The 71593-nt window shown below is 46.5% G+C and overlaps 2 long non-coding RNA genes across 4 annotated transcripts; one reads left to right on the forward strand and one right to left on the reverse strand.

The window, feature by feature from the left end:
- The first annotated feature begins 24383 nt into the window (after window positions 1-24383).
- LOC111095431 lies at window positions 24384-52977 on the forward strand. Of its 3 annotated transcripts, XR_005357750.1 has the most exons (4): window positions 24384-29051; window positions 29281-29762; window positions 30289-30459; window positions 31244-31569. It is a non-coding gene; the product is annotated as an uncharacterized LOC111095431 (long non-coding RNA). The 3 variants fall into 3 exon arrangements; XR_005357751.1 differs by lacking the exon at window positions 31244-31569 and adding an exon at window positions 51565-52977 and having other exon boundaries at window positions 24384-29762; XR_005357749.1 differs by having other exon boundaries at window positions 24384-29762.
- On the reverse strand, window positions 24948-36923 carry LOC111095430. Its single transcript, XR_005357753.1, has 3 exons — window positions 36571-36923; window positions 32685-32779; window positions 24948-25509 (listed from the first exon to the last, which is right to left on the reverse strand). It is a non-coding gene; the product is annotated as an uncharacterized LOC111095430 (long non-coding RNA).
- Window positions 52978-71593: the final 18616 nt, after the last annotated feature.

Raw genomic sequence — 71593 nt, forward strand, 5'->3', positions numbered from 1 at the left:
GACAGCTGTGTCTTGCTATCTCTGGAATGTTGGCAACACCAGCCTCCAGAGGCAAGATAAGCTCCCACTCTTTCACTCTCTGCCCGCCCCCTCTGCCCTGTGAACCCACCAGGTCTGTGATCCTCTCTAGCAAGATACGTCCATGTGTGGCACCGCTCTCCTTGACGTTAATGGCGCTTCTTCTGGTCAGACCTACACAGTGAGTTACAGTGAAAGATGGGTTCTGGTGTCTTTCGTGGAAGAAAGCTAGTTTTCCCTTCATTTATCTCATTGACTGGACATAGCGTGGAGCCTGACTGAAGAGACAGAGAAATACCTGAGAAATGGACCCCAGTTGAGGACCAGGGCTGCAGGAGGACCTTGACCTGTGTGGGAGGAAGAGGGAGAAGGTGGCCCTCCATTTTCCTTGGACTTGCAATCTGATAGATTTAAGGAATCTCACTGGGCTGAGAAATCATAGGGGGAGGTCCACTGTCACTTATGTACTTGCTGGGAAAATGGGGACCTGGGAGATTTAGTGCAGAAGGCTCTGCATTTTGTTCCAAAGCATAAACGTAAAGGGAATGGCCATGCTTTCTCCAGAAGCAGCCCTCACACAGGCCGAGAAGGATCTGGAACTGCTGTAGAGTTGCTTTTTTTGAAGGACTAGGCTGTATTTGGCTCATGTCAGCCAGGGCAGTCTACTTAGACCCCTCTGGAATGGGGTCTCTTTGAGGAGTTGAGTCAGAGGGAATGCCATCTTTCACCTGGAGTGGGGCCAGGATACAAGAGTGGACTTTTCTAAAAATAAGCCATTCATGTTTGGGCACGAGGCTTCTGTCTCCTCAGAGGCCTGGCACTCAGTGCCAAGCCAACTCCTGTGGCATCCTGCTGCAGGCATCGAGGCCAGGGACTGGCTGAGGAGAGAGAAGGCTTCCTGAACTCTCTGTCTGCCCGGTTGGGTGCAATGGAGGTGATACTTGGTGATAAGTTTCATCATCAGAGCCTGGACCTCAGCCAAGTGCTGAGATTATAGTGGGAGGAGGACCCCCAAAGCAGAAGCTGCTTCAGTGAGGTCTTCTCCCCTGGAGCTGTCTCTCCAGGCCTTTTGCTGCCACCCTCTCATAGAAGCCAAGCTGTCCGTCCTCACCCTGACCTGGGCCCTTCAAACCCTGACACTCCTCATTGCCTTTGGGGATAGGAGAATGAGGGATGTGAGCAGCTTAATCCACATGAAAGGAACATATTACTAATTTTTAAACAAAGAGGTGAAGTGTACTCATTATTTTAAAAAAATCAGACATAAAAAGAAAAGTATAAGGAAGAAATTAAGAAATTACCTATTACCTCTCTCCTTCCACAACTTTCTAGAGAAAATAGATGTACTTTTCTACACAAATATGCACACTTAGTTGAATATATTTTCCTGGGGTGCCTGGGTGGCTCAGTCTGTTAAGAATCTGCCTTTGGCTCAGGTCACGATCCCAGGGTCCTGCTCTCTGCTCAGCGGGGAGTTGTTCTCCCTCTCCCTCTGCCTGTGGCTCTGCCTGCTTGTGCTCTCTCTCTGTCAAATAAACAAATAAAACCTTTTTTAAAAAGTGAGTATATTTTCCTTTTATATGAATGGGATTAAGTCAACATTTTCTAACCAAATTTCTTACTTAGTAATATATCATAACAACTTTCTACAGCCAAAATTATAAATTTGCATAATAATTTTAACAGATGCATATAGAGGATTCATAATTTAACCTAGGGGTCGGCAGGCTTTCTGCCAGGACTAGATGATAAATATTTTCAGTTCTGTAGGCCAGATGTCTCTATCGCAACTACTCAATTCTGCAGGTTATAGTTCTAAATGGTCAAAAATAATATGTAAAATATGTAAATGAACAGGTGTGGTTATATTCCAATAAAACTTTATTTACAAAGATAAGTCCTGGACTGGTTTTGACATATGTGTGTGTGAAAATCTTGCCTGTATATGTATATGACTGTGTATGTATATTCACACACATATATAGTCACATAAATACATGCACACAGGATTCTCAACACACACACACAGGATCCAGACACACACATACACGTCCTTGTCTGATGGCACCCGTAGGATGAGTTATAGAATATGTTTTTCTGTAATTTCAGAGGGAGGCTTGCAAACCAACTGTGGATCCTCTTAGCTCTCATGAGCCTCCATCTCTTACTTTTGTATAAATGCATTTTGACCAGGCTTTGACTGAAAAAGTGTGCATTGAAAAAGAGTCTGTTTCAGGTCCCCTGGGCAGGTATTACACTACCATTACAGGACTTCCCTCCAAGAAGGGCTGCCACAGGGAGCTCTGTTTCTGATGGCTGTCAGCGTCTGGGTAACTTCCTAAGAAGAGAAGGAAATGGGGAGAGTTGACTCCCTCCAGGACAGTGCTGTCATGGGGATTTGGGCATGTGCTGGAGCTTGTCCAGGTGTGCACCTGTGTACATGTGCATGCTTATGTGCATGCACGTATGCCTGTGTGCATGTGTATAGCAAAAATGCAGTCCTTTAAATTTATGACCTACTAGCATGGGGCATACATGCCAGTCCTCGGGCATCTTTTGTGCCTGACCCACCTGTGATGACTTGTTACATGGGGACAGGTGCTTGGCAGCCTGGAGCTGAGGCCCAAGAAGTGGGGCGTGGGGCTAATGGGGTCTTTGCACACAGTTCAGTTCTCCCTGGGAGCCACAGGGCCCAGCTTTGAAGGCCTCTGGGGACCATTCCAAATAGAACTCACCGGTTGTTTGCTTTGAAAGTCTGAGAAGCTGCCCTTGAAGGCTTAGATCAGCTTGTGTGATATTTGCCCTTGAGAAGTGGGAAAACAGTGTACTGAGGATCTGGTGATTTACAGTAAATCCTTCACGGAATGAAGGGGGTGGCCAGACCCCAGTGGGACGTGGGGTTCTGCACTCCTGACAATCTCTGCAGGCTTCCTCCTGCACTTGTGTGCTCCTTGTCTCGGAGTTTTGCTGGAAGTGAATGAATTATGTTCCCCCTTGCCAGGCCTTGTCAATTGTTTTGGCTTTCAGCTCTGAAGAGAAAAAATGCCTCCCGAGGCAGTGCATGTTGTCCCTGTTGTGTGGGGACCACCATCTGCATTGCTGCTTGACTAGGTAGTGGGATGCTCTTTGGCAAAGGATACTAGTTTTTAAATGTCACCGAGGACAATTTATTAATGTCCATGTTGTGCCATATTGTAGGACTTCCATCTTTTTAAAGGCTGAATAGCATTGCACTGTATTGTATATGCCATACTTTATCCATTCACCTGTTGGAGAACATTTTGGTTGTTTGCACATCTTGGCAATTGTGAATAATGCTGTAGTGGACATAGGAGTGTGGATGTCTGTTCAGGACCTTAACTTTAGGGCTCCTGGGTGGCTCAGTCAGTTGAGCATCAGGCTCTTGGTTTCAGCTCAGGTCGTAATCTCAGGGTCGTGGAATCAAGCCCTGCATTGGGCTCCACACTCTGCAAGGAGTCTGCTTGAGTTTCTTTCTCTCCCTCTGCCCCTCTACCTACCCCCTCTCTCAAATAAATAAATAAACATTTAAAAAAATATATCTTGATTTCAATTCTTGTATGAATACCCAGAAGTAGAATTGCTGGATTGTATAGTAGTTGTATTTTTTTTAATTTTCTGAGGCAAAGGTGTCCAGGTGTGCACATGTCCATACTGTTTTTCATAATGGCTGCACCAACTTTCCTACCAACAGTGTGGAAGGGTTCCCTTTTCTCTACATCCTGGTTAAATCTTGTCTTTTTAAAATTTTACTTTTTTTATATAATAGTCATCTTGACATATGAAGAAATATCTCATTGTGGTTTTGATTTGCATTTCCCTCATGATGAGTGATGCTGAGCATTTTTTTATGTACCGATGATTAGGTCCATTTTAGATAGAGGGAAACTGAAGTCCACATTAGTTAAGAGGGACCCTTCCCCGGTCTCACTGTCAGTAAGTGATAGATCTGAAATTTGAATGTGACTGGAGAGCCTGGCGACATCACCATCACTCTATACTGTGTGCCCCATCCCAACGCCCCCTGCTGTAGGCTGACGGTTTGTGTCCCCCTCAAATTTGTACATTGAAATCCTAATGCCCTATGTGATGTCATTGGGAGGTGGGGCCTTTGGGAGATGCTTAGGGTGGAGCCCTCGCAAGTGGGGTTAGTGTTCTTGTAAAAGAGATCCCACAGAGCTCCTGAGCCCTTCCATCATGTGAGGATATAGCAAACAGTTGGCAGTCTGCAACCTGGAAGAAGGTTCTCACCAGAACTTGAGCACATTGGCACCCTGGTCTTGGATTTGTAGCCTTCAGAACTGTGAGAAATAAATGTCTGTTGTTTGTAAGCCACCCAGCCTGTATTATTTTTTAATAGCAGCTGGGATGGATTAAAACACCCCTCTGAGTAATTAGGCCAGTCAATTAGCTGGCCCAAGTGGTGGGAGGTGGGAGCCAACACTTAAATTTGGGCTGAGTCTTGAAGAGGGGGTGGGAGTGAGTGGGTGGGAGTGACAAGAGGGGAAGGTGGAGGGAGAGAGGCCGACTGGGATGGCAAGTGGAGTGGGAGATGCTGGTGAGGGTGGTGGGGGATGAGGCTGGAGAGAAGCAGGGCCAATGTTTGGGGGAAGGACACAGTGGGCTTGCGTCCTGGAAAGGCATTAAGTTTGATTGAAGGCACACCTGAGTCCTGGGCTTATGGAGGGGCCATGATGTTGCAGAGACAGGCTGGTGGCACAACACTAAAGGAGCCCTCAGAGTAAGGCAGAAAGACCCAGAGACAGTGGCTCAATCTAGAACCAATCTGAGTCTCCACCAGGCTGCTTGGAGGATCCAGAGGAAGCTGACACAGGGCCAGCTATGTTCTGAAGGGAGGCGGCCCATTGGAGAGCTGGATGCTATGGATACCCTCTTGCTCAGGTCACGGTAGCCATTCACATGATCGGAGGCTGCCGTGTGGGGAGTGAGTACACTGATGTAGTAGAGCTGTTAGGAGGTTCCTTCACTGTTCCAGGGGAGAGATGATGCTGAGGAGGTGGCTGCAATGGTTGCAACAGATGCTGATGATAAAGCCATCCTTGCTGATGTCAGGTGTGAGGAGGCAAGAGGATAGCCAAGAATGACTGGGGTGCTTTGCTCTGAATAAGAGTGTTGTTCACTGAAGTAAGGAATGGGGGCGTATGAGTCTGAAGCTATGGCTGATGTTGAGGCTAGAGACACAAATCTGAGGGTCATCAGGAATAAATGATATTTTAGAGACAGAATGAGAGCACTTGGCCCCAGGGTTTGTCCCCTGGCTCTAGATGACTCTTCTGAGGACTTTTTGCTACAAAGAAAAGCTGAGAAATGAGGAGTGTGCTGGGTTGGATTGTGTCCCCTCAAGGATGTTGAAGTCTTAAACTGCAGAACTCATGGATATAAACTTATTTGGAAATAAAGTCTTTGGAGATGAGATAATTAGGATGGGCCCTAATGCAGTATGACTGGTCTTCTAAAAAGAGGGTTTGGATGTAGAGAGATACCTATGGAGAGAAGATGATGTGAAGAGACACAGGGAGGTGACAGCCATTGACAAACCAAGGAGAGAGTTCTGGAGCAGCTTCTCTCTCCCAATCCTCAGAAGGAACCCACCCTGCTGACACCTTGATCTTGGACTTCTGGCCTCCGGAACTGTGAGACAATAAATTTCTGTGATTCAAGTGGTCCAGTCTGTGGTACTTTGTTACAGCACCCCTAGCAACTACCATGGGAGGTAGCTGAGGCACACATGGAGTTTACTGCAGGCCTTTTAAGAGGGGTGATGGAACAATATGCTTACAGGACAATGGGAGTGATCTGGGGTTGAGGGAAGATGGGGAAGAAGAGGGAAGATGTGGGTGAGCAAAGGGATGGGTCTCTGAAAAGACCAGGTCCTCTGAATCTTGGGCTTTTGCACACATGGCCCCCAGACTGTCCACCTGCCCAGTCCTCACTAGATGGGGCCTGGAACAATCTTTAGGGGGCCTGGAACAATCCCCTCTGCTCCAGACACACGACTTCCCCATCCGTGCACTTGCCACCCACTTCCCAGTACTCTGGGAGGGACCAGGACTCATGATGCTGAGCCTAACAGAGACTCCAGCCATGGGAGGGGCCCTGTGAACACTCTTTCAACGAATGAATGTGTAGTCCTTCTGGAACATTTCAGAACTCATTTTGGAAATTGGTCCTGGTATACTCCTGTCTCTCCAGACCAATGTTGGTTTTGTCCTGTGTTTATTCAATACTTTGGGGGGTTATAAATCTGGAGACAGCTCCACCAGGAACTTTTAACTGGGGCTGACCCTGTGAACTGTGTAACCCAGAGCAAGCTGCTTAACCTCCATGACCCTAGGTTTTTCCATTAGTCAAATGGGGCAAAGAACTACCCTTTCTCTGCCTCACGGATGTGGATGTGGTAGCTCCAGCTAAGTTCTGAAGCAGAAACTTGGTTGTGTGGATTCCTGAGTCTGTATGGGCTCTAAATTAAAGGCACAATCAGTGGGTTTCTCAGAGAAGAGCTGGTATGTATACGTGTAAAGAGGGGGCAGAGTTAGTCACTCAATACTTTTATTTAGAACTCTGAATTCTAAAAGTTTTTAATTAAATAAAATTGAATTGTGGCACAATACACATGACATTGGCCATCCTAACCATTTCTAAGCATACAGTTCAGCGGCTTTAAGTACCTCATATTGTGGTGCCACCATCACCCCCATCCAGAACTTTTTCATCATCCCCAACTGAAACTCTGCCCCCATCAAATAGTAAATCCTCGTTCTTCTACTTCCCCCTCAGCCCCTGGCAACCACCATCCTACTTTCTTTTTTTTTGTTAATATTTTATTTATTTGTTTTAGAGAAAGAGAGAGAGAGAGAGAGAGCAAGCACACAAGCAGGAAGGGAAGAAGGGTGCAGGGAGAGAGAGGGAGAGAGAGGAAGAGGGAAAAAATATCAAGTACATTCCTCGCTGAGTGCAGAGCCCGAAGCCAGGCTCAATCCCAGGACCCCAAGATCATAACCTGAGCCGAAACCAAGAGTCGGATGCTTAACTGACTGAGCCACCCCGGTGCCCCCACCATCCTACTTTCTATCTTTATGAATTTGATTACTCTAGGGATCTTATATGAGTGGACTCATACAGCACTTGTGCTTCTGAGATTGGCTTATTTCACTTAGCATAATGTCTTCAAGGTTCATCTACATTGTAGGCTGGGTCAGAATTTTCCTCCTTTTTAAGGCTGGATAATATTCTATTGTCCATAGCTGGTTTATCCATTCATCCACTGATGGACATTTGGGTGCTTTGATCCCATGGCTAATATGAATAGTGCTGCTTGAATATGAATTAGCCATCAGAAATCTGAATTTTATGTTACAGTTTGACTTACAGGCATCCCTCAAGGATTCTATAATCTAGTAATTTGATTCATCTCAGGGTATGGTAAACCTGCACTCATCTGGGCTGTTACTTCTGCACAGTCTATGCTTTTAACTTTCTTTTTTTTTTGTTTTTTGTTTTTTTTTACATTTCTACGAGGACTTTGAGAGAGTTAAACATTAGATAATTTGAAGTATTATGGTTTTGGAGTTAAGGCCATTTTTGTGTTTGTTTTGTTTTGTTTTGTTTTTGTTTTTGTTTTGGAAGATCATCTGCTTTATCTCGACTTTTTTGAAAAGCTGGAACTGTTCTTTGATTGAACTTGAAGCTTTTTTCTTTGACAGTTATAAAACCAAAGGTGGAAAAGTAAGACCTTTGCTTATTAACAAAATGAATCAATCTCTTTCCCCTATGGGAAATTGAAAACAATGTAGAGAATAGAGTAAACTTCAGATATGAATTTGGTTGACCTTTCCTTGAGGTAAGATTTAAGGGAGACCCAGCTGGGCTTGACAGACAGTGAGGGAGCCAGGTGCCACCAGATTTCTCCCTTGGTTGCCATGCTCTTTCCAACTGAAGGTGCCTAGCTCCCCTCCTTGTCTGCAGAGAGAGCAAAACTGACGCCCAGAGAGGTTCAGTGTATTAGCAAGGGTCACCCAGGGAGCTAGTGACTGAGGGAAAGTCAAGTTCAACCCAGAAGCCCTCGTTAAGTGGCAGTGGACACCTGTTCCCAGTAGTAAATTCTCAGAGGCAGTGGCGGTTTATTGTTTGGTATCTTTCTTCCTTTTTACTTGTATGTGCCAGATGTGTTTGGGGAAATTCCCCATTAGACCAGTGCATAGTTAACACCTCCTTTGTCTGACCGTGTCACATGTTCCCCCTCTGGAGATGGGGGGCCCCGGAGTTTCCAGCCAGCTTGATCTAGAGCCACTGCCTGTGGCTCAGTGTTGGTGGCCAGTGTTGGGGAGCCTGCCGGCCATGCGCCTGTCCGGCATCTGGTACTTGCCTGGGAGTGAGAAGAGAATAAACAAAGCAAAGACACTGTGTTGGAAACAGGACTGCAGAGCTGAGAAGATACTTAGAAGAGTAGCCTTGGGCCAGCTCCTACTCTCTCCAAATATGTCAGGAATTCTGGGCCCAGAGGAAGGGGACAAAGCACTGGAAAGAAGGAAAAAGAACAGTCCATGACTCAGGGCACACTCCTAGCTAGTCTAGTTAACGAAGCAAAAAGACATGCGTTAGCCCAGAATAAAAGTGGATCAGAACTCAAAGGTGATTGTTACTAACATTTGTGTTCCTATTGGACAAACATCTTTAAAAACAAATCTGTTAGTCTTCTCATGGTCTCTGTTTTGGGTGAGGGAGCAACTCAGAGGACCCTTAAGAGAATGAGCTTAAGCTCAAACAGGGAGTGAGCAGGGCTGAGGTGGAAATCTCACTTGTCCCAATTGGGTGCTGAGTGAAACCGTTTGGTGCCAGGAATTAGTTTTCCAGTTTGAGCCCAAGATCAGATTCCAATGGAGGACAGAAGTCAAAGGGTACACCAGAGAGGGAGGAAAACAAAACAAAAACAGGAAGTGGCTGGCTCAGGGGTTTTCCATGAGAAGACTCGGAAACATGTCCGGCTATAAAGAGAAAAAGGAATCGGAATCTTCTGGAATCTCTGGATTCTTCTGAATCTTCTGAAACCTGCTTGAGATGTGGAACCGGGTTCTTAGGAGGAGTCAGCCTCATGGAAGCATTGCTTCTGCTCTCCTTTTAGAAGAAGAGTTTGTCATGTCTTGGGGACCTGGGGGAGGTGTGTTCACCTAATGCTGATGCGTGAAAAGGGGTCTATAACCCAGAAAACCCACTTCTGCGTCAGAGTCCATAAAGGGTATTTCTGATGTATATGGGCATATAGTATTTCCAACTAATGTCACGCAAATGGAAAAACACCTGCCTCTCACTTTTAGGACTCACTGACTCAGTCCTTTTGCTATCAGAATTTGGAAGGGCCAAGGCCAGAGAGGGGGCTGGGCAAAGCCTTGGGAGGCTGTTCTGCTATCTTTCTTCAGCTTCAGTTCTGTCCCTCCCTCCCTGTCCCAATCAAGACAGAGGCAGACTCCCCTAGAGCCCGGCTTTGTCATCTCTTTCCTCCTCTCTACCTTCTCAGGGTGGGTGAGGGTCTGTTGGGCAGGGAGTGATGGTCCCATGTGGAGGTCCAACGGAGGAAAGATTCCTTGTTGTTGTTTGTAAATCTCATCTTTTGTACAAGAGCAGAGGACAAATGCTCCGGATCCTGCGCTCTGCACAGTGGCCACCCCTTGCCTCAGAGGGCCGGACTCGGTGTCTCACTCAACTGTGCTTCTTGATTTGCACTGAGACCTTCTTTGCCAACAGAAGAAGGGGGGAAAAAAATCTCCAGTCCTTTCTGGCCGTGTTCTGTCTTGAGCTCTTGTTTTAGTCCCTAGTGAATCCAGGAATCAGCATTTTATGTAAAAAGAGAAGAATGTGCCAGCACATTTTTCCAACACCCATATATGCAAATGAGCCAGTTAAGTATATCGTAGGCAGCCATCAGAGGTCCAAGGTCACCCTCCCCATTTGACAATTATTTTGCTCAAAATAAACGGTAAGCAGGACTGCAGGAAATGAGTTGCAGCAACCTCAATTCATGTGTGAAAGTTTCCAATTAAGAATTCAAAGAACTTGTTGTTTAATGAAAAAGTGAAACAAATTCCCTTTATGTGTTTCCCCACTTCCTTGGTGGTCCCTGGTTAAGAGCACAGGTCCCTCTTTCAGTTCACCTGACAAAAGGAAGAGCGTGGCAAGTGATTATATGACCCGAAGCCAAACCCGAAGTAAGGGGAAGGTAGTTGATCAGAAGATAGTTTTTGGGTTGGCAAACTACTGCCTGGGCTAAATATGGCCCACAGCCTATTTTTGTCAATAAAGTTTTGTTGGAACACAGCCATGCCCATTTACTCCTGTACAATCTGACTGCTTTCACAGTATAGAGGAGAAGGGAGTTGTATGAGGGAGTCGGAAAAATTGGGACAGAGACTGCATAGCCTGCAAAGTCAAAATATTTGCTTTCTGTACAATTTTCTTACAGGAAGCTTGCCAGCCTGTACTCTATCTAGTTCATTGCTTCTTATTTTTGTTACACAAGGGGATTGTCTGAAAATGTGATGAAAGCTTTATATACGCCTCCACCCCCTTATAGAAAAATATATGATCTCTGGTTAAGAATGCCTACATATAACTCTAACTAGAGCCTTCTACAGAGCCTGGGATCATGGTGGTACATTCTGGACCCCTCAACAGGAGAAGTTTCTGATCTTCTACCCACTGTGCTGGTCCCAGTTGTGATAAAGCAAAAAGAACCCCAGATTGCAGGTCAGCAGACCACAAGTCCTCTTCTGGGCTCTGTTGCCCTTAAGTATGGGACCTTGGGCAAGTCACTTCATATTCTCTGTTCCTTGGTTTCATCATGTGTCACATGAGAGGTCAGAATAGATACTAAAAAAACAAATTTTAAAAAAATTGAGATATAATTGACATACAGCATTGGTTGATATTGGTTGACAACATAATGATTTGATATTTGTATATATTATAAAATCATTACCTCAATAAGTCTAGTTAACAACAGTCACCACCCAAAGCTAATTTTTAGGATTTACTCTCTTGGCAACTTGCAGATGTGCTCTACAACATTATTGACTAGTGTCACCTTGCTGTACATTGGACCCCATGACTCACACCTTTTTTATAACTAGAAGTTTGTACCTCTTGACCCTCTTCATCAATTCCACCCATGCCTCTGGCAATCACAGTTCCATTCTCTACATTTATGATTTTCATTTTGTGTTGTTTGTTGCCTTGCTTTGTTTGTTTGTTTGTTTTTTGGATTTTACATCCAAGTGGTACCTTACAGTGTGTGTCTTTCTCTGACTTATTTCACTGAATGTAATGCCCTCAAGGTCCATCCATGTTATCACAAATGCTGAAATTTCATTTTTTATGGCTGAGTAATATTCCAGTGTGTATCTATCTATCTATCTATCTATCTATCTATCTATCTATCTATCTATCTATCATCTATCTATCTACCTTATCTATCTTCTTTATCCATCAATGGACACTTAGGTTGTTTCTTTATTTTTTTTTAAATTATTTATTTATTCATGAGAGACACAGAGAGACAGAGACATAGGCAAAGGGAGAAGTAGGCTCCCTGCAGGGATCCTGATACTGGACTCCATCCCAGAACACTGAGATCACAACCTGAGGCAAAGGTAGATGCTTAACCCCTGAGCCACCCAGGTGCCCCCATTTGTACTGTTTCTAGAAGAGATGATCTGCTTAAAAATCCTTCAGCTTTAGATTTCTGCTCTTTAAGGGTCTGGATTTTATTTCAGGAGCTGAGTAGATAGGGCGTTGTGATTCATGTATTTTCAAACCATCTGAAATCTGCTTGGCCACCCAGACAGGTCTGTTAAGTTAGTTAATTTAGTTAATTCTGTGCACTGAAATCTAGGATTTGAATTTGATGACCACACATAACCCTTCATGTGTCCAAGCTTCCACCCAACCCTGGTCAGCCATCCCGATAAATTGAATTGCCACACAGGGGCTGCTTAAAAGAGCACAGATGGGTCCAGTTCAACCCATCAAAACTTAGGAGAAACAATGTAGAACCCAAGGCCTCCTGGTAGAATGGCCTATAATAACACCTTCTAAAGGCATTTGTTTGTTTATTTATGAGAGAGAGAGAGAGCATGCACAAGTGGGGGGAAGGGCAGAGGGAGAGGGAGAGGAAGAGAATCTCAAGCAGACCCCATGCTCAGTGTAAAGTCTGACTCAGGGCTCAATCTCATGACCCTGAGATCATGACCTGAGTGGCTCAAGAGATGAGTGCTCAACTGACTGAGCCACCCAGGCACCCGTCACAATAATACCTTCTACCAGAATGAATACCTGCGACTAATCTTGGACAGATATGGCCTGCCAGGAAAATAGGCTTTGCATTTGTGTTGCTTTTGGTTTTCAAATGAAAATAAATGTATATTTTCATTGATCATAAAAGTACTTCACATTTCTTATAGATACTTTGAAGAAATACAGAAAATATGAGGAAGAAGTTACAAATTACCCTGAAATCTAACTCTACAGAGATGAGTGCTGTTAATAATTAGATAGATAAACCGTCCACGTATCTCTTTTATACACACACACCATCAACACACAGTTATCTAACAGGCATATGCAAGTTTTGTCTCCTACATTTCATTTGTCAAAGTGACCCACACTACTACTATTCTATGGCTTTGGCTGTAGATTTCCAACACTTTTTAATGGTTGCACAGCATTTTACCAAATGTATTTAATTCACTGGCTCAATCATGTCTAGATTGGTTCACTTTTGGTGTGTGTGTATCTATTTACCACACTGTGGTGACTACCTTGTACTTACATTTTGTGCATTTTGTGGCTCATTCGGCTGAGGAGAAATTTTTAGTCTTAAAATTAAGGAGTCAAAGGTTACTTGTTAATAATTGTAATGCACAAGGTCAAACTGCCCCCAGAGAACCTGTAACACTTTACGTCCACCAACGGTATAGGAGAGCGCCCATTCCCACTCTCTGGTCAACCCTGGCTGTTGTCATTGTCCATATTTAGAGTTTTGGTCCATCTGATAGGTTAGAAGTGACGTAATATTGTGGTGTTGATTTGCATTTCCTACATTGTTCTGCTTCTGAATCAATCACTGTCTGTGATTGAGCTGGGGAAAAAAATGACTTCATATCAGGTTCTCAGTACTACGAGAGAACCTAAGCCTGGCATGGAGCTTAGACGATTATCATTCAGAGGAGCCAGAAGCCCAGCATGGAAGAGTTGGACCATCCTTGAGGACCATCATCTTTCACTGATTTATTTACTCAGAGGCTCACTTGCAGCTACTTTTGGGCACTTGTTGAATGGCGTCTAGAAGGCCACATGGTTCCAGTTATACAGGGCTTGAATGACAGAGAGGACATGTGGGCCATTATCTTGAGGCTACGTGCAGGCAGAGATCTGCCTCCCCGTGTTCCTAATGGTGGCTTTGCTCCATGCCACGTCCCCTGATCACATCTCCCTTGGCTTGAACGGTTCTTCCTGTTTCTCTTCTCCTAGGCTTTGAAGCCATCAGCTTCACTTTAGCTAATGCATCCAAGAAATCTGCTGGAAAGCTCCAAAATGCCCAAATGACCCAGTGGATCAGAGAGTGGGGAGCGCAGCCAGCGGGGACGACTGTGGAGAGAAGTTGAGTGCCTGGAGTGGCCACTCTGTCCGGCCGCCTTCCGCTGTGGCCTCAGGCCAGATGACCGGCTGGAGCAGGAGAGGGCTGTGGCAGAGAGTCATTCCTTCTAGGTCTGGCGCTCAGTGGTTTCCTGCCTTGCTGAGGGGCCGTTGCTGGGCGGTGATGATTCATGGCATTTGGACAGTGTGGCTGTGTTCTGAACAGGGAAGTGAAAAATAGCACAGCCAGGGGCAGTGCAGGACAGGACAGGGGCTGTCACAAGATGTGAAGCTTTACTTTGGAAAATGCAGGGGGCGGGGGAGTCACGATGAAGTTGGTCGTGGTTCGGGCCACGTGAGTGTTGGCCCCGCTCACTCTTCTTCGGGGCATCAACTTTTCCAAGTGCTGGTCACTAGGCTGCCCCTTGGAAGTGGCTGCTGGTTTTGGCCCAGCTGCTGGGGGTAGGAGGAAGTGGACAGGTGATTCAGTGAGTGTCAGCTTCCTCTCTGACTCAGGATTGGATCCGTTTCTTAGGGTGGTGCCACCGGGCCCATGTGGCTTTAGCTGGATTCTTTGAAACTGAAGTAAAAATGAAGGCTCTGCCTCTGGTGGTTGCTGGCCCTCCTCTGACCTTTGCAGATGAGTAAGGGGATTAAGCTGGATTCTGTGGCCTCCCCCGAAATTGGGTGAGCTCCTGTGACCCGAGGCCTTCCTGTGGTTCCAGCCCATGAAGACCAGTGAGGTGCAGAGCTGAGGCATCTCCTGGGTCTCTACCCACTTCGGGGGCTGCCTCATATTTGAGGGAGTGGTAGGGTTCTATGGGCCCAGCTCTGGCAGGTATTAGACTGATGGAGGAGGCAGTTGAGTGCCTGGGGATGCCAGCTCTCCCGGGGTCCATTTGTCCGCTTAGCCAGTGGTAGATGGAGAGGGCCAGATGTGCAGCTGCTACCTCCCCCTGAGAATAGTCATGACTGGCCTTTTATTCCGGAGTGCTGAGCTTTCCAAGGATCTGTCATTAGTGTGCTGCCTAAGCGGTCATCCCTGCTCTCACCTGAAACCTGTTCTAAGAAGCACTTCAATTATCCAGATAATTGCCTCTGCCTAAGAGTTCATAATGATAAAAGCACTGACTCGGTAAAGACTTAAAAATTCTCTCAGAGTCGCCACAGGGGTTCTGTATTCCAATGCCCTAAATCACCCTGGGTAATAATCTCTCCTTCCAGTCAGTTCTATCCACTTCTTTCCCCTCCATCCCCTCGTTTCCGTGGTGGGAGCAGAGGTCAGCTGGTCTCACTCAGGCACGATGGCCAGCATCCAATCACAGTGGATCTAATGAGGACTCTATTATTAGTCACACGCAAGAGAAGTGCAACTAAACCCTGTTGGGGCTTCTAAAAAGGAGCTCTGTGTGACAACTGTAGAAGCGGAGGGCGGGGGGGGGGGGGGGGCTCTGAGGACACCTGCAGCTGCGACCTGACCCTGCCAGGCGCTCTCTCTTTTCTCTCACATCATCTTCCAGCAAATATTGATTCTCATCTCTTTGATAAGCTTTCTCCTCGTGGTAGGGAATGTACACGATGGCAGGTTTGCTTATCACACCTCACAGCATCACTGCCGCAGAGGGGCTGAGAATTCCAAAGTCCCAGAGAGAGGCCTCGATGGCCTTCACTGGAGTCAGGTGACCGTCACCCGCTCAATCTCCATAGCCAGGGAAAGATCTCTGAGCAGAATGCTGTTCACATTTGGACCCCATGATGAGTGCAGGGGAAGGAGTATTTTCCAGAGGGGGCTCCTGCCCTAGGCAGACGAACAGTGGGCCGGCTACTTCTGGTTGCTGAAGGCTCTTTCTGATGACCGGGCTGAGCACTAGGCCCTCTCTGCCTCCCCTCTGCCTCTTCTGGGCCAGGGAGTGAGGGACACAGCCCAGGGGAGGTGCCTTCTCTGTTCTCAGAGCTCACTGTTTTATTGTTTGAAAGTCTGCAATAGCTGGGTTTTTTTTCAGCTATGTTTCTGGGGGGGATACATGTCTAGGGCAGCAGCTGTATGACTTTCTGAGGAGATTGCCTTGAAGGATCTAAGCAATGAGTGAAGGCAGAACAAAGGAACCATTCTCAGAAGCCTGGCAAAAATGAAACCAAATAAAAACCCCATAAAAATCCCTACTGGGGCAGAGGAAATACCAACTTGATGCTTTTGAGCTGCATAGTCAGTAATAAAGGAAAGATTCAAGGATAGACCATTCTGACGTGATTCTGTTTAGGCTTGAGGGAGAATGTGCTGGAAGACAATGAAAGGGAGTCATCCAAGCAAGGGAGGTCTGTTGGTGGTGTGTTGTTGCAAAGCAGGAACTGACCGATGACCAGGGTCATGGGGAGTCTGAAAGAGACACCCGTCAGACACAGGTTCAAAGTTTGTACCCAGCCCAGGAGATCAGATGACAGGCAGCTGGCCTGCCCCCTGCTGGCTCCCATTGATGTGAGAGGGGCTCTGACCCCTATCTGGTCACTGAAATACCCGTTTGGAAATCTCTTTGAAGATTGATTAAGTAAATGCTCACAGCACAGGCCATAATAATTGAGTGACGTAGTCGAAGTATTTGTAGTAAGTGGAAGAATGGCTGATTCTAGAGCTGACAGGCATCTTGCCTTTCTGTTCCTCTAATTTGGCTTCCTTGCTTCTGGTCGCAGTTTCGGGCAGAGAGTGTCTGAAGAGGATAGAGTTGAGGATGTGGGGACTCTCACTCTCGTTTCATGGGTGTGACAGTATCCTAGGGACAGAGCATCATCCTGTCACCACACTGCAGCTGGCTGCGGCCAGGGGCGGGCAGTCCTCCTGGCACAGCTAACCTTTGATGTTGCCCATGGGGTCTTTCCATCTGGTTTGTGGCCTCGGCCTGCTGTGACCCCCAGCAGGGGTGTCTCTCCAGGTCTCCAGGGCGCGGCAGGGTGAGCGTGAAGGAAAAGTCTGGTTTTCATCTGGGAGCGCTGAGCCTCTCTGCATGATGGCTCTGCTCTCCGTTCTGCCAACTGGACAAGAGCTGCTGGCTCCTCTGGGCAGGGAGCAGGGTGGATTGGGGGGCTGTGGCCACTTTACTTCACTCATTATTTCTGGGACCCCACTGTCGATGGAGGTGGGGGTAGGCTCAGCTCTGGACTCTGGCTCTGTCCACTTCTGTCCTCAGCAGCTTGACGTTTGCTCGCTGCATTCATTCCTCATTGATCCATCCACTTACCCATTCCCTGGGGCCATCATCCAGTCCCTCAGCCACTATGAGACCAGGTCTTCTTATCATTCATCTTTACTGCCTGGCACAGTGCCAAGCTCGTAGGGATTCTGCACATGCCTGCTGACTTCTCTTCCTGCTTCACTTTTGTTATGGTTGAAGTTCTGTGTCAAAGTCCGTATTGTTGAAGCCCGAAACTGCCAGGACCTCAGAAAGGGACTGGGTTTGGGGATAGGGTCTTTAAAGGGGTAATTAAGTCAACATGAGGTCATTTTAGGTTGAAATGAGGCTCTACACCAATCCTTATAAGAAGAGGAGTTTAAGACACAGGCACACACAAGGGGCAGATGATGTGAAGGCACAGGGAGAAGACTGCCATCCACAAGCTGAGGAGAGAGGCCTGGGACAGATCCTTCACTCAAAAAGGAGCCAACCCTGCCGACACCTTGATCTTGGACTTCTGGCCTCCAGGGCCAGGAGGAACTGCATTTCTGGTGTTGAAGCCGTCCAGCCTGTGGTGCTCTTTGCTGTGGCTGCCCTGACAGACCAATAGGGCCTTTCAACGGTTTTGCTGAGCACGTAGCCAAGGGCAAGATGCTGTAGGAGGTCCAGAGACAAAGTTGAGAAGTATGGGAAAGAGGCACAGTGAGTGGCCCATCTCTATTCACCTTTTCTCCCCACAAACCCCTCTCTCCTCAGCCTCTCCTTACCTCTGCCCCACTAGAAGGGGAAATAGGATGAAATGAAACAGAGGGCTCCCCATCAGAGGCCACCCTATAGAAGGTCTGGAATAGAATGAAAACTCTTTCATATAGAGTCAGAAACACCGTTTTTTTTAACTTGCCCCCCTCCCCCCCGGCTGCCTCTCTTCTTCCCACAAGTTCTTATTAAGCACATGTGTGTGTGTGCACATGGCCAGAATCCACACATGGTCCAACAGATCAGCTGTGTGTGCACTGAGGAAGACTGGAAAGATTATCCACAGCTTTTGGGGACACGTGTGATTGTAGGGCTGGCAGCACATTCACCCGGGTTTCCTAGTGCTGGCTTTATGGTACATGGTAGCTGGGAAGGGCCACGATTAACTCTCTCTCTGGACCATGACCTATATCCTTTGCTATCCTTTGGGACTAAAGATGATGCCAATGTTGTGTTTCCATACAACTGTTACTGGGAGATTGTCCTATGAATGATGTCCTTTGAATTATGGCCCCTGGACAGTGGCCATGGGCTGTGATCTCTGCAGGAATTACGAGGTCATTTCCTCTTGGAGGAATCTTGGGATCTCTGGGAACACCTCTGAGCCTTCCAATCTGTGGGGTTTTAGGTCTTCTTAATAAAGAAGCCAGGTCCCTTTGAAAATTTGCCCAGTGTGCAAGCCTCGATATTTTTTGTGTTTCTATGGAGTCCACCAATTTTACGTCAAAGATACTTTCCACCACACAGTTCAGGAGTAATCCTGTCCCCTTTTGGGGTCCTTGTGCAATCCTCACTTAGCTCACTGATTTTAAGGAGAACTTGGATTCCAGGAGCTTACATTGGCCAACTGGTCCCAGTTTGCACAGTACTGGGTCCCTGAAGGACTCTGGTAAAGCTATCACTGCCAGCGTGGTTGCAATCAGCTTCTGTGTACATACTGGGGAATGAAGTTTGCACATCCACATGGCATATTTTCATTGAATGTTGGCATTAAAACAAGTTTCCAACTTTGCTACATACAGACAAGTGAACGTGTTCTGGGGATGGTCTGAGGTCTGGCCCAGCAAGAAAGTTACAAAGCCACCGTGTGCTGGGCCACTCCCTGCCCCATTTCCTCCTGCAACACCTTCCTTGGGTGGCCCTTTATTCCTTTCCTCATCCCTACTAGATAAGACTGGAGGTGTGCCCATCGCTGGAGGTTATCTGCATTTTAAATGAATGACTCCTGAACAAAGAAGCTTTCCAAAATCAAGGAAATTGCCTTCCAATGCTTGAATGAAACCGAGAGTTTCTACCTGGACTGGGTCTACTTTGCTTACTCACATGACCGAGACAGCTCTAAGTCCGGCAAGTATTCCCCCTCCCTTGATGCATTTGGCTTATCCATGTGGCGTCAAGGTCACAGTGTGACTCAAGGGGGGTTACTATGTGCCTGCAAGTGGAGACTGAGTTGGGCTCTTGGTACTATCTCTTGGCCACTTCCCCCTAGTCCTAGAGCTATATTTACTATCTGGCAGATAAAAATAAAAGACAGCTCTATATGCTTTCAAACCCATGCCCTCTCCTCCGAGGCTTCAATTTCATAAATGTTGGTTCCTCCAGAGAACTGACTAGAGCCTGCAATCCTGCATGGGCTTTTCAATAACCTGATGACTTCCAGAGTGCTCCAGCCAATGAGGATGGAGCAGTGACCTTAGATAAAAGGCTTCATTTGGCATGACTCATCATTGGAGACATCCAGCCTGCTTGGCCTGTGTTGTTAAGGGCCTGGTTCTGTAAATATTGACAGTTAGAAACCATCCCAGCCAGGAACTACCAAGCAGTGATCTGGAAGGTGATGTATATGAGTATGACCAGTGATTAGGCAATGCTTGTCATTTGCTAAGCTTCAGCCCACTGATAAATATCACCCCATTACCTCTCTTCCTAATAGTGGCTCATTTGCTGTGGGTGACTCATAGGTGATAAGACTTATAGGGTTTGATTCAGCAAGGAAAGTCTGGTCTGCCACAACAGAGAATGACATCCAAGGCCACCTCAGTTTTTAGGATACTGGCTTCTTAACAAGCGTTGACTTTGCCAAGAAGGAAAGGTTCCAAAGGAGTCCCCATCACTAAAAAACTGAAGGGAGTAAGGAGAAACAAGGAGTAAAGCACCGCTTTTCACTGTTCAGAGCTGATGTGATTCAAACCTACTTACCCATGTAGGCACACTTCCACATTCACCCGTGGATGCCCATGGCTCTGTGAGAAGCAGTCTCTCTCTATTCAACACTTTCAGGCTTGTTGGGACTGCTCTCAGAGGAGGGACAGGGCTAAGGCTTTGCTCACGCAAAAACTGGTTTTATCTCATGCCCTCCCTTTCTCACTCCTTGAGATATATTTAACATCCCCTGAATGTCTATCAATGGTTTCTGATGGGCTTGGCCGTTTGGTGTATTGAACTTTGTCACCTTGCAGGAGCTCCCAATTTGAAGCACAGTCCTCTTGAATGTCCCTTGTTTATTTTCTGTGTTTGCTCCAGGATGAGGGCCCATCCTGCCAAATCAGGGATGAACTTTTCTATAGGTGGGCTTTGAACATGGGCCTTTGGCAGACTGGTATGCCAGCTAAACGTGTGCCTCTTGGCCAAAGGCAGGCATGTGTGCACACAAGTACATGCACACATGGAGCTGTGGCCCTCTGCACAATTGTGTAGTATTTACTGTGCTCTCCTGCAATGAGACCTGAGCTCCACTTGCACTGACTGCATCAAGAGACAGCACAAGGAAGCATGCATCAGGCCAGCAGCCATTGAAGGATGCATTATGTTGCTGTAGGCCATCTCTTGGCCACTATCTGGCTGTATGACTTTGAGCAAGTTACTTAACTGCTCTGAGCCTCAGATCTTGGAAAAATGAGAGTAATAATGCCCACCTTTCAGGGCTAATGGTGGGGGTCAAGATAATGTATTTAGCATCTATGGATGATAAAAATAGTAGCTGTTATGGTCTTTAGTCCCAAGCCACTGTGAAAATTGTTGCTACCAACAATTTTGGGGTGTTAGAGATTCAACTGTTAAAGATCCACTATAGGTCTGATATTTTATATGCATTGTATCAGCCCCTCCAGGAGGGATTGTTGTCATCATTTTACAGAGGAGGAGCCCAAGGCTCAGGAGTCCAGCTGGCCTGGTTCAGAACTGGGCATCTCTCGCTATGGAGAGCATGCACTGGCCATCACGTGTGCTGCCTCTCAGGGACATTAGAGGTCATGATTGGGTGTCTGTTTAGCAGAGGTTGGCAACTTGCTTTGTCAGGAGGACACTAGGGCATCTGTTTCATCTTTGCCCCCATCACACGAGCACACGGTTGTGTGCCGTTGGCCAAACAGCTTCACAAAGCCCTTGCTTAACCACCTGGCAGTGGCTGAGTGTTCTGTCCCTTTGTTCAGGTAGATTACACACCTGCCGAGCTGCAGAGCAGTGTTCCGGAACCTGCTGATAGTCCATACTTTTAATGGAATGTTGATTGGGGGGGGGGGGCGGTGATAGCGTTGGTGACAGAGTCCAATCTGCTGGCATGAGGGCGGGGTGCGGGCAGGGGCGGGAGGTCTGGGATGCCGGAATAGCGGGAAGGAAGTTCAGGTTGACAACCAGAGTTCCACTCTGTCCTGGTGATCAGCAGGAAACAAACTGTTCAAGCAGGAGCTACTCCTCCAGCCGCCCCAACCTACTGCTCCCAGGGAAATGTTTTACATGAGGCATGAAGATTTAAAATTATGCCCTTGCAGGACTGCATTATTAAATGCGTATCTGTGGCATCAGGGCGATCTGCTAGAAAGAAACGGAGAGGATCCTTGCCACGACTTTGGAAGGAGAGCATGTTTACATTTAGCAAATGAGAGGGTCCAGGCACAGACACTTCAACTAGGTGAAGACCACGCTCCCTGTTTCTCCCTCAAGGGTGAGAGAGGCCCCTGGAGACCCACTGAGGAAAGGCCCCTTGGCATCACTTTCACTAACTTGAGTTCCTGAATGTCCCAGGAGGTTGGATTGGGCTTCCCTGAGGGCCCAGAGATTACCCGGCAAGGCTGGGACCAGGGGTGTTTCCAGAGGGAGCACAGGCAAGGCCCACCAGGGCTTCCCTGAAGCATCTGGTGTTTCTGAGGCAGAGCAGAGGCAGGTAGATCAGCTTTTGCTCCCTGGAGATGGGACTTTGTTATTCCCTTAGGGGTCTTTGCCCCATAAGTCAGAAGGAGTCCAAGTGTCCCCTCTCCTCTGTGATCAATGGAGGCAGAAGCTACAGTGGAGGCAGGATAGCAAAAGGACCCACTTTGACCAACTTTGAGGAAATGTGTGGGTTGCTCTCAATTGGATACGTCTGCTTTAAGGTGTCCTAAATCCTTCAGATCCAGAATTCTCTTCCCTGGTGCCCCAAAGAATCCATGTACTCTCAAGCTCCTTCCTACCTCCCCAGAGTGGCCATGGACAACGAAATAAGATGGTTTTGTGCAAGACACGTGAGGCATCCAGCACATGGAGTGTGTTTAATACATGTCCCCTAACGTCGTTATTGTCACTTATCATTACGTCAGACTCCTGGTTTGTGTTTGCACTTCGGAGGTCTGTTCTCCTTCAAACCAAATGTTTTTTTCCAGCAGCCAGGCCCCCACCTCATCCTTCCCCTCCCAGAAAGTTTGGTCTCCTTTTCATTTTGTGTTCTGAACAGATTAATTCCTCTTACTCGTTCAGTGGCATATTCGTCCATCCTTCTAACACTTATGCTAAAGATTTAGCTTGAGCTCTTGCCCAAGTGCTGTTATCTGCCTATGGCACTCCCATACACCACACCCCTCGTCGCCGCCCCCCCCCCCCCCCCCCCCCCGCCCCCCATACTAATGCAATGCTCTTTTTCAGGTTCCAGGTCGAATTACGGAATAGATTTGTGTGATCTCACTTGCTTTTCTTATATGTGCATTTTTTCATTACCAGTGTGTTGTGTTTTTCAAGGGACCTTCATGCCTGCACAGAGCATTTGGAGGCTCTGGTTTAGAAAATGTGAACTGTTCTAAGGTCCTTTTTCATTACCAGTGTGTTGTGTTTTTCAAGGGACCTTCATGCCTGCACAGAGCATTTGGAGGCTCTGGTTTAGAAAATGTGAACTGTTCTAAGGTCCTCCGAGGCCCTTGCTGTCCAGATCAGAGCAGAGAGGAAGGAGGGAGGAGCCACCACGTGCCCAAGGGAGAAAATCAGGCCCATATGTACCCCGGGGCCTGCTCCCTACCCTACACTACTTGGAACCACTTTCCATCATGCAAGGTCTGGGACAGATTTCTCTTTTCAAAGGGATGCCTGTGTAAAATGACAGAGTCGGGTCATTTGGGAAACCAAGTTGTCTTGCTGAAGCTATATGGTAATGAGGAGCCACACAGAGATCTGCCCACTCCACCCAGCACTCCCTACGTGGCCACCCACAGGATTCCTGCCACGGTGCGGCCAGGCTGCCTTTGTGCAAACAATGAGGTGGAGAAAATTTATTTATTTATTTACTTATGACACAGGGAGAGAGGCAGAGACATAGGTAGAGGGAGAAGCAGTCTTCCTGCGGGGAGCCAATGCAGGACTTGATTCCAGGATCCCGGGATCATGACTTGATCCAAAGGCAGACGCTCAACCACTGAGCCATCCAGGTGCCCCCCAAAATTTTTAAAAGGGGAAACAAAGATATTGCAGGGTCAGGCTACAGATGTTAGCCCTGGAACCCTTGTTCTAGATAGTTCTGTGTTGACATGAGGGCAGCTGTTGCTGTCTTTAATGAGTAGAGAAAGAGGTCTAGGGGAGCGAGGAGAAAGCGCACAGCGGCCCAGGCTGAGGCCCCTGGATCTACAGCACATGCTCTCCGGGATTCTATTTCAGGCTGCCTGGAGACAAAATTGTGTTCTTCGCCACAGGAAGAATGCTCCCTGGGACACAATTGCTAATAGGGCAAGATGAGGGCTGTGGAATGCAGAGCCAGTGGTGGTTACTGTTAGCTTTCCAGCAGGCTTTTTCTCTTTTCTTTCACTGAGTCACATGTATTTTGGTCGATAATTTAGAAGGTGGTTGAACGGCCCCCTCCCCCATAGCCTTCATTTTTGAAAATGTGGGAATTACTGGAGCCTGGGAGCTATCTCGCACATCCACTAGTAATTTTCCAGAGCTCCCCTATGTCATCTGTCTCCCTGACATAGAGAGGGAAGGCGGGAGGAAGAAGAGGAGGGTGTGGACAAGGAAAGGAGAGAGGAGGCAAAGAGGAGGGAAGGGGGAGAGAAACATCTTGCTGACGTCAAAGACCACACTGTACAGGATAACATTACTCGGTACCTCAACCACCCACTCCCTCTAATTTACTAGAAACCAAACGGATTGTTTTGAAACCTGTAGCCTGCAGTCTGTTATTTTGTTTTGTTTAGTTTCTTTTTTTCCTTTTTTTTTTTTTTTTTGGTATTCTCTCTGGACCAAAAGGACCATTAATTGTTGGGAGTTGGAAAGCTACCTGATTCCCTGAAACAGAGGGGATTTCCATGAGCAATAATTCAGCCCGCGCTTGTGTTGGGCGCTGCAGCTAGCGTAAATTGATCCAGCTGCTTGCAAGCTGATGGAAAAGGGCCCGGGGGAGAGCGCGGCATCTGCAGCTGGGGCGGCCGCGGGCTCCGTGCCGTCGCCCCGCCCCAGGCCCCGCCCCGCCCCGCCCCAGGCCCCGCTCCCAGCCCCGCCCCGTGCGCGCCCCCGGGTCCCCGCGCCCCCGCGCCCCGCAGCCCCTCCGGCCGCGCTGGCCGCCCTCCCTTCCATCGCAGGCGCCGCGACGTGGTTCTTGGGAACTGCGGGACCCGGAGGGCGGTGGGGGGCGGTGGGGGGCGGCCCTACTGCCTAAGCGCCCTTTCGAGAGTCGCGCATTTGGTGCGTTGGCCGGTTTGCTTGTGCTTCCCAGAAGCCTCCCCTGGTTCTGTTGTCCGGACACCCAGGGCCTATTTACAAATAAAATCGGAGCTGGCAGCGGTGACCTGTACGTAACCGGACGCTAAAGAGATACTGATTCCACTACCCAGATGGTAGAGTTCAATCTGTTTTCTGGCCAAGGCCGCGCAGTTAATTTTTATCCTAGTAAAAAATAATAAACACGGCATTAGCAACTAAATGTTTATCAATTTGCAGTTCATTTCCAGCCAGATCATTTCACTCCTGCCTGTTTTTACTGCTAGCTGATGCACTGGAGTGCTTTTCCTGAAACCATATGTGACTATTTAAGTCTCAGCCTCCGTAGCATTTATATGGTGCTTTTCACCTTAATTGGATAATATTATTTGGCTATTTCAGGCATGGTCCTCAAATATTGCATTTTAATGATGAAGAAACTGCAGTGAAGGTTGAATGAGTGGCTGGAGATCGCCCCACAGTTCTTGTTTTGCTTTTACATCCAGCACAAACCTGCGTGTGCTGGACTGTGTGCCCGAGCAGGGCTGCCTTGGTGGCGTTTCTTTTCCTCGTCTTACAGGGGAGTGAATACCAGAAGAGGTGGCAGAGAAGAATTAACACAGGGGGTTAGGAACTCCGAATAGGATGATGTCCTGTCATGAGAGATGAACAACAATAAGAGTGCACTGAAGCTCGAGTGCACCCAGCTGCCCAGGCAGCCAACCCGGTCTGCAAACGCTTTGGCTCATTTTGTCATCCTAGTGGACTTACACCATTTGGTTGTGTCATCTACTGTTCATCACCAGACTGTTAGAGCCAGAAACGATTCAGTGATCACAAAATGAAGGCATGGCTATACTGTGAATCATGCAGGCGCTCAACCCTCTTCTCGGCTTCCTGGTTCTCCTTCGTTTGAGGGTGTCATAGAAATCTTGACGTCGCTACATGCTTCAGGGTGGATCCGCGGTGACTGCTTGGGCAAAGGGAGAGAGAAAAGAACTTGCAGACTCAGCAGTGTCAATCAGAATAAGTGCCATATCCGTTCTGTCTCTATCTCCCCAGGGAAATAACTCATTTTTCTCGAAGCCTCAGATTTTCCCCCTGTAAAACGGAGAGGACAGTAGGTCTTCTCTCTGCGGGCCGGCATACAAATAAGGGGCATATGTACTCAAGGCTTGGCATAGTGCTTGGGATGGAGGAGACACTCAAGAAATGCTGCTGATAAGAAGGGGTAGGCTTGACAGGGGCTGGTGGCAAGGGGTTGAAGTTCCTTTATTTGGAACTCCAAATATGAGGCTGTGTCCCATTTCCCAATGAGCAGGTTACAAGTCTTGTGCGTGTCTGTGTGTTTTCTTGCTTAGATTGAATATATATTCTTTTAATGATGCGAGTGAAATAGTCAAATTTCTAGTTATAAAATTTATTGAATTAATTATGTGCAGATATAAAATGATACTCATAAATATACTTATTTAAAAATGTTGCCTTTAAAAAAAAACTTATTATTCAGACCCTTTGTCATCATCTGTCTTTATCATAGCTGGAGCCCCTTTTAAAGTGATCTCTCTCAGTCTTCCAGAATACACCATCCCGCTGCCACCCATATATCTTTGGGATTTAGTACTATTGAGTGTATGTATTGTGGTCACTGGAAATGTTATCTCAAGTGATCTCCATAAAGGTAACTTCTTGTACTGCTTTTATATTTATTTATTTATTTATTTATTTATTTATTTATTTATTTATTTATTTATTTATTTATTTTTACTGCTTTTAAATGTGATTTTAATGAGGTTGGGGCTACATAAGGAAATGTGCACACATTTTTAACGACGCATACTAACATACGAAGGAATGAAATGACACGAGGTCTGGGATTTTCTTTAAGATAGTTCAGCAAAGAGGGGGTACCTGGCTGGCTCCATTGGTGGACCATATGACTCTTGATCTTGGGGTTGTATGTTCGAGCCCCACACTGGGGGTAGAGATGACTTAAAAATAAAATCGTAAAAAAGAATAGTTCAGCAAAGAGGAAAAGGAAAAAGGCAAAAGAGGAACAAGTGAAGCAAATTTGGAAAAATCTGGGTTGTTATTCATCTATATGAAGGGCATAAGGAACTTCATTTTGCTATATGCTCTTCCGATATGTTTGAAGATTTTCATAATAAAACTTTTTTTTTCCCCAATGAGCTTTAAAAGACGTACTTACAATATCTAATACTTGCAGGAATAACTACAATAACTTTGAAATATTTTTTTTTAAAAACCAAAACCAAAACCAAAACCAAAACTAAATCAGTCTTCCAGGCAACCTCTGTGATCATACCAGACTAGCACTGGTGGAATTTCTTTCGGGGTATTTTGTTATTTAAAATAATGGAATTGAGTGAGCACTTGACAATATGAAGAACTTTAACAGCCACAAATATATGGTGACATCTCATATTTGCCCACATGTGTTATTTTCCTCTGTGCTTTGTTGGGCTCAATGGATGGGGTTGGTAATGGCCCCAAATGGAGAACTTCTGTAAGGGATGGGAAGACTTGCTGCAGGATCCTTTGTCAAAAGTACTTATTACCTAGTGCCCTTGTTGGCATCTGAGCTGGAAGGCACAGGATCACAGGGAACATGCAGTCCTGGAAGCGGGCCTGGTGGCACAGGCCTGGGGATGGGGTGTCAGTGATGGTGTAAAAGGGGAGAGGCAACATTTTCTTCATTGGGCAATGCTTATCCTCTGGAGAAAGTGCATAGAACTGTGGTCTACACAGCCAGAATGAGAGAGTGGTTGGGTAACTGTCCAGTAAACTCAGCTGAAGTCAGGCAAGAAAGTTTGGGCCTAAGAGTCCTAAATATTCACAGTCCGAAGGGATCAGAAAACTCTTCAAAATTTAGGTTAGTTTTGGGGGCACCTGGGTGGCTCAGTTGGTTAAGCGTCCGACTCTTGATTTTGGCTCAGGTCACGGTCTCAGGGTTGTGAGTTGGAGCCCCGAGTTGGGCTTGGTGCTAGGCATGGAGGCTGCTTAAGTTTCTCACTCTCCCTCTGCCTCTGCTTCTCCCCCACCTCTAAAAATTATTAGTTTTGTAGTTATGGCTTTTCCAAAGGAGGAAAGAAAATTTATTATTTTTAGACATTTTTGAAGAATAGGATTCTTTCCATACAAGCATAGTAGATTATTTGCCAGCAAGTATTAAAATTAAAAATACCTACCCAGCTGTGTGGGAAGTCTGGAATTCTCTGGAATTCTTTTTTTTTTTTTTTTTTTTTTAATTGCATTGTCCCCCATGAATGCACTATGTTATGCCACAGGCCAGTCACCATCTTTGAGAGAGTTACTTCTAACACTTTGGTGTGTCACCTCATTCACACTTACCATATCATAAGAGAGTCTTTAATATTTTGCAAGAACCTTCCCCCAATCATAAAAATCACAGCATGATGGCCTTATAGTGACTATCTCAACACTGCAGTGCTAGCAGATTGCTCGGAATGCAGAAAAGCAAAACAAGATAAACAAAATACCAGTATCCACAAACAGAAAGCAGGTTCTTTTGGGGCGGTGCATGTCTTTTTGATGAGCTAAGTGTTGATTCTAACCCCAAAAGACAGAAAAGTGTGAGGTTAGATAAGTGTCTGCTAGATTCATGATTGCCATGTGGATTCTGTGAAGTCAGCTTCGAGGTCACCAGCGCTCGTTGCAGAGTAAAGGTCACCAATTGTTCATCCTTGCTCCGATTGGGCAGCTCCTGAAAGCAGAACGTGCACCACCTTCTGGAAGCCCTCTGCTAACTTCAGCTCAGCAACTGTGAAGGTGGATGCTTCTAGCAAGGGAGCTCAGGATGGATTCTGCAGGCATTGCTTGAGCAACGCCAAGTGGCCACTGGCCAGGGTCAAAGTTAAACCAGGAGATGGCTATCAAATGCAGTTGTTGGGTTTGGCACATCTCTCTTGAGCTGCTGCGGAGCAGGAAAGAGAGACGTTTGTTTGTGGCTTCAGTTCATCAGTTCTCCAGTGCACTCTTTAATCTGAGCCTTTTTATTTGCTCAAGGGAAAAACAAGTCTGCCTCCGCCCACCACGGAGGATTTAAATCGGACGGTCCCATAGAGTCCTCAGCCCACGCCTTTTTACATTTATTTTCCAGCAACCTTATTAGTTGGTTTGGGATGCCTTCTGCTTGTGTGAAAACATTTTCCAATAGATTTGCTGCTGCACATCCTATGATAAATCTAATTGTTTCCCCCTGAATCGTGCTGATCTGGGACACTGCATTTGCACTCGCATGTACGCGCTTGCACAAAGGATAGCGGGGCTGGATTAAGGCACGCAGGTCTGGCTGCACAGCCGCTCCCGTTGGGTTTTCTACGCTGTGGTTATCCTGCCTTCTGGTCGGTGAATAAATGCTGTTTGGACGGGGCCTGGCACAGATGCTTTAACCGTAAAGCTTAATGTATAACTAGTGTGTTTTTCTTCTGTGTCAGCAGTTGGCACCACGACACTGTAAATGCGGATTCGGTGAGTCGACGGGCGCGCGTGTCCGGGAGGGGAGGGCTGCCGTAAGCAGTTTTGAAATTCATGCCAGGGGTTGCTCTAAGCGATAAGGTAATTTGAGTAACCTGTACGGACTGTGGACTCGCAGGTTGCAAAAACAGGAAAGTCTCTTGTTTAAAACCCCTCTAAAGCAACATGCGGGCTTCGAAAAGAAGCAGGCTCGCGGTTAGGGATCGTACTTCCTTGTTGATAGGCTGCCGGTGACGCAAGGCCTCCTGGGATTGCAGCGCGGTGACCGCAGGCCCGACAGTTGCCCTGACCGGCCTCTGAAACAGGCCCGGGGCTTTCTGGACGGATGAGAAGTCTAAAAATTTCCCTTTTCATTTCCTCTCTTGTGTGACTTTGTCATTTTTTTTTTCTTTTCTCTAAACCGGTGATTGAAAAGGGAATTTTGCCCGTGCTCTGAAGGAGTTCATCTTGACTTAGTAGCTTCCCTCCCACTCCTCAAAAATCCCACCCTGAAAACCCCAAGCTAAAAAAATAAAAAATAAAAAAATAAAAAAAAAAAAAGCATCCATCCTGGCACATTTTTCAGTGAGCCTGTGTCTGATGAATCTGCTTGTGAAGCTGGATTCATAATGAGAAGCTCTTTAGAAACTGTATGATTTTTTTTTTTTTTTTTAAACCCTCTGGAATGTCTCTGTGTCCTCCGCCTTCTGGGAGTGTAAAGCCCAGGTAAATGCTGTGTCCTTCTGGAAACCCAACTGTCTCACGGCCAACTGAGAGGCTTGCTTGGGGTGGTCTCCGGGGAAGCTCCCAGTATATACATGCTTCTGTTCGGAAACATGAAAACAGATGCCATTCCGGGGGGACCCTGCTAACTGACCACAGCACAGAAAGCTCCATTGGCTAGATGCGTGGGCTGTCCTAGGCCTTGGAAACACTCTGTGTTACAAGAAACTTCAGAAAGGGGTTCTCCTGTCTGCCCTGGAGGGGATTCAGTGGGGACAGCTTGGTGGGCTGGACATGCTTTTAAGTGGCCGGTGCTCCTGCTCTCTGTCAAGGGGAGACAGAGGCAAACAGGTAGAAGCCATTTCCACACCCAAATTCCTCCCAAAATCCTTGTGGCTGTATTTTTTGTTACACATCATAAGCACATAGGCATATCCATATGTGTGCATGCATCTATGTACGTATGTACACACACTCACGTGTTATCTATGCTATTTGGCCCAGCCCACGAGTTCCTTTCATTTTTCAGTGAATTCAAAGAAGATAACATAAGGAAGAAGTGTGTATTTTACTGTTCCAGTAAATTACCAGTGTCACATGCCGAGTCTCACCAAACGAACCCATCTTTACTGATTCCCTTGTCTGGGCCCCGATGATCTACCTGGGATGTTTGCATGTCAGGCTGCTCTCTCTTTCTTTGGTAAGCCCAATATATCTGCCCCAATCATGTCATTGGGGCCACAAGGAAATGTAATCCTGCCAAGTGTGGGAGCTAATAACTGCCCAAATGTTAAGGTGATGCTGAAAGCAAGAGCTACTTCCTGGGTTATGCATAGGTGTTGTGGTGTGTGTGCATGGGTGCTGTGTGTGTGAATGAATGCTGTGTGCATGGGTACTATGTGTTTGCCTGGGTGCTGTATGTGTGCATGTGTACCATGTGTATGTGTATTGTGTGTGTGCATGAGTACTGTGTGTGTGTATGAGCTCTGTGTGTGTGCATGAGTGCTGTGTGTGTGCGTGACTACCGTGTGTGTGCATGAATGCTGTGTGCGTGCATGGGTACTACACATGTGCATGTCTACTGTATGCTGCATGTACTGTGTGTGTATATGAGTCCCGTGTGTGTAACTGTGTATGTACATGAGCGCTGGGCATGTGTGTGTGTGCATGTGTATCATCTGTGTGTGTATGAGTGCACATGTGCATGTCTACTGTGCTTTTGGTGCACGGGATGTCACAGGGCCATGGCGGGCAGTGATGGGGAAGTTGCTGGCATGGGGGTTGGGGGCCTGCTTGGGAACAGGTCCTTCACTTCAGGAGTTTTCTTCTGTTTTTTTTTTTTTTGGTCTTCTGTTTCTCTGTCTTTTCCCCTTTAATCAATATGCATGGACATTATAGAAACCTTAAAGACAGGTCGAGTGTGTTATTACATTTCTCCTTTCTGCCTGCGTCTCCCATGAGTTCTAAGTATCTTTTTGCTTCAGCCTCAGGACAAAGGAGAGAGCTTTGGGACTGAGATGATGGAGCAAGGATTCAACACCACACTGTTCTTTTCACTCTGCGCGCGTGTGCTTCTTGTGTGTCCAAAAGCCAGAAAGGAGAAGCCGTAAAGGGAAAATAGGCAATCAGATTGGAAGGAGAGTATAAGTTGGTATTTGTAAAATAAAACTTTATTCCTCTCCCCAGGACTCTGCCCCAATTTCCGGTCACTAACCTCAGTATCGGCACTGACCCACTTCTGGCTATTTTTATTTGTTCCTTGAAAATGCCCGCTGTGTGATTAAAGTTTACTCTTGTCAACTTTGTTCCTATCCTCCCTGCCATCTGAGTCCAAAAGTGCAGCCCTTCCCACCTCACTCCCAATAATTATGGGTAAGAGCCAGAGAACAGCAGGGTTTTATTGGCGATGTGACACATAGCGACCCTTTCCCCAGCCATGAGAGACATGAGGACAAGCAGCTGCTGCATGCATGTAGAGCCCTCGGCCTGTGTCTTCACCTTGTGTCTGGGTTCCCCCTCCAAAGCACCACACTCCCCTGGAGATAGTATCTCTGGGTCTCAGTACCTTGGGTGGGAGGGGCAGGTGTCACTGATGCCAGGGCTCTGGCCTCAGCCATGAATGCACAGGTACTTATCTGGGATTACACCCTAAGTCAACAGTGGAACCGGGAAGTGGACTCGGGGTCCGGCATCCTATGGAAAGTTGGATGTATTTGCTTTCCTCTTAAAGCAAACTTTGATTTACTCTTTAATAAGTTACCATGAAGGATATAGTTCTAGAAAATCTAAGTCACATGTTGATAAAAGAGGAGAGGGAAACGGTGAGTCTTTGCATTCTTCCAGCTTTATCATTAACCCCAGGTTTGGAAATTAATTTGCTTTGGAAGGATCGGTTTCCAAGTTTTCAAGAAGGGGATCGTTCCCTATTGACCAGGTGGTTTTGACACCCTTTGCTGAAGGGCATTCCAAACAGGGTAACCCACAGCCAGTCGGACCCCTCGGAGGAGCTCTGTGATCCAGTAAAGAGGGACCTTCGCTTCAGCCGGGTTAATGCCTAGGCTTTCTCACTGCCTGTACCACTTGGGCAAACCTTTTCCTTCTTTGGCCTCAATTTCCTTATCTGTAAAATGGGGATAAAAAGTTATTTCCCTCCCGAAGGTTATTACTTAAGGACGTGTGTGTGAAGGGCCAGAAGGGAGAGTGAAATGGAGTATATGCTTTGTATACAAGCTGTTGGGAGTACGTATGACTTAAGTCATTTTGACTGTTGGAATACCTCTTCTGCGTTTGCTTTCCAGAAGTGTCTCTAGGAAGTCACCTGCCCCAGGTACAAAATGTGATTTCGTCCTCTGTGCTTCTCCTGCTTGTTTCCACAGGAGTGGATGGAGCTGCCCTGGAAGGACTAGAATAAAAGAATGTTCTTACCTCACTGGTGATGGGGACGCAGGGCTGGGGAGTGGTCGGGGCTGAAGGCTTCCTCTCCTTTGTGTGGTCAGCACTTCCTCATTAAACTCTGTGATCTGCAGACAAGGAAAAAAACACACAAGTAGAAAAAGGAGGCGCCCAGGACCCGTCTCATACATCTGTGATGATCTCTGGAGATGAGTGGTTTCTTTGCTTTCCCAAAGGGCCCAAGCATAACTTTGAGGGAGAAGGAAAACACACTTTTATGAGTTCTAACAAGCCTCTCTTCCAACTGCTCCCATAACAAAGAAGTGAACAAGGGTGCAGATCACATCCTGTGATAAAAACATCAGGAGCAAAAGGAGATGGGGGATCACACCAGAGGTGAGGGGTTCAGGGGTGGCTATGCCTTGGTGTGGCCATGAGAAGTGCACTGTCTCTAAAGAGTTTACTTCTTTTTAAATTTCTAATTGCCACACATCAGTAACTCTACAGAATATCAGTGATAAAATCCTCCTTTCATGGGGCAGCCACTCCTCCTGTGCCCTCTTGGTGTACACTGGGTGAGCGGGCTGGAAGGGAGACAGTGTGGCCCAACATTAAAGGAACCTACAGTATTTCTTTCCTCCAAAAGAGGCTGGGGAGCCAAGTGTTCAGGCAGAAATTCCTTGGGGGTCAAAAGAGTGACGAGACAGGGAGAGAGATGTGTCCATAGGTAATGTAGTGAGATGGGCCCGGCTGGCTCTGCTTGTGTCCCCCTGGAGCCCGTGAGGTGGGCCTGGGAGTGGAGCTGCCATGGGGCTGTGCTGTACTGAGCTGGACTGGGCTGGGGGGTCATATGTTGGAGACAAGCTAGTAAGTGGGCCTTAGAGCAAAGCTGGAGGCTGACAGTGTGACAGAGGCTGTAGCATTTCTGTATGTCAAGGCTCCTTCCCATTCCATCCTGACCTGGAGGTGGGTGCTCCTGCCCTGCTATTCTTCTAGTTTTGGGGCAAATAGGTCTGGAGACACCTGCTTCCTAATGGTGTGCTTCATTTAACCCTTGCAGCTACCTGGGGAAATGCACAGAGTCATGCTCCTTTCACAGATTAGGAAATTGAAGCTCAACACAGGGCAGGAGCCTCCTCCCCACATCACCCAGCAGGGAAGTGATGGGTCTGGGAACTGTCCTGAGTCTGCCACCCCCAGGGCCTCCCTGCAGAAGTGATCATTCCTTGCCAGTGCTTTGCACTGTGTGCGAGATCGTTGGGGGGGCGGGCGGGGGGGAATACATGGAGCTGCCCTTAGGCTCACGAGGCCTGCTTATTATGATTCAGCACAGCCAAAGGCAACACCTTTGGGTTCTTGATGGGCACAGTGCCAGATAAAGAGACTGTCACCAGAGCAGGGGCTGCTTCCCGTGCATGGCAGGACTCTACAGAGCGGCAGAACAGATGTTCAGGGAGCAGTTTGCTCTGGGGTGGCCCTGCAGGAAAGTGTTCTTTATTGGTTTCCTGGAATCCTCGCTCAGAGACAGGCCTGGCCATGGGGCTCTGCCGGTGGAAGCTCCTAGTTGTGAGCACGTTTTGGCTCTGGAAATTTTTTTTTCCCAAAGATTTTATTTATTGATTCATGAGAGACACACAGAGAGGCAGAGACACAGGCAGAGGGAGAAGCAGGCTCCCTGTGGGGAGTCCGATGCGGGACTCGAACCCAGGACCCTGGGGTCATGACCTGAGCCGAAGGCAGATGCTTGACCACTGAGCAACCCAGGCGCCCTTTGGCTCTGGAAAATTTGAGAGAGACTCTCAGCACTGTCTCTATGCTTGGGATTTGCTCATCCCTTCCTCCCTACTTCTCCAGCACAGAGGAAGCCTCAGGAAATGAGGGAAATGTCTTAAGAGGGAGTCCACCCAAGGTGGCAGAGTCTGGTGTGATGCAAGGCCCCTGGTTTGGATTCATCACGGCCCTTCTACGGGGTTCCTTGGAGGCGGGTGCCTGAGCAATGAGCCAGCCCCTGCCTCCTGGTCCAGGGCCCCACAGGGTGGGGGAGCTCCAGAACCTGGCCTCACGTGACCTTGGGGTCACATGCCAGGGTCTGCCCTTGGGCCCTGCCCCCCTCAGAGCAGAGCAATCTACCTTGGAGAAGGAAGACCTGGCCTGTCCGGGTTATTTATGTGTCTTCTGGCCTGCCTTTGTTCTGCAGAGTGGTGTGCATGAAAGGCTGGTGGGGCAGGGGAGAAGTGCCCATCAGTGACTCACACAGGAAATTGGAAATCGGACACCAAGGGTCTACCCCCAATCCGCCTCGGACTCACAGCCTCTGGCTTAAACAAACCCAACACCGGCCCTGACCTTTGCTCCCCCTCCATCTGTGGCTGGCCCGGCCTGCCAGCAGCCCGCTCTCCCTGCCAGGCCAAAGCTTGCACAAGTCCAGCCTGGGAGAGATTCCTTCAGGTGTCCAAAGGAAGGCTGTGGATGCAGCCTATGATTTTTCTTTTCTGTTTCTTTCTTTTTTTTTGGTCTCCAACAAAGTGAATCCTTAAATTTTTTCTCTTTAAATTTTCATCCATTATATTCATCAACGCAAAGAGATGGAACATTTGGCAAAATTATTTTAAGTAGCACTCCAACCTGTGATCGTAATTTCAAATCAAGGAATTTGCTGAGCAGCTGTGGGAAGAACAAAGGGCCTGGGGGAGGGGAGCCTGCGTGGCCAGAGCAGAAGCAGCTGGGGAGGCAGGTTGTGCATACATGGAGGGGGAGCTGGTCTTCTCGGGCAGGCAGTCCATCTATGCGGGGCGGGGTGGCACTGCAGTTTCCATCTGCTGAACACACCACAGGCTCCCCTTGAAAATATATACATGGAGCAGAGGATTCGGAGTCAATTCAATAAGACGGCTGAGAGCTTTAGCTCAGGAGTGGGACAGACCCGGCCTTGAATCCTCAAGCTGCGCAGCTCACCAGCCTCTCCTGAGTCATCTATGAAATGGGAACAGTCATAGCAACCACATCGTAGAGACCATTATGATCTATATTCCTTTATCTGGCCTAGTTACTAGCACGTGGTAAGGGTTCACAATGCTATTACTATTGCTGGCCCGCCGAAGTGGACAATTTATGTGCTTCATCTTTGCAAATGATTCATTCAGCCAACATCTGTGGAGTGCCTATTACGCTCCAGCTGCAAGGCTGGGTGTTGTAGGGGTACAAACATGTAAAGCATAGGAATTAATATGCTGTTAAATAAATAAGAATACTCCTATTGAGTTGAGGAATAATGCCTCCCAAGACCATTTAATTCATTCACAAAGAACTTTTCTGAATAGATGGTCTAGCACAAACGATTTGAAAAATATACGAGTTAAAAAAAAAGGAAAGCCGTCTCATTTCCACTTGTTTTTGAACTCACTGCTTTTCAATAAAACTATTATCCAAATTAACTTAAATTCTTAAAATAAGCCCGGCTTCATACCTAAGAACTTCAATCAGCTAATTTGCAGATAATCAGACCTATTTGCAAACAATCTGATTTGTCTAAGCACCGAAGAGTGACACGTGTGTACTTAGAAAGGCTTTCACTTGTCAGGATTATCCAATTGTGCTAAATTACGGCTCTGAGAATCAGACGTTATCTAGACCAACCTCTCCTCCTCTGAACAGTATTCGTGACAGATAATAGGTAAGCTTCTGCTCCAACTCTACTAGGAAAGGAGAGCTCACTACTTTAGAAGGTAGTGAGGTTGAACAGCTCTAAAGGTGCAAGATGGAACAGTTCATGGGAGATTAATTTAAATTTGTACAACACGTGGAAAGGATGAAAAGCCTTTTTGTTGTTTCTGCTTTCATCCTGCTCCCCATTTCTGTAGCCTGGTCTTGCTTTGACTGCCTGTCTATCTTTCCCCTTTCACCCTGAGCCACCGCCTACCTTCTGCCCCGAGAGAAGCAGCGCTAGCCCTGGTCACTGTTGGGTGGCCAAGCGTACGGCGCTTTGGAAGCTGAGAGCCAACATGCAGTTTATCACTCCTTGCCCTGTTCTCTGGGGGTGGTTCAGCCAGGCTCTGCTTTCTTGGAAAACAACAGTGAACTTTGTTCAGCCAAAGGCTTATTTCCTAAATTCTGATATTTGCTCACTGGCCCTCCTCTCTCCAGCTGTTCCCAACTGCTGACCACTTCTTAGGCATGCGGCTAGCTGCTTCTGCTACTCCAGCACTTTTTGGAAGGCAGCCACGAGGGGCCAAGGCAGATGAGGCACAAGGACTGTTGCTCGTGGCCTTGGCTTTGTGGTCTGAATCCATGATTGCGTCACTTGGAAGGTGTGCGTGGGACTTACCTTTGAAACCAATGGGCTAAGAGCAGAGCTTTTAATGAGCACAACAGTAGCTCCACGAAAATCTGTAGTTGCTTCATTTGCTTCACACGTCTGGTTGCCTGTAGAATTGTTATAATAATAATAATAATAATAATAATAATAATAAATAAAAGCAAATCAAGAGCAGCTAAAGTAAGAAGAGAAAAGGCAAAGGTTTATTTTTGGAGTTCTTGAATTCGGAAACTCCTTCTGGCTTCCTCATTTCTCCTAACTCAGCTTTCATTTCATGCGGGCTTTGGGGCTCTGGTCTTTGCCTGGATCCTAAGTCCCAGAGGCCCTTCTGGCTCTCCAGATCTTGGAGTGAGGTTTCATCCAGCCTTTCCCACCCCACCTGATGGTTGTCCACTGGCTGGCCCCTGGGAGTTGCTGGAGAAACTCAGACCCTGGGTTGAATTGGTTCCAGGCTGAATTCTGAGAGGCTCACCCAGTGGTCTCCAAATCCCCTAGGCCGCATCTGTACTGTAAGATGGGCTTTGTTTAGCCTGAGTGGCATTTAACATAATTTGGTTTGGTTATCAACATTTTAGAAACAGGAGATCACAAGAAATCCAGATTTTTAGCTCAACTCGAAAAATTGGAGATGGGGCAGGATTGTATCTTTGGTCTCTCTGGACCCGAGTGGTAGCTGCCCCTCTGACAGGTGGCACACACTCTCCACTTGGCCACCATCTCTGCAACAACAGAGAGTGTCTTTCTGGACCCAGAGCCAGAGTATTAGATGCTAGTGATCCATGGGCTTCCCCCCTCCCACCACCAGCCTCCCCACATGACCTCATTCATAAAGGGCCTGCCTGATTCTTCTGCACATTTGAGTTTGCTGTGTCCATGCTCAGTGGAGTGTGTTTAGCAAGAGGATTGCTGAAGACACTCCACTCCTTATCTGTATTAGACTCCAGGCCCACCACATTCTTCTTGCTTTCCTTCTTCCTTGCTTCCCTCCCTTCCTCCTTCCTCCTTTCTCTTTATCTTTTATCCCCTCTTAAACAGAAAAATAAAACATACCTATGGAAAAGTACTCACAGCAGAGATCTATAGCTCAATGATTTATCACTAAGTCCACACCAGTGCCATTACCAGGTCCACAGACAGGACTGTGCAGCATTCTAGAAGCATTCTTTCCCTCCTTTATTCCTTCCCCACCACTGGTAACCACTATCCTGACTTCCATGGTAAAATATCCTTGATTTTCTGTATAGTTTTACCAGCAAAATATGTGTTAAATGCTAGTTTTGCCTGTTTTTACGACCTCATGCAACTGTGACTCTACAATATGTATTCTTTCATGCGTGGCTTCTTTCACTCAACCTTGTACCTATAAAATTCACCCCTGTTGTGTATAGATGTAGTCTATAAATTTTCATCACTGGATAGTATTACCTTTTATAAATGTGACACGATTTTGTCTTTTTATTCTACTCTTGATGGTCATTTGGGTTTTTCCCAGTTTAGGGCTAGTATAGACAGGGCTGCAAAGGGCATTCTTGTGCTTCCATACTGGTGCATGTATGCTTTTCTGAGAGTATTACCTCCGAACTTGGGATTTTTCCCATGGAAAGGTTTTAAATTATGGATTTATTTGTTGAAGAGTTATTTGACTAAGATTCATATTTTTCTTGTGTCCATTTTGATAAATTACATCTTTTAGGAACTTAGTATTTATCTAAATTTTCAAATGTAATGGCATAACATTGTTTATAATATCTTCTTAACAATTTTTAATGATGATGGGCTCTGTTGTGATGTCTCCTTGTCATGCTAGACAGTGATTATGTTTATCTTCTCTTTCTTTTCCCCCTTGCTCAATGTTGCTAAGGTTTTGGGGTTTTTCTAAATCAGTTTAAAAAAATACTTTATTTATTCATGAGAAATACAGAGAGAGAGAGAAAGAGAGAGAAGACAGAGAGAGGCAGAGACACAGACAGAGGGAGAAGCAGGTTCCATGCAGGGAGCCCGACGTGGGACTTGATTCCCGGTCTCCAGAATCAGGCCCTGGGCCGAAGGCGGCACTAAACCGCTGGGCCACTGGGCTGCCCTCTAAATCAGTTTTATTACTCTTTCCAAAGAATCCAATTTTTGGTTTTGTTGATATTTCCTATTGTATATTTGTTTTCTAGTTCATGAAATTCTGCATTCATCTTTCTTTTCTTTTTCCTTTGGGTGTAATTTTCTGTACTTTTTCTAATTTTTTAAAAAGATTTTATTTATTTATTCACGAGAGACACAGAGAGGCAGAAGACACAGGCAGAGGGGGAAGCAGGCTCCATGCAGGGAGCCTGATATGTGACTCGATCCTGGGACTCCAGGAGCTTGCCCTGGGCCAAAGGCAGATGGTAAACTGCTGAGCCACCCAGGGATCCCCTTTTCCTAATTTCTTGAGTTGAGGGTTTAGTTTATTGATTTTAAGATGTTCTTATAATCTAACATATGCCAGTAAGATTATATGTATAATTATTTATTTTTTAATTAGTGTGGGGAGGGGCAGAGAGAGAGGGAGAGAGAGAATATTAAGCAGGCTCCATGCCCAGTGGGGCTTGATCTCACAATCCTGAGATCATGACCAGAGCTGAAATCAAAAGTTGGATGGTTAACTGACTGAGACACCAAGGTACCCCCACCAAGTAAAATTATAAATGATAATCTAAACATAGCTTTAACTTTATCCTATGAGTTTCAATATGCAACATTTTGTATATTTTGTACAAATTCAGTCATTTGACATTTGTTAAGATTTGCTTTATGGTTCAGCATACAGTTGATTTTTGAAACTCCCTTGTGTTCTTGAAAAGAAAGCGTATGGTTAGTAGTTGTGAGCTCAGTGTTCTGTTTGTATCTATTAGGTTATAGCTGCTGACTGTGTTGTTTGAATAGTCTGTTCTTACTGACTTGTCTATTTGTTCTGTTAGATATTCAGAGAGATGTGTTAAATTCTCCCATTATTATTGTGAAGAGTATTTATGAATATTTGTTGGTATTTGCTTTATATATTTTGAGGCATTGGGTATATGTAATTTTCAAATGCTATAACTTCCTGGAGAATTGAAATTCTTACCACTAAGAGTTGAAATTCTTACCACTTCTTTATCTCTAGTAATACATTTCACTTTAAATTCTATTTTGTCAAATAAATAAAATAGGTACTCCTATTTTCTTTGGATTAATGTTTACATTGGATATATCTTTCTATCCCTTTACTTTTATCTGTTCTGCATCCTTAAGTGTTAATAAACTTCTCTTGTAAACATCATACAATTAAACAATTAATCTAGTCTGACAATTTTTGTCTTTTAATTGGTGCCTTTAGTCTGTTTATATTTACTAATACAATTTAATTAACATTAAATTTAGTGTAATTTCTGATATATTTGGAATTAAATCTACCATACTATTAAGTGCTTTCTATTTGTTCCACCTATATACTATCTTTATCTTTCTCTCATTTTATTGCTTCTGTTGGATTATTTTTTATTATTTTTTATTTTTTTTTTTATTTTTATTTTTTTTTTAATTTTTATTTATTTATTATAGTCACAGAGAGAGAGAGAGAGGCAGAGACACAGGCAGAGGGAGAAGCAGGCTCCATGCACCGGGAGCCCGACGTGGGATTCGATCCCGGGTCTCCAGGATCGCGCCCTGGGCCAAAGGCAGGCGCCAAACCGCTGCGCCACCCAGGGATCCCTGGATTATTTTTTAATAATTCCATTTCCTTCCTCTATTACTTTGGAAATTGTATATTTTTGTGCTATTCTTTTGGAGATTGGCCCCAGGATTACAGCATAAACTATTGTGTTGTTAGGGTCTAATATTAATTGATGGTTTTATATTCTCAGGCGTTTCAAGGACTCTGGAACACTACTCCATTTGCCCCCTCCCAAATTATTTTATATTATTGGTTTTAATTTATTTTTATTTCATTTTATTTTTATCTTTTAAAATATTTTATTTATTTATTCATGAGAGACATAGAGAGAGAGAGGCAGAAACACAGGCAGAGGGAGAAGCAGGCTCCTTGCAGGGAGCCCAATGCGGGACTCAGTCCTCAGACCCTGGGATCATGCTCTGAGCCGAAGACAGATGCTCAACTGCTCAGCCGCCCTGGCATCCCTATTATTGTTTTTTAAAAAATATTTATTTATTTATTTGAGAGAGAGAGAGAGAGAGAGAGAGAACAGCAGGGGGAGGGGCAGAGAGAGAATCCTGAAACAGACCACTTGCTGAGTAGGGAGCCAAATGTCTGGCTCTGCCTCAGGACCCTGAGATCATAACTTGAGCTGAAATCAAGAGTCAGTCACTTAGCCAACTGTGCCACCCCAGGTGCCCCTATACTATTGTCATGTATTTCAAGTGATACATATTTTAAATCTAACAGTTTTTAAGTTATTTTATATAACCACTATCCATTTATATTTACCTATATGCTTGCTATTTTCTATGCATTTCTTTCCTTCCTGCATTTCTGACTTTCCACCTGAGACTATTTCTCTTGGACCCAAAGAACCGTCTTTAATATTTCCTTTAGTGTGAGTGACAGATACTCTTACTTTTGGTTTATAACTATCTTTAGTTGATGCTCTTGGATATTTTGGTTGAGTATAAAGTTCTATGTTGACAGTTCTCTACTTGCAGCCTGTTAAAACTAGTTTTCATTGTTCCCATTGAGAAGTCTGCTGTAAATCTCATTGTTGCTCCTTTGACAGTAATCTGTTTCTTATTCTCTGACTTCTTGTAATATGTTCTCTTTGTTTTAGTTTTCAACAGTTTTATTATATATAATTCATTTAGGTGTGAATTTCTTTATTTCTCATGGTCGGGGTTTTTAAGGGCTTCTTAAATCTATAGCTTTATGTATTTAATTGGTTTTGGAAAAATCTCAGTCATTACCTCTTCAAACATTGCTTTTTTCCCCCATTTTCTCTTGTCTTCTTTTTAGGATTTCAAGTACTTTTTTGCTCATATTATTTCTCTCTTACCCTCTCTTTTGTCTTTTCCCTCCTTTAATCCTTTATGTTTCATTTTGTATATATTCTTCTGATCTAACATCCAGTTCACTTCATCTCTGTCTGGTATGCTATGAAACCCATCCACGACTTCTTAAATTTGGAGATTATATTTTTTAGGCCTGGAGTTTCTGTTCATTTCCTTTTCATGACTTCTAATTATTTTCCAAAATTCTCAATTTTGTCTTTTATCTCCTTGAATATAATAAGCAGACTTATTTTAAAGTCTGTCTGATAACATGAATATCTGGAGACCCTTTTTTTTAAAAAAAAGATTTTATTTATTCATGAGACACACACACACACACACACACACACACACACACACACACACACAGGCAGAGACACAGGCAGAGGGAGAAGCAGACTCCATGCAGGGAGCCTGACGTGGGACTCAATCCCAGGTCTCCAGGATCATGCCCTGAGCCAAAGGCAGCGCTAAACTGCTGATCCACCCAGGCTGCCCTCTGGAGACCCTTTGAGTTTATTTCTATTGTTCACTGTTCTGCTGATTTTTATTCTTGTTATTTTTGCTTCTTAAATAGTTATTTTTGCTTTTTATAGCAGATGTATTTGCAAAACTAATTGTGGAAATGATTTGAGGCCTATGATGATACCTTCCTCTAGGGAGGATTTACTTTACTTTTTCAGGAGCCTGGGAGCACTAGCACCTTGGATTAATTTAACCCAATTTTAAGAACTGAAAATGATTTGAAAGTGAGCTACATTATCTGCAAAGGCCTAGCTATTTCTGGTTAATATTTTCTCCTATGGTACAATCCTTCAGTGTCCTATCCTAAAGATAAGGATTTTCCTGGGACATCCAACTAGGCAAACTCTGGACTCCAATTCCTGATTCTTTAGCTGTATGATACTGTCAGAAGGGCTATTCAGGCCCTTAGCCTCTCTGCTGCCTAGTCTGGAGTTGGCTAACAGTCCAGAGGAAGAGAAGCTTCTGGCGTTGGATCTAACTTCTGGACCTCCATTTCTTCCAGTTCCTAGCTTGGTAATTCTTCACTCACTCTTGTGTCAACTATCTGATGCCTCCAGACAGATGATTTTTACATTTTATGTAACTTGTATGTTTGTCCTCACTGGGAAGATTGAGGCAAATTATGCCTCCCATGGTGCTCCTCTAATTTCTCCTCATTGTCAGACTTTTTTCTTTTTCTTTTTTTTCTTTCACACCTCAGGGGGAAAAAATATCTCTTCTTCTTTCTAAAGCAAGCCCTTACTTGTGTGACTTGGTCTTCTTTCTCTCCATACTTGTCTAGAATCATAAAGCATCTTCAGTCTCTCCCTTCACACTGGACCTTCCAGTGCAACTATCCTCTATACACAAAAAATAAAGCCATGCTAAACCTAAACCTAAACTCTGCAGTTCTAGCCAATCACCAGACCATGTGGTGCTATTTTTGATGACAGTTTTTGCTAGAACAGTGTCTCAGTTCCTTTTTTTTCCAGAATAATGTTGACAAGTCTGCTCAAATTAGTGTTCCCATCTTGATTGATTCACTTGGCCGGAATAAATTTACAAATCAGTGGAGAATAGTGGAGGAGGGATGGAAAAAAGAAGAGATGGAAGAGGAAATTATGCAGTCCAGCATGTAATTTTTTTTTCTATAAAGGTTTTCTCTCTCTTGCTCCTACTATTTCCCTCTCCTCCCTTTTAGTGTCAGAGTTTTAAAAAGGGTAATCTATTCTTGCTGTTTCTGAAACATACATTCTTATTTAAAGGTCACCAAAACATCCCGGCTACCTACCCTGTGACCTTTTCTTGGTCCAAATTCTTCTTGATCTTTTTGCAGAATTTGTCATGGTTTCCACCTCTTTCTTTTAAATTCTCTCCTCCTGCAGGTTCTGGGATTCTTGACTATCTGAGCTCTGCTGACTAGTCATTTCCATTTCACCCTTCATTCTTTTTTTCTACTTCCCAAAGGTAGAATTTCCTGAAGGTTCTTGGCCCTCTTCATTTCGTTCCTCTTCTCACTTCTTCTCATTATAGACTCGGCCTTCATAAATTTATACACACCTTTTTGTACAAGGACACCCAGATCTAAATATGTGGCCCAAGCTTCTCTGCAGGCTTTCACTTTTGCATTTCTGAATGACTGTCAACGTCTTCTATCTGAATGTTCTAGAGGTCCCACCAAATTTTTTGTTTTCATTGAGCTCATATGGGGTTCCTGGGTGGCTTAGTCAGTTAAGCGTCTGACTCTTGATTTCAGCTCAGGTTATAATCTCAGGGTTGTGCGACTGAGCCTTGAGTTGGGCTCTGTGTTCAGTGTGGAATCTGCTTGAGATTCTCTCTCTCCCTCTGCAGTCCCCACACCCCTCCCACTTGCACTCTCTCTCTCTAAAATAAATACATCTTTAAAAAATTGAGCTCATAATTTCTAACTGTAAACTTCCTCTTCCTTCTAATTCCCTGTTCATCATTTGTGTACTACATCCCTATGTCCACTTTTCCCTCTACATTAAGTGCTCTTCCCTTCACCTCAACTTGTTCACATCCCATATAGTTTCGTAGGACCAGTTCAATGCTCCCTCCTTCAAGAAATCATCAAGTAATGTGAAAAAAGTCTGGATTTCAGCAGTGAGAGATATGGTTTAAATCCAGGCTCTGTTGTCTTCTTTTGTCACAAATTTTTCTCACCCATAAAAATGGGAATAAGAGTGACTAATTCACAGGTTATTGAACAGATTAGATGAGTTATTTACGAATATATTCCATTTCTTTTACTTACTCCTTAGCAGTAAGGTTCATTTTTGATTCACGTGGCTCAAGTACTTATTAAATAGTTACCAAATGAATGGATTAATACTACACAGTTTGCCAAACAACCTGGTGCTGATGTCAGCATTTTATTCACCAGTTAAAAAAGTCAAACCCATTTTATCTTGTTCACTTAAACATTACTTGAGGATATGCAGTCACTACTTTGATATTTTTATTTCTATCTAATTTAATGGCTTGATTTAATGTCACATAGCTGCTAAGATAGGTGATGCAATCAGGCCTTTTAGAGCCACCATAGCCTCCATCTGTTGTTGCCTTCACAAGGGAAGTTTGGATTATTGTCTAGTGGGTTGAATGGTATAGATAACTGGCGTTGGCTGGAAAGGTTCGCAAATCCCATCACCTCTTTTTATTCTTGTTTAATTTATCCAGATAATTGCTTCAACTCTTCACTTGTCCTGATCTTTGTCAAATAGCCTATTGGGTCCAGGCAGCCATCTGTTCATATTCCCCTAGTCTCGTGTCTCTTTTGACCTTCTTTCCTCCTCCTTAAAGGTGGGTGAAGCTGGCTTTGGAAAACCATCCCTCAGCTGGGAAGTGGCCCTTTTCCAAGAGTTCATCAGGCGCAATACACCTGTCTGCCGGGGTGGACATGCCAAGCACTCATCTCCCTCCTGGCCTATCATATACAGCTGAATACGTTTGGCTGAAGCCCTAGCAATTTGGTTATTCATTTTCTGCTCTCAGCTGAGTGCAGACCACCTGGTCAGAGCTTGGCTCACCCACCTCTTAGTTCCCTTGGCTGATAGTGTCTGGCAGCCGCAGTATCTTAGCTCCTTTCTGCCTTCCCCACTCTTCATCATTAGGCAAGTCCTTTAAGGAAAGGATAAATGAAGGTGAGGTGAGGTATGAGCACACATGGTGGAATTGCCATAGAATAACTGGGAAGTTCCTTAGAACAAAGTTTTCTGGTCATGGGCAGTCTAACAGGCTGAATAATGGCCCTAAAGATATCAAGATATCAGGCCCTAATCCTGTAACCTGTAAATGTTACCTTATCTTGAAAAAAGTACTTTGCAGATATGATTAGGTTAAGGATCTTTCAGATGGAGAGAGTCTGGATTATCAAGGTGATCCCTAAATGCCATTGCTGGTGTTCTTATAAAAGAAACACAGAGGGACCTTTCACACACACACACACACACACACACACACACACACGAAGGCAATGTAAAATTGGAGGCAAAAGTTGGAGCGTTGTAGCTATAAACCAATGCCAACAGCCAACAGAAACTGGAAGAGAGGAGGAACAAATATTCCCCTAGAGCCTCCCCAGGAGGCAGGATCCTGTTTACACCTTGACTTTGGCCCAGCATTACTGATTTTGGACTTTTGGACTCCAGAACAGTGAGAGAGTAACTTTAATGGTTTTATGCTAACAAGTGTGTGGTGATTTGTTACAGTTGCCCCAGGAACCCAGAGCAGCCAGTGATGACGAGGCAGAGGCAATCACTGCAATATCCTTTCTAGGCTAGAAGCCCCCATCCAGCAAACCCATGCCTGGGGTGCTCCAAATGCCATGTCATAGTAAGTCTGCAAATAATTACCAAACAACACTTTGATCAGTGTTCAGCTGCAGTGCATAGGAGCCACCCTAGTTAGCATAAGCAGAAAGAAATTCTTTGTAAGGCATTCAAAGGCTAGCAGAAGGGCTGAGGAGACTCTAGGCCGAGCTTTCAGGGTTGAGTCCATTAGGAGATGCTATTCTTGCCATCACCAGGTAGCTGGCTGCTCAGCTGCTCAGTGGCTGCCCTATAGCCACTATAATCTGTGCCTCCAAAGTGGATGCCTTATGCCACACTTCTCTCCCCACTGAACCCAGTTTCAAATTCAAGTCTTGTATGGCTTCCTGTTACTTGAGGAATTTAAATTACAATTGGGACTTTAGCTCCAGGGGAGTCTGAGGAATGTGATTTTTAGCTTTATAGTTTCTGTATTATAGGCAGGCAACTTCCCGTGGTGATGGATTTTGCAATCCCGATGCCATGGGCACTGAGTAAGCCAATCTGCAGTTTCTAACACAAGCACTTACTATGTGCTGAACACTGCTCTAAGCCAACATGACAGTCTCTGTGCTTAAGGAGCTTATTTTCTCATGGGTGTAGTATTTTCTCATGGGGGTGATGATAAGTTCATCAACAGACACAATGATGTCACAGACAGGCAAACCTTTGAGTCCAGATCTCTGCAATAAAGTGAATATCATAATCAAGACAATCAAATGAAGTTTTTGGTTTCCCAGTACATACAAAAGTTATGTTTACATTACACTGTAGTCTATTAAGAGTGCAATAGCATTAGTTCTAAAAATATATATACCTTTATTAAAAAATACTTTATTGCTAAAAATGCTAACCATCACCTGAGTTTTCAGTGAGTTGTAATTACTGATCACTATAACAAACATAGCAATAAAGAAAAAATTTGAAATGTTTCTAGAATTGCCAAAATATGATGCAGAAACACAAAGTGGGAAAGTACTGCTGGAAAAAATGGTGCCAAAAGACTTGCTTGATGCAGAGTGGCCACAGACCTTCAGTTAGTAATAAAAAAGCAGTATCTGCAAAGCACAATAAAGCAAAGTGCAATAAAACAAGTTATGTCTGTGCTGGTAAGTGCTATAAAGAAGATAAAGCAGAGTAATGATCTAATGGCCAGGTGGGGAGTATTGGTTGCTTTAGTTAGAATGATCAGAAAGGATCTCTCTCTCTCTCTCTCTCTCTCTCTTTTTAAAGAATTATTTATTTACTAGAGAGAGAGAGAGAGAGAAAGAGAGAGAGATAGAGAGAACATGTGGGGAGAGGGGCAAAGGGAGAGGGAGAGAGAGAGAATAGCCAACAGACTTCTTGCTGACTGTGGAGCCTGATGTGAGGCTCCATCCCAGGACCCTGAGATCATGACCTGAGCCAAAACCAAGAGTCAGATGCTTAACTGACTGGGCCATCTGGTACCCCAGAAAGGGTCTCTTGATATGACATTTTTGTTAAGTTCTAAACAATGAAGAGGCAACTGTGCAGAAGTCTGGGAGAAGTGGTGTTTCAAGAGGAAGGGCAGCAAGAGCAAAGACCTGGAGGGAGGAATAACTTGGTATGTTTAATGGAAGGAGAGAAGGAATGTGGTAGATGGATGGACAGAGGAGGGACATAAGGTCAAGGGGCTATACAGGTACTAGATCCTGGCTTATGGGTGTTTGGATTTTATTCTGGTTAGAACAGGCAGTCCCCAAGGTGTTAAGCAGAGAAATTGTCTTACACTGAGTGATGCTCTCCAAAATTCATGTTCACTACGAACCTCAGAATGTGACCTTATTTGAAAATAGGGTCTTGGAATATGTAGTTAAGGTAAGGATGAAGATGAGATCATCTTGGATTAAGGTGGGCCCTAAGTCCCATGAAGAGTGTCCTTGTGAGGGCACACAGGGGGATGCTCAGAAAAGGCGATGTGGAGATGAATGCAGAAATTGGAATAATGTGTCTATAAGCCAAAAATTTGGGGGATTGCTAGAGAGCTAGGAGAGAGGCATGGGTTGGTTTCTCCTTCAGCGCTTCTAGATGAACCAACTCAGTTGACATCTTGGTTTTGGACTTCTGGCCTCCTAAACTATGGGAGAATAAATTTCTATTGTTTTAAGCCCTCCAGTTAATTTTTTTTTTCAGCCACAAGAAAGTAATACAAGAGTGATGTGATCTAATTAGTGCTGTAGAAGATCATCAGTCTGACAGCTGTCTAGAGATGAGTTCTAGGAGTCTGAGGTCAATGGCAACAGTGAGGCCCATTTGGACTGGCTGTTGTTTCCATCCAGGTGAGAGATGATGGAGTTTGGACAAGGGTAGTGTCAGGGTAAAAGATGAGGAGATTTCAGGTTCAGGATATACTAGGAAGGCCCTATGGGCTTCTTGGGTTGCATGTAGGGGAGGGCTGGACAATGAGAAAGAAGAGTTAATGGGTACTCTTAGGTGTGTGGCCTGCATAACTGGTATGATTTATTGAGGTGGGGAGGCTTGGGGAACTGAGTGGGGATTGAGACTTATGCTTTGGTCATGCAAAGTTTGAGATGTCTAAGTACAGATGCTGAACTAGCCAACTGGACTTTATCAGTCTAGGGATTTAGGGAGAAATTGGTACAGGGATAGAATCTGACAGTCATCAGCATATAGGTGATGTTCAAAGTCTTGGGACTAGATGAGGTGGTACATATGGAAGAGAGAAGAGCTGATGTTCAAACTTTGGAGCATTCAAATACTATTTAGAGTTCTGGGAGAGACAGAGGGTTCTGGAAAAGCACAGGGAATGGGGTAGGGAAAATACCAGACATAGGTGAGATTGTAGAAGTCATCTAAGAAAGGATTTCTAGAGGGGAGAGAGCATTACTATGGGCTTCACATAGGTCTTTGGGGGCCTATTTCAGGAAAGAGGTGGAGCAAGGGCTTGGTTGGAAGAGAGGATGGGAGTGTGAGGAGGTAGCGGTGGCAAGTTTGTACGACTCTTTGGAGAAGTTCCTCTCTGAAAGGAAGTGTAGGAATGGGTCAGTTGCTGGAGGGGATGTGGGATCAAGGAGAAAAAGTGTAATGGCAGAAGTGTCCTTGAGGAGATAGGGGTAAGATTCAGAGGATGAGTGGTGGTATTGGCGTTGGTCAGCTCAGGGGAACTGTTCTGTTTCTTAAGGTAGGGCAGAGTGTGTGCATGGGCTGCTGCTGGCTGATGGAAGGAGCTCATGGCTGGTCTGGGTCGGGGGTAGGAGAACTTGAGTTCAAACCCAATGGTGAGGGCTGCAGCTCCTGCTCCAGGACTCTTGCCAGGAGGCATCCCAATCTCAGAGGGGGTTTGTTCAACTCACATCAGCAACATCCAGGTGGTAGAAGCCCTGGATTCTGTGTCAAAAAATATTTTAAAAAAGATACACCCTCCTCCTTGAAGATCTGGAAGCACTGCTTTCCTTTCTTCTGTACCCCCAGTCCCCTTCCCGGACCCTTTCAGGAATTCTATAGGGGTCAGAGGGCTTTTTTGTTAAACCCTTTAAGTACCAAGGGTCTGATTATATTCCCTGTATCTAGAATAATCTTGCTTCTCCTTTAAAAAATAAAGCTAATAAAGTAATTCCTCTTTGGCTCTCTTTGAAAGTATGGAAAGCTCTGTTCACATGTCCCCTTTTTGATAGGGCTGTCTCAAACATCCTTAGGGCTCCTAGCTCATTCCCTTTTGTCTTGCCACAGCCCTCTTATAGGGCTTCTCTCATGGAGCTAGGCTCCTGACACTTTAATTTTTCCCTAAGAAAGAAGGAAAGCCTCCATAAATTTAACTTTAGCTAACTAATAATATGGTTTGGTTTACTGTTCTTTCATCTTCTAGGGCAGTTTTTCTTTTTTTTTTTTTTAATTTAGTTTAAATTCAATTTAGGTAACCTATAGTGTATTATTGGTTTCAGGGGTAGAATTTAGTGATTCATCAGTTGCATATAACACCCAGTGCTCATTACATCAAGTGCCCTCCTTAATGCCCATCACCCAATTACCCCATCCCCTTCTTCCTCCCCCTTCAGCAAACCTCAGTTTGTTTCCTAGAGTTAAGAGTCTCTTATGGTTTGCTTCCTTCTCTGTTTTTATCTTATTTTATTTTTCCTTCCCTTCCCCTATGTTCTTTCCCCTGTTTTGTTTCTGAAATTCCACACATGAGTGAAATCATATGATAATTGTTTTTCTCTAACTGACTTGTTTTGCTTAGTTCCATCTATGTCATTGCAAATGGCAAGACTTCATTCTTTCTGATGGCTGAGTAATATTCCATTGTGTATATACACCACAGCTTCTTTATCCATTCTTCTGTTGATGAACATCTGGGCTCTTTCCATAGTTTGGCTATTGAGGACATTGCTGCTATAAACGTTGGGGTGCATGTGCCCCTTCAAATTGCTATGTTTGTATCCTTTGGATAAATACCTAGTAGTGCAATTGCTGGGTTGTAGGGAGTTCTATTTTTAGCTTTTTGAAGAACCTCCATACTGTTTTTCAGAGTGGCTTCACCAGTTTAGGGAAGATTTTTTTTTTAATTCTCTTCTATAGACTACTAGTCCCATGGAAATATTCTGGCCCCTCCCCCAAGGAATTTTGTGGTCAGACCAATTTTGGATCTTACATGTTAAAGGTCCAGAGAAGTCCTGCAGTTAAAAACTCACTTGACTCTGTTTCATCTGTCATTTCTCCAGTACATCAGACCATGAGATGCATGGTCTGCACAGCCCTCAGCATACTGGGAAAAATATCCTGCTTACCATCTGTATCCAACAAAATCTTTAAAAATTATTCTTTTTCTAGTCATTGTACAAATAATTTGTAAAAGAGTGAAAGGAGAGTGAAAAATGACCCTGCTAAAAATTTAGAAATGAGAATTGAACATAAAATGTCCAATTTTTGCTCCATATTTTCCTGATTTTGAATATGTAAACACTGGAAGGGAGGAACACCTTTGAATGGAACCAACTGCCCATAGGCTATCATGCATGACGCTCTCTGGACCATCTGTCTTGTAAGTTTTGACTCAGGCTTCATACATAATCTCTAACAGGTTCTAGCTTATCATTGCTTCTGCTTCTCCTTCTTGCATTTTCACTGTCAAAATAGGAGAAAAAAATTTGAAGCCTTTGACAGCATGTAATTATGATAAAGAGATGGCCATCTTCTTCACTTCAGAATTGCGAGGAATTTTTTTTTTTTCGGTTTAAGATGATCAATCTTAACAAGTTTCTCTTTTTCCTTTTAGTCACCTCTGTTTGTACAACCTGCCTTCAACATTTATCCCCTCAAGTGTATTCCCAGGTCACAGATGTCATAGAAGATGAAAGCACACTGCCAATACCCTGTGAGCAAACAAAATGGTCCAAGATCTTGGGATAAAATATTGCAAGATGAAGTCTTCCTGGGGAGATGACTGGCTGAACAAGAACACTACACATTCTTTTGGTCCATGGCAATATATTATTTACCCATCAGCTTTTGAGTTTGAGAACATTTTGTTGAACATCTTGTTCTCTGAAGACTTACGGCCTGAGATGTCGCGTTTATGATCAATGTCATCATTGTCATTAGAGTCTAGAGCCTACTGTCTTTGCTTTCATCTTCTGATTCATCTAAGAATTGCGAACAGCTTTCCTTTTTTTTTTTCCTCTTTGCCATTATCGACAGAAAGCAAAAAATCCTGAATTTTCAACAGTGTTCAATGCAAGCTACAAAGATGATATCTCTGGTGTTCTTTTATACGCTCTTGAAGATGATGCTGTACATTTGCCAATTGGTCAGGACAGTTAAGAAGGATGCAGTTGTGGTGATTTATCTCACTGTTGCATCATCCTGCTAATCCAGGTCACTGTATTCTTGTTGTTCAGAAGAATATTGATGAAATAGCAAACATGTTTCAAAATATAGGAAAATTAAGAACCCAAAGGTCACAAAATGTAACTTAGATGTATAAAATGGTCCAATGGATGCATAGGGAGTAATTGGGAGATAGAATGAATCGTATTCTTTTAAGAAAAAAATTACTTTTTTTTTTCTTTGGAAGACCTCTAATAAAGAAAAAAAGTCAAGCAATATCAATCCTTACAAATAGATGCAACAGCTCAAAAAATAAACTTAAAAATTAAAATTGGATCTAAGAGATCCTGATGAGAGTTTTCGCCCATATTCTGACTCATAGACAATCTCTTAAAACTTTCTGTGAGTGGAAACATGTTTTTTTCCTTTTGAGTAGTATTTGATAAGGAAGTGATTTGGAATAAAATATCTTTTATAGGTTAGTGTATTCATAGTTTTTGCATTGAAAGTTTATTTTTATGTAATCTTTAAAATGATACTCATGATATGTGTCCTTTTTTCACTTTGTGGCATATACCAGTTGTTTATGTGAGAAAAAATGTGAATTACAGTGAATAGGAAAAGGTATGTTATGATTTGATTTTAGTTCCTCTCTCTATATATATGATATATGATATATTTTACAACATTATAACAGGAAATAGGCAATGCTTAATTTTGCACTTAAATTGGTATATAAGGACCCCTGGGTGGCTCAGTGGTTGAGCATCTGCCTTCGGCTCAGGGCGTGATCCTGGAGTCCTGGGATCGAGTCCCACGTCGGGCTCCCTGCATGGAGCCTGCTTCTCCCTCTGCCTGTGTCTCTGCCTCTGCCTCTCTCTCTCTCTGTCTCTCATGAATAAATAAATAAAATCATAAAAAAAATAAACTGGTATATATTTCTAATTTTTGAAATTTTATTTCTAACTGACAAGATAAGACACAAGACTTAAGCTGTTCTGAAATATTATTTTTTCCCCCTCACCAATAAATAAAAAGCCAGGGGCACCTGGGTGGCTCAGTTGGTTGGGCATCTGACTCTTGGTTTTGGCTCAGGTCATGGTCTTGAGATTGTGGAGTCAAGTTCCACATTGGGTTCCCTGCTGGGTGTGAGGCTGCTTGGGATTCTCTCTCTCTGGCCCTCCCCCTCCCTCTCTAAAAACAAAACCCACCAAATTGGGTATAATTATATATGTGTGTGTATATAATTTTTTCTAATTATATATATATAATTTTTTCTTTAAAATTTTATTTATTTATTTGAGAGAGAGAGAGAACACAGAGAGAGAGGGAGAAGCAGGCTCGTTGTTAAGCAGAGAGCCCGACATGGGGCTTGGATCCAAGCTGAAGGCAGTCGCTTAACTGACTAAGCCACCCAGGTACACTTTCTTTTCAACTTTTATTTTTGAAGTACTAGAAATCTGGATTTGGTGAAAATAATCAGGAGATAAATTTGCAAAATTATTACCATTTTGTGCTGTTTGCTAATACGCTCCTTGTAATTCATCATCAGTGTTTGTCATGCTTCTTGTCTACTGGTAGTGCTCCACTGTGGGTAGAAAATAAACAATATATGACAAGGAACAAAAGCAATTAGAGATGGCACATGGTTAAATCAGCTGAGGGCCAGTGGGAGTGAAGGGTTGAGGCAAAAGCAGATTCATCTGTCGCTTAATAGATTTGTCTCAAAGAGGGAAGTATAAAATAATGAATTTGTTGACTTGAAAAACTAAAAAATGGACACAAATGCTGTTGGCTTTTAAAAATGATTCAACCCCCTGGGTCACTTTTGAGAGACCTTTGCAAATCTGCAGGTGGGCTGTGTGGGCCTCGCTCAGCCTGGCCTGTGAGTGCTGGTCTGCACTCACTGGGTGTGTGGGAGATGCCCTGGCTCATTCTTCCCTCTATGGTTACTTTGCTCCTTGCAAACCATGCACTTTTCATTCGCCATTGTCCAAAACAGATTTCTTTTTCTAAGATTGTAACTCAGCTTACACAAACATATACTTAGTGTGGGATAGTCTCAAGTGGTCAGCAGCATACTTTGGGGAAATTGCTTAGAATGTCTGCCCTGAGAGGCTAATGTTCTGACACTACTGTTAATTCTTATTGGCTTTGAATCCAGGGGTGAACATCTTCATTCTTCATCAATGGGATCCAGAAGGCGTGTCCTCTAGGGGCACTGTATCCTCCTGGGTCCTGAGTTCCTGACAGTGGGGTGAGAGTTGGAGTGCTCCTAGGGGACGGCCATTGATTGTCACAGCCTCTGGGCTGCTTTGGAGAAAGCATGGTGGAAGGTGCTGATGCACAATGGGCATCCTTTCTCATTAGGGTTTGCTCTTCGGGTGGGTCAGCCAGGTCTGGGGGGCCATGTCCCAGCTCTTTTTCTTTGGAGCTGTGGGATACGCCCATGGATGGTGCCAACGGGGCCTTCTGCTGGGCACCTGGCTGCAGCGAGAGGGCATCTCCCAAACTCCCTTGCCCTTGGAAACTGTCTCAGACATGGACATGCTTTGCCAGGGTCAGGAGCTTCTTTCCCATGCTTTCTGGAGCCTTAAGAGTATGCAGGGGATTCCAGAGGATGGGAGAAAGAAAATGAGGAAACAGAACAGGGGAATAAAAAAGAGAAAATCAAGATGACTGAGTTGTGGAGGAAGCTAAGAGAAGAAAAACCACATCTGGAGGGGTTAGTGCTGTGCGGTGGGAGTGGCTTCTCATTGGGGGTCATCATCTCCCAGGCTGGACTCCACCTCTGTGTATCCCGAATAATAAATGTCAGGCAGAATGTGAACTGGAGAATCAGGAGAGAGCATGCTGGTCTGGCACGCTCTGGGCACCCATGGCCAGACAGAGCAAGGCGACTGGGAGTGCAAGCTCTGAAAAGGCGGATATTGGGAGCTGGTGTTTCATTCCTGGATCCCGAATGCACAGGAATAGTGCCCCGCATGTCACAGGCATGTTCTCTTCTGCGCAGAGCTAGGGCAGTGCTGAAGGAATGCAGTTGGGTGTACAGTGGCCCCTGCCTTCTGGTGGCTCCGGAGGAGAGGAGTCCCTTCTTCCTCGGGGCTGCATGGTTAGGGGTTACCTGTAGCTGCGGGACAGTCCTCCCCAGTGAGAGTACCCCCCCTGGGGCTGCCGGGAGGAGCAGCCTCACCGGTGGGCTGACCAGTCCTAAGCCTCACCGGTGACAGCCGTCCTGGCCAGCACACCCTCACACACTTCCTGAGCCTTGTGGAGAGGGGTGATGGGCTAACATGCAAAGTGACCTAAGCAAATAGTCACATGACTGAGGCTCTGCGGTAGCTACCTCTGAGCAAGAACGCAGATGGATGGAGAGCTCTGCCCCTGTGCTGGCTGAGGGGGCTCCTTCAGGTGGGAGCCTTAGTGAGGCTGGGGAGGGGGCAGGAGCAGCAAGAGGGCTCCCCCGAGAGCTCCCCTAAGGGAGCACTTCTGCTCTTTCCTGCCCTCAAGTGTGCTGGGGGAGGGCTATTGTTGGAGCTTCTGGCTAAAGCTGGGTGGGCAGGAGTCTCAGGATCTCTAGGAAGCAATGACAGTGGTCCGGCTATTTGGTCTGGGGTTGGGGGTTCCAGAATGCTTGATTCACTCTTTAAAGTCCAGTCAGTGAAAACTCATATTGAAATAGGCTACTTATTTGGCATTTATAAGCCAAATGGTTTGGGAAGCCACAGTATGTCTCTTTACTGCATGGATTCAACTTAATGACCTGTTCTGAACACTCTCGATGTTCAGGGATGCCATGTACACATGTGCAGTTTGTGCATTGAATAAAGGTTCTTGGCTCAGCCAAGGGTGTGAAGTATGGGAGGTGGAATGTGAATGAGCACTGAAATCCTGATTGTGATTTCCTGCTGGATGTGCTAGAGGGCTGCCTCCGCCTGAAAAGAGGGGCACCTTTTTCTTTGCACAAGGGCATTTTTCTGCAGCGCAGTCATATAGGCTAGTAGGCCCTCTAAAGGCTTGGGCTCTTTTCCCCAGGCTGTGCTAAGATGTTGGGGTACAACAGTGAGGAAGATGGAACCCCTTCCCTCCAATTGCATAGAGATTTCTAGAAAGATTGAGGCATATAAACCAGCCATTGCGATCCGACCACTTTTTTTTTTTTTTTCCTTCCTCTCATATTCCTTTCTGGGTTTTTGGAATGGTATCCCACTGTTAGTGATATTGGAAAGGCTAATGTGCCCGTAGGAAGACCCCACAGTCTGTGTGGGGGAACTTGGTCTGACCAACTTTACTGTTGGTAGGAATGGTCCATGCAAGCCCAGCTGGGAGACTGAGTCAGGGTCCTTTCTATAAACCTGTTGGTCCTATGACAGCTGAGGAGCAGAACCCACGTTTCCTAGGATTTGGGGGCCTGACTCCCCAAGGCAGCTGCAGGGGACACTAGAGTTGCTTGGTAGGCCAGACACTGAGGGAAAATTCCCAGCTAAGCTGATGAGCCAGGCTAGACCTCCTCAAGCCAACTCTTCATCCCAGTGATGGCTGGCTTTTGGTATGTTGTATAGACCTTCGTGAGGGAACAAAAATCCAACCAAATCCAACACCCGATGGTTAGGCATCCAGAGAAGCCAAACACAGCATGTGTCATCATCCCGGAAACTTGTCCCCTGATGATGTGAAAGTCACCCCAAATAAGAGCAGGTGAGCTGGGATGCCCGTAGCCCCTGACCTTGCTGTTGTAAACATCTTAACTCTGAGGACAGGTGACACTGGAAGCTCTCAGCCTATGATGGAGCCCTGGCAGTGGAACCTGATTAAACAGAGGCACATTGTGGGGGCATGGGGTAAGCAGGCTGCTGCAGGCCCTGGGTCACTCCTTTGTGGGCCTCCACCCCATGGATGTGGAGGGTGTGAGCTGGGACATCCCTGGGGTTGCACCTGAGCACTGTGTGTTTGCACAGGAGGCTGCAGAGGGGCCAGGGCGGGCCCAGGGGTTGCAGCACCATCCCAAGACCACAGGGCAGAGTGGCTGCATTGAACCATGTGGATGGATGCTCATCGATGGGGGTGGGGTGGGAGCCCAAGACTATGGAGAGGGATCACCTCCTGGGGTCCTGAGGGTCTGTAGGGGCCCCTGCCCCTGCCCCCGAGGAGCAGGGCTGTCAGATTTAGTCCTAGAGGTCTCCTAGGCTTTCATGTTCCCCAGCCCCTCTCAAAGAGAACGAGAAAGGGAGCCAACCCTTCATCTGATCTTCGCGACCATTGCAAGAGGGAGGCAGCATTGTTCTCCTATGTTGTGGGTGAAGAAGCTGGCTGAGAGGTGAAATCACCTTTCATGGGTCAGACAGCCAACCCAGGTAGGCCCCATGCTCCTCCTGGGGAGCACGTGGTGAGCTCAGAGGGCTGGACCAAGTTGTCTTTAACGAGGAGTGAGAGTGAGCTGGGCCCCTGCCTGCTGCGGGTGCTGTAGGCTGGATGCTGGGGAGGAGGCCCTGGCCACTCCTGTTGGGACTCCTCTCTCTCCGTTCCCTTGGGTACGGGAAGGTGGAGGATGATCGAACACCACACTCTCCTCACTCTTCCACAAAGCCATCCCGACCCTCTGGCTCCAAGGAGCTGCTCGCTCCCTGAGCTCCTGTGAATCATGGCAGCCCCTCCTGTTCTGCCTCCCACACCAAAGACTAAGTCAGCGGTCTCCTGAACCCCAAGGCCATGGGACAGCCCCTGGCCCTGTTAGGAGCCCACACGTGTGAGTGTGGAGGTCTCGCACACAGGCTACAGGGCTGTGAGGTCTATGCACACAAGGGCCTCCATCTTGCCCCACAGAGCCGACTTATGAATTAGTCAGGGAGACACAGCCCCATGAGAGAAAACTGCGTAATATGGTGCATGATATTTGGAGATACTAACTCTTCTTGTTCCTTCCAAACTCATCTGAGGTTTTGGACGTTTCCCACTGCTTGGCCCTGTTGGTGTGGCCTGAGTGGAGAGGTCCTGCAGAGGCTTAGCACGTCCAGCTACTTCCCAAGTGTCTAAGCCGTGTTTTTGTGGATGCCTCTCTTTTTGCCTCCTGTTAACCCAGAACTTCCTCTCGGGTAGGTAAAGGGCTGATGGTCTGTCACCACCCTCCACCATCTGTCCCCTCCCCACCTGCATGTTCTCACAGAAGCCCACACCCTGCAGCACTCAGCTCTTGATGTGTGAAGCCATCCTCTGGAATTCTAACAGGCATCTAGTTCCTAAGACAGCCTGGAGTCCGCGAATCAGAAGAGCTTTGGCTTTCAGACTGTTGCTCCAGCTAGAGGTAGACCAAGCCTTCCTGAGAGCCAGAAGAATGAGAACTTGGGTTTGGAATGCCCAGGATGTGGGAAGTTCCCACCACTGGAAGCTGGGGGGTGAGGGAGGGTGGATGAAAACCCCAGTCTTCATCAACGGCTTGTGTCCACCGTGACAATCATCTGAGAGACAGCATTTTGAGGAAAGGGAACTTGTGCTGAATTCTAAAGTGAGCTGGCGGGAGCCTTATGGGACCCGGGAAGTAAAGGAATGGCCGTCTCTTCGTGAGACAGTATGGTCCCACAGGAACAGGGCCAGGTGAGAGATGGTGCAGACAATACACACGAGGGGATTTCAGGAAGAGGGGAGGTCACTCTTCTCCCATCTGGGAGGGTGACAGCAGGGAGTCTGACCTGTAAAGACCTGGGCTTTGAGGAGGGGTGGAGCGGGTAGATGAGGTGCAGAGAAATGTCCGGGTGGGGTTATGATGGGCATGAGGGGATGGTCACAGAGCGTGTGGGGACAGCAACGATGTCTCCTCCGGTGGCAGCAGAGCCTGTGCCAGAGAACACAGAGCAGAGGACTGGCAGGGTGGTCTGGGCGGGTTGGGTATCCTCAAGGCCTGGCTGGAGAGGAAGTCCAGTGGGAGGCTTGCTGGGGAGGAGGACAGCCTGCAGAAGGAGGCCCTTCTGGGATAAGGCCCACGTCGACACTGCGCCTGGCACGGGGCTGGCAGGGAGAGTGACAGGGAGAAAGTCTCGGCTGGGAGCCACCCAGAGGGGAGCCGACAGGCTTTCTGCTGTGGGAGGCAGGGGGCTGGAAGCTGATCAGTCAGCAATGGGAATGGAGAGGCCCGAGGGGAGTCCAGAGGACTTCAGGGTGGTGGTGTCTAGTGGGCAGCCGGTGGCAGGTATCTGGGGGACAGCAGAAAGGTCAGGGCTGTGGGTGCTTACCCAGAGGCCATAAGCACAGAGGCAACCCTGGCCCAGGTGAGCCCTTGAGAGGCAGCCCCTCTGGCCGGGGGAGGCACCTAGCCAGAAAAACAGGAGCAGCTTGCGGAGGCCCATGGTAGGAGGTCACTTCTAAAAAATACTTGATACTTGAAGTGGTCATACGCAGCACTCCAACTTTGTGCAATGGGCTGGTGATTTCTCATTGTTCTGTGACTTTGGTTTTGGTTTTGTAATGAGTGTTCTTGAAGCGCAGCACAATGAAACCCCAAAGCCCTCTTGAAGTAGCAGAATGGAAAATAAGACACTTAAGAGGCAGCTATCTTTACATCTGGAGGGCCCAGTATTTCTCTCAGGGTTGTAGACTGACCTTGACCTTGGGGTGTCTCCCCCACCTGCACCTGGGCCTTCCTGACACCCGGGAGGGAGCCACACCTGGGTGGAGATGTTCCATGAAGATCTGGTAATTTCCATTTCTGTGATCACAGACTTTTTAACAAGCGCTCTGGGGATGGTGATTTTGGGGGTAGCCCCTGGCAACGATTGTGTTTTGGGGCTGGTGATTCAAGATGACTGGACAGGTGAGCAGGACAGGTGGGGGACGATATGATGTCCTTTTGTGTGTGTGTGTGGGGGGGGGGGCTACTTTTAAAAAATGCTGCAGCAGGAGAAATGCAAGCACATGTTTTTGCTCCAAGGACCACAGTTCTTGTGCATCCCCACCACCACTTTTAGACACAGCACAGTCCCCACCCCGCTGTGGTCCCCACTACCAACTCACCCCCTGGCGCTAATTGGGAGAACAATGAGAGGCATTAGCTGAGGACTCAGCACACTTCCTCCCCTGAACACTTCCGACAGCCAGCAGAAATCAATAAATTAGAATAGAGAAAATGACATTTGGCTTTGTCAGGGCTGAGCTGTCAGAGATCTACTGCCGTTTTGGTGTTGAATAGAGATTCTGTTTCCTTCTCTGATTTTAAACTCAAAGGCCGCTTCTGGCTTTCCTGTTGGTACCCACTTTCATCCGGACAATTCTGACACTTTGACTTACTGATGAACATATTTTATTTTTTAAAAAAGATTTATTTATTTATTTGAGAGAGAGTGCAAGCATGAGTGGGGAGAGGCGCTTAGGGGGAGGGAGAAGCAGACTCCCCGCTGAGCAAGGAACTTCATGTAAGGCTCCATCCCAGGAGCCTGAGATTATGACCTGAGCCCTAAGACAGACACTTAACCAACTGAGCCACCCAGGTGCCCTATTTTTTTTTTAAACCACCATTTTTAAAAAGTTAAGTGCATACACACACACACACACACACACACTTATAGGGAAAACTATAAAAATCAGCAAGCCCTGTGTAAGAGCTGACTGAGCTCCGTTTTAGAGAAAAGCCAACCACAGGGTTGCAGGGAAGAGGAGTCAGGTGGCCCAGGCCCTGGCTTGCTGGTGTGGCTTTGGAAAGGCGTGTGTGCATCTCCACTACTGGACTGGTCGGTGGGGCTCTCTTATTCCCAGCCTTTGTCTTTCTGTCCACCTGGATGGTCACCAAGTGCCAGAGCAGAAGAACAGAACCTCTTTGAGGTTGTCTTTAGCACCAGTTCTGAGACTATTGTGAACATGATCCTGGCTGATGGGTGACATTTTTTCCTGGTGGAGTTTTTGATTTAAGATAAGGCAGTGGAGCCTGAAGTCGGCAGCATGATGTGGACCCTACACAGCCAGCCTCACTTTTCTATAGGAACCTCAGTAGAGGTTCTGCTCATCTAGGGCCACATGCCATGAGGGCACCGAATGAGACCTCTGGGTAAGGTGCTCATCCCAGGATGAGCTGAGGAGTTGATACAGAGGTCATCAATACCTACTGGAGATTGTACTGAATTTGCTTGGAAGTAAAGGTGCACACTCACTAGATAATGAGATGATCTGTACCCACTGATCAGCCCGACTCCAGAGAGCTCCTGGGGCTTTGAGAACCCATTTGCCAAGCATGAATACATGGGCTAGGCACTGCATGATGGACAAGGCCACAGCCTACCTTTCTGAGTCTATTATCTTGGGGAGGGCCACAGGTATGTTTTGCAAAGGGCTGGATATTCCCTGCTTTGAGGGCCATGTGTCTTTGTCACAACTACTCAACTTGGTTGTTGTGTGTGAAAGTAGCCACAGGTGAATGGCATGGCTGTGTACCAACAAAACTTTATTTACAAAGCAGGTGCTGGCCAGATCTAGTCCACTTGTCTACTGCCTAGGCTTTTCCTCTGAGCTTTTGAAGGGCAAGAACAAATTCTTACTTATGTTTGCCTCTCTAGTGTCTGGCATGGGGCCTGATACATGCTATGTGCCGAGAAATACTCCATAGGGAAGGAAAAGGTATATTTACGATTCATACCATGAACTGCACTTGGAGTCCTGATATGAGAATGCTTAAACTAAAGGGCCCTGGTATATCATACACCCACACCTGCATACCCACTCACCCACAGAAATAGACATACAGATACATGCAGGTATATTACAACTAATTCCCCAGATATGTGGGCAATTTATATTCCAGTTCTGTTGTTCTTTCAACTCCCTGACTTTTTCTCCTTCTCTTTTCCCCCTTTTTCCTTTCCTTTTCTCATCTCCCTAAAAATTTATTATGCATTTTCTATGTGCCAGACACTATGCTAGGCTGTAGACAACATTTAAATATAACAACCAACACATAACATTTGTCTTATGGAGCTTATAGTCCAGTAGTTGAACTCAAAGAAAGGAAAAAGAAGAAAAAAAAGGATAAATGATTATTTTAATGAAGTATACAACAAATACAAAATAGGAAATCTTAACGAAACCAGAAGTTAGATTATTTGGAAAGAAAAATAAAACTGATTTAAAAAAAATAAACCCTAGCAAGATTGGGCAAGGGGGGAAAATAGATAAGGTAAACCTAATCACTGTCCAGCATGATAAGGAGACATCACAACAGAGCCAACCTTCATGAAAATGCCATTACATTTGAACATTTAGATAAATGGGTAAATCCTTAGAAAACACAATTTGTCAAAATGGACACAAGAAAAAAATGTGAATCTCAACTAGTCTAAGACTAAATAAGTTAACTAAGTTAAGTCTAAACTAAACTAGTTGATTAAACAAATCCAATCTATAATTTAAAACTTTTCCAGAAGGAAAATCCTAGGCTTTCTGTTCTAGAGGGGTACTCTGGGGGCTTTGCTGAGGTTGGATAAAGAAATTAAGCCCAGAGAGGGTTTGGAGGGATGTGTGAGGTCACATGAGAGGTGCTGAGGCTGGGGAAAGAGTGCAGATGCAGTAGGGCTGGAGAGGCAGGGGTGGAAACAAAATCTTCACCAAGGTGGAATCTACAGGACCTAGATGATGAGTATATTTGGATTGCTGGTTTGGATGACTAGGTGAATGGGAGTCCCATTCTCTGACAGTGGGGGAAGATGAACAGTTAAGTTTGGAGCATGTTGAGCTGACAATTCACTGTCCAGTAGAAAGCTGGGAAACTGGTTTGGGGCTTAGAGAAGAAATTCATGCTGGAGTCATCAGACATCCAAAGCAGCGGGTGATTGGAAGCATGGGGCAGGGGTGGGAAAGGAGGAGCTGTCTCTGGGAACGAGATTGGGTGGAATGAGAAAGCACTGGAAAGCACCAGCATTTGTGACAGTCATGGGCCATGCTGGAAGTTTCCTAGTGGAGAGCAGGCATAGGCCCTCTCATGGAGGTTGTCTATGCATGCTGGAATAGTCATTAGTTACCGTGGCCAAGGATGGGCTCCAGTGGCAGGGGAGCCCAGCTGGGGGAACCCTAAAGAGAAGGAAACAGAAGCCCTTAGATTCAGGATGTTTTTCCCTTCCAGCAGTGACTCTTGGTCTGGGGCAACACTGGACCCTCCAGCCCTCTTGTTCCCTTAAGAATGAAAGAAACAGGGTCATTGTGTTGCCAACGTGCTTTTGTGTCATCAACCCTATAAAGATTGGGAAGTCTCAGAATGCCTTGTTCTGCCTGGGAACAGCACAGTTCCTGGCACATGGGGTCTCTTTCTTCCAAGCTAAGGAGTCAACTTAACAGCTTTCTAGAGTTCTCTCAGTCTGTAAGCCGCAGATTACATTTGGAAACCATTCTGCAAATGCATGGCTCTGAGTGATTTTCTGCTGATAGCACAGAGGCAGTGACTTGTCTGCCAATTTGACTTTATGATTGAAGTCTAGGTAACAGGTTGTAGATGTCTTGAAGGAAAAGTGTAGGTAAGTCCTCATCTGGAGCACAGAAAACTAAGCTAAACAGACAATTTAAAGCCAAAGGAAAGTAACCCTAGGATACTGAATTACATAATTTTTGGTAAAATATAATGCAGGGGCAACCTTTGTTTAGGTAAGTCTTACCGAGAAACTGAACAACCAAACCAGCCAAGTGCTGAGCTGCTCTGAGTTGTGGAGCCCACCCCTCTACCTCCTGCCACTTCCCATCACTCCCTGCTCTTCCAGCCTTGGGATATTGCTGGCAGAGCCCCATGGTTCTTGGAACCTGTACCTGTGGAAGTTTGCTTCTCTCCTGCTAGCTCTGCCCAGCACCTGCGAGCAGTATCTCCAGATCTCATCAGCATCTCTCAATCCAGTGACAACCTCTGACACACAGCAGGGGGTCTGCATGCTGTTCCCCAGTGACTCTTATGTCACAGACAGGCTGTTAGCTCTTTTGTTTCTAGGAAATATTCCAGCCAATGTAGTTTCTGACCTGGGGCTTGGTCCCAACGCCTCTGGCTCGAGTTGATCTGACATCTGATGTCTGAAGCAGACAGTTGGCCTTATGTAGATGCTGCCTGTGGTCTGGCTGGGTCCCCTCGGGACTCTGGGCTCCACCTCCACACCCTTACTTGGGAAGTAGGAGCTCCCAAGGGCCCAGGTCTGGAGGAAGAGCTGAACAATTAGCTTTTCAAGGCTTGGAGGGATTAAGGGTTAGCATGCAGAGGACACAATTTATCAATAAACTTGACAATTGTTCATGATCTTGGTCATTCTAATTTGGAACTTGCTCTTTAAGAGAATGTACTAACCTAATAAGGTGGATTCAGGAACTCAGTGAAATGAGGACATTTATCCAGAGGTCAAGGTCCCTCTGAACTCCTCTGGGTCACCCTTGCTAGTTCAGCGGCTGCTCATAGCCTGATAACAGTCGTGAACCTCATGGGGTACCTAATACCTCACATGGATTGTTGTGTTTCCCTTCGGATCTGTACCTCCACAGACCTTGAAGTCAAGCATGACAGTTGTAGCTAGCACACATTTGTAAGCACTCGTGGTGGGCCAGGCACTGTTCTAACATGTTCCATGCGTCATCTCCTTTCAGCCTCACAACAGCCCTGAGAGGTTGGATGAAAGCAATGATGAGCACTGATTTATTGATGTGGGCTCACTATCGACAGCTTCTGGTTTAAGCCCCTGACATACATCGGTTTAAGAACAGGAGTGAACAGAGGTCCTCTGGGCCTGCCCTCTTCCCGGGGGCACTGAGACAAGCAAAGACCATGCCACGAGGCACCTGCATGAGTGGAGCACAGGCTCCCGTGTATGTGGGTGTGTGCGCGCACACACGCGTGTGCACATACATGTAGGCATGCACTTCTCATGCACACACCCCCAGTGGTGGCAGAAGGGACACGTGGCCCCTGGATACAAATTGACCTTGTCCCTGAAAGTCTGGGGTGACCTCACGTACTCTGTACAGCCACTGACTTGTTTCCCTGGCTCACCCAGTGTTGCTGTGTCCTGGGGACAGACTGTGGGGGAGACCTCATGACGACAGGATCACCCAGGGTCTGCACAGCTGTGCAGCCTAATGGGACTGTTTCTGTTCAAGGCATAGGACAGGAGGAGCCAGGGGCTTCTCCCCGGCCATGGGAGGTTTGAACTGCCCTGGCCACCCGCCCCTCCGAGAAGCTGACACAGACAGGACCTGGCTGAGTCCCGGATGGATGGTAGGAGCCAGGAGGAGTGCTGACTGCAGCCGTGGCAGTCCACAGGGACTAAGGCTGAGTGAGAAAGAGCTTCAGCTGTCAGGAACGGAACCCACCAGGGGAGTGGGTGGAGTGGAGTCCTGTGGAAGGCAGAACAGCTCAGGGGTGAGTCCAAACAGGCTGGGCCTAGAGAGCAAGGTGGCGGCCAGGGTCCCCGGGGGCCCCGAGCAGGGGAGCGCCGCCCCCTCCAGCAGGTGCTCTTCCTAGCCAGGTATGGAAACGCTACTGATTTTTCTTTGAAGTGGGCTAAGGTGTGGGTTTCCTGGGACAGTTTGTAACCCCAGGAAAATGAAGCTGCAAAAGCTGTGAAGCACATTTTCCTCTCTTCCGGTGAGGATGAGAGGGTCAGAGAGGCAGAGACTAGGAAGGGTGCTGTGTAAGAAGCAGTGGTCCAAGCTGCTCCTCCTGACCTCGCTCATGGTGTGGCCCCCAAGGCAGGAGACAAATTGGACAAGCCCGGATGGTCAGAGAAGCCAAGGATGCATTCTCAGGGTCATCCTCCAGTTGTTTGGAGGTATTGGGTTCTACTCCAACGTTTATGTACATTCCTGTGGAGGGGGTGTGATCATATTTGAGCTTCCAGATGGTGAAGAGAAAAGATAGGAGTGATTCTGGATGCCAGCTCCCAAGCCAGCCACCACTGTCCTGGCACCTCAGGACCTGGCTGGTGGTGGGACAGGATGGGGCCTCGTGTCCCTTGGGTCCCTAGGTGTTAATCAACCCGAAAGAAATGGCTTCTCAGGAAGAGGGGCTGGTGAGCAAGCAGATGACCACATGAGTCTGTGAGACAAGACACTGACTAGGTCTCCTTTGGAGGCAGTCACCGTGGTCCCTGGCGAGTCAGCGAGCACTCTGTGGTCTGCATCCCCTGCGGTATCGTTGAGAAGTGCCAAGGATGCTGTTGAGGGAGTTGGCTGCGTGTCTTTTCATACAAGGTCCCAGGCAAGTATGTCCCATGAGGGAGAAAGCATGAAGGGGGAGAAGGGGAAGGCAGGGCTGCCCAGGTAAGTAGAGCCAGGGCCCAGGCAGGAGGCTTCCCCGCAGGGAGCCGGGTAGCCCTGAGAGGGGGAGAGAGGCCAGGGCCAGCTGGCTCAGGGAGAGGAGGAGCATAAGGGTGGGCAGGGGAGGCTAATCTGAGGGCAGGCCGACACTCAGGTGGGCAGAGAGCCTAGGCTGCTCTGCAGTGGGACTCAGGAACCAGGAACAGGATGCCAGAAAGGACGGCGGGGATGGAGGCCTCTTTCCTGAGAAGAAACAATGGCCATTCTTCCATTGAAGGCTGACTGGTGAGAGAGGAAAAGCCTCCTGGTGCAGGGGAGGGGGCATCTGAAGGAATGGAGCCCAGAGGGAAAGGAAGGGGCCCCAGACGCTTGTGCTGACCCAGGCCTGCCCGACCAGGCCTTTGGAACTGACTGGGAATTTGATATGTTGCACGCAACCCCCCCCCCCCCCCACCCCCCCCCCCCCCCCCCCCCCCCCCCCCGGTCCCCCAGCATGGAGCAGACAGGCCCGCTCCCTGGGACGGCTCTACCTGAGTGTGACTTTATAGCTTTACGAGGCGCCACTGACTCAGCTCCCGCCCCTGCTCCGTGGCCTCCCAGGAGGACCCTGAGTGGCAGGCCTGGATGGGGCGCTGCGATGCTGCCCCAGGCAAGGGTCTCATGTGCTGTGCTGTGCGGTTCTGGGAGGCTCACCATCTATACACACGGGAAGAAGGATTTCCCAGAAAAAATAAAGGAAGTGGGCCAATATAATCAAGGCACACAAACCCCTCCTCTTTCCAAATATGTGCCTATCTCCAAAACAATCAAAACTGCCCCATTAAATAACACTTGTTCGGTACAAAGGAAGTACAGCATGATGGGATTGCACACCGGTTCCAAGTAAAACATTCCCGATTGTTAGGCATGCAACAATGAACAAAAAAAAGCTGGATGGCATTCACACGTGAGGGCTGTGGTGCTCGGGTGAGCCCTTGGGAGTGCCTGGGTGCCCAGCGCAGGGGTCACTTGGTGGCCCTCTCATGCTCAGCTTCGGGGAGAGGCCACCCCTGGGTCCAGGGGGTCGGAACTGGGCTGGGGCCTCGCCAGTGGGTCCTGACTTGCCTGGTGGTCTGTACCCCCACCTCCTGCCTCATGCGGTGCCTCTGGTCTGGCCCTCAGTCCTTACCACAGCCGCTGGCACATGATCTGACACAGGCTGAGAGCTGGCAGAGAGGGGAGATGGTGACCAGGGCCCAAAGGGAGCTGAAAGGAGGGCTGGCAGCCTTGGTTCTCACCAAAAGGAGGGCTTGGGGGCCTTGGTGACAGCAGTGTTGTCATCTGTTATGGGCTGAATTGTGTCTCCCTGAAATTCACCCACTGAAGCCCCAACCCTCAGTGTGACTGTATTTGGAAACAGGGCTGTCATGAGGTAATTAAGATGAACGGGGTCCTAAGGGTGGGGACCTGATCCAATAGGATTGGTGTCCCTATAAGAAGAGACACCGGAGAGACCCAGCCCTTCTCGCCCCTTCCCTGTGTGAGGACATAGAGAGAAGGAAGGTGGCTGTCTGCAAGCCAGGAGGAGGGGTCTCACCAGGAACCTAAAAGGGACCAGCATCTCAATCTTGAACCTCCAGCTTCCAGAGCTGTGAGGAATAAACGTCTGCTATTTAAGCCACATGGGCTGTGGCATTTTGTGATGGCAGCCCACGCGAATTAAGACATCATCCAACAAGAAATTGGGAAGCCAAAGGGACCCGAGAGCGTTGGGGGCCAGCGGACTGTCCAGGCCATCTGAGGCCTCTGCCAGCCCGTGGGGGCTGCCCTCCCCAGAGCCCACCAAGCCTTCCCCAGGGACGTGGCGAGCGAATTCACTCGTGTGCACGCATGAGGATGCGTCAGCTCCTGGGTTCGGTTGCTGGAGCCTGGGAACGCAGCACCTTCTCCGAGTCCTCGCTGGACTGGCCCAGCACCCCTCGCCCTCGAGCTTGAGGCTGGCATGACTCCCACACGGCCCACGGCCCAGTGGCCCTGTGCGGACGGTAGACAGCAGGGAGAGATAAATTCTTAATAAACCGAGTCCCGTTTTTATGCTAATGTGCCTGCTAAAACAGAACGAAGGAGCAGGAACTACAGAATATTTATGACAGAAGCAGGACTGTTTGGAAACAGACGTTTTATTAGGTTCCCGTGAGGCACCAGCTGCTCTTTTAACATTTCTATTTCAGGGCTTATGTAGGAAAGCAGTGGCTCTATAAATAGCAGCGCAGCAAAGTTAGGGAGGGGCTGGTATCAGATGAGGAGGCTGGGGTCCCGAGCTGGGAAACCTTGGGGCTCTGTCCCCGGCCTTGAGGGTTTCTCGGGAGACACCATGTCTCCCAGGGTCATCTCCCTTCCGGGTGACCTTTTAGGCATTTCAAACTCTTTTTTTTAAAGTTTTTATTTATTTATTAATGAGAGACAGAGAGGCAGAGACATAGGCAGAGGGAGGAGAAGCAGGCTCCTTGTGGGGAGCCGATGGCAAAATCCATCCCAGGACCCTGGGATCACGACCTGAGCTGAAGGCAGACACTCAACCGCTGAACCACCCAAGCATCCCTCAAACTCTTCTTTTGATAATACATCCATGCCTGCCTCTGGGCTCCTTCTTTTCTTCTTCCTTTCTAATGTTTCAGATGTTTTTATTTAACTTTGTATTTTGAAAGAAATTCTTACCTTGGGAAAGTTGCAAGAATAGTACAAGGAACATCTGTATACCTTTTGTACAGATTTATAAGTTGACATTTTGCTTTCTCTCTCTCCAAATACATATTATTCATATCTTTTGCTGAACTCTTTGGGATTATGTTGTAGACAACATGGCTTTTCACCCTGAAACACTCCGGCAAATATCTCCTAGGAGGGACTTTATCTTCTATAACCATGACATGATGATCTCATCCAATGCCATGACCTAACATGAAGTCAATACTCACATCTCACCAACGAACGTCCCAATAGTGTTTTTATAATGTTCCCCACCCTCCATCCACGATCCAGTCCGGACTCGTTCACTGCATTTCCTGGTCTGGTCTCATGTCTCCTTGAATCTGCAAGGATTCTATAGACTTTCTTTGAATTTCGCAGCATTGATATTTGGGTCAGGATCTGGAAAGGGAAGCAGAATGGTTAGCAAAGGAATCAGGATGGATTAGAAGGATGATCCCTACTCCAGGATGGGAGAAGTGGGGGAGGTGAAGTTCTAGAGAGGTCATTGGAGAGGGGAATTGGAGGAAAGTGCTGAGTTGGGACAACATGGGGGAGCTGGAAAGATGTCTAGGGAGGGCTATTCTCTGATGGAGTGTTGAACCTGGGGTCTCTGTCAATGAGCAGGGCAGGCCTTTGGTGAAGGAAGTGGTACAAAGCGGGAGAGAACAAAGCGGTCCCCATGGGGACACAGTGGCTTATGTCTATCCCCACTATACCTACAGGAAAAGTTAGTACCTTCACCACAGAGCTGCACCCATGCTTGGCCTGGGACGTGCAGGTGCCATGGGAGCCTGAGATGCCAGGAGCCCACTATTGGCTGGGGCATGGAGGTGACCTGGTGGCTGGTGGTAGGGGACCTCAGCAAGCCCTCCAAATGTAGCAGTGGCTACTTCCCCACTGCCTTTCTGATCTTGTGCACATTTCTCCCTTGGTCTGTCCTACCCATTTTTCCTCCCTGCAGACTCCCCTCTTCTGTGAAGATGAGTCTGACAACCATAGGATCGATGGACATCCTTGTCAATGGAAGTGCTCCCTCACCGGGCTGAGTTCCCACACCAAGCCTGTCACAGCCCATGCTGTCCTTTCATGCTTTCTTCTCCTCATCACTTTGCTTGTTCTCTGGCTCCTTTTACCCATGAGATTGGGAGCACTCCCTGGGAGGACAGGGCCCAGTCTATCGTGTTTATAGCTGTACCTCCAAGATCCAGCCCAGCACCGGGCAGAGCGCTCACTTAGAAGATAGTGGATGAACCATGGGGCTAATTCGTGGCTCTGCTGTTCTGGAAACCATCTAAGAGGCTTGGGTGATGACTTGCACTTTTAGGAACTTGCTGTGAAGAGTGGCCTTATAGATGGGCCACAGTGGGTTAGATCTGCCTGGCATTTTCGGTGGTGACTTTGTCCTGAGAAGAACTGTTGGAATGAAGGCAGAATTCACTTCCAAGGTACAGAAAATCTACTATCACTGTGGCTTAAACAAGATAGGAGTTTATTTCTCTTTCACATAAACTGAATCCCAAGGGAAGTGATCTATGGAATTCTTAGTGCCTGGGCTCGACCAACTCACCATCCTGCCTTCCCTAGGAAGTGGCTCTCTTCCTCCTGGTCCAAAATGGAGGCACCCACATCTCAGGAAGCAGGAAGAAAGAGGGGACAAAGAAGAGACCCCCCCCCCCCAAAAAAAAGTGCAGCCACAGGACACAGGACACTTCTGCTTGTTTTTCATTCTCTAGAACTTACATGGCCACAGCTGGCTGCAGAAGACCCTGGATTGTGATCTTATTCTGGGTAGCCATGTGCCCAGGTAAAAAGGCTACAAAGATGGTTTTGTCTTTTGTCGGGCCACTAGCAATCTCTGCCACCGTTGTGTTTGGGGAGAGGTCACATGTCTTCTTCTCACTCCCTCTTTCACATGTAGGATGGGAAACAAGTAGAAGGTCCCAGGCCCTTTGCTCCGGTGCAGGGTCATGTGTAAACTCTTCCTAAGAGTGGGGCAGGCTGGCTGCAGTGTGTTGTGATTGGATTATTTGTGTTGAGTGGCATGAGGTTGTCCACCACGCAAATATTGAAGTGCAGGGAATAGTCTGCATTTCAATGCATTGGGACAGAAATCTAAAAAACAAAAAACTACCTCAAGCCTAAGAGAAATCTGTCAGGGTTTAAAGGCAGTGGTGAGCAGGGAGGACCATGCTGTGTGTTCATGGCAGGGCCCTGGTTTTTGCTGCCTTGTGATTGAAAGAGTATTTATTATAGGGTGGGAATTTTAAATCTCCTTTTAAAAGCACGAGTCTCATGGGAGTGTGTTGGAGGCAGGGAACTGCTCCCCAGAGAGCAGTTCTGTAACTGCTTGTAGCTGAATTTATTTTGTTTTACTGAAGTATGCCAGCCTGGACATTTCCTCTTGTTCTCATGCTTATGGACTTGAGAATGTAGAAAGCACATGTGTGTCTGGAAAGCACAGCTGGCAGGATGTGAACCAGGGACTCCCCCTTGCT

This window comes from Canis lupus, chromosome 4 (assembly GCF_011100685.1).
Source record: "Canis lupus familiaris isolate Mischka breed German Shepherd chromosome 4, alternate assembly UU_Cfam_GSD_1.0, whole genome shotgun sequence".
In the NCBI taxonomy this organism is placed as follows: Eukaryota; Metazoa; Chordata; class Mammalia; order Carnivora; family Canidae; genus Canis; species Canis lupus.